This window comes from Pteropus medius, unplaced genomic scaffold (genome assembly GCF_902729225.1).
Source record: "Pteropus medius unplaced genomic scaffold, Ma_sr-lr_union100, whole genome shotgun sequence".
Lineage (NCBI taxonomy): Eukaryota > Metazoa > Chordata > Mammalia > Chiroptera > Pteropodidae > Pteropus > Pteropus medius.
This window is the reverse complement of record NW_024345397.1, coordinates 155,373-227,461: the sequence shown is the minus strand read 5'-3', so window position 1 is coordinate 227,461 and position 72,089 is coordinate 155,373. Positions and strand designations below refer to the sequence as shown.

The window sequence follows — 72,089 nt, the reverse complement described above, 5'->3', positions numbered from 1 at the left end:
GGCTCACTAAGTATTGGTGGAATAATTGCTTGCTGTAAGGATTTAAATGTTTAGTCATAAACAGGAAATATTTTAGAAGAGAAAGAGCCACTCAGAGAATTGCCACTTCTCTCTCCTGGATGATTTTTGTGATTTTCTTTCTCAGCGCTTTCTTTCCCATCCTCCCTTAAAGGCCAGTGACAGGAATCAAAGACTTATCTATTTTCGTCTAGATGGCTGTGTGTATTCAGGAGGCAGGGGAGGAAGGTAGGAGTTGGGCAGAAGCAAAATAGAGCAAGCTCACAGTTCCTGGTGTTAGACTACATGGGATTGAATTTCAGCTCCATCATTTGCTAATTATATCACTCTGAAAAATTTACTTACATCTCAAGATATCAGTTCCTCACCTCTAAAATAAGAAAAATAATGGTATCTCCTTAAAAGGATTTTTGTGAAGATTGTTATCCATTTGCTTAGGATTCAAGATTTGTCACTTTGTAGCAGTGTTATTTAATTTTCATCTCAGATTAATAATTTGCAAAATAAGAGGTTTGGCTGGATAAAGTCAAGTGTTCTATTCGTTTGAAAAAATCTTGTGACAACTGTGTCAGTTTATTGATTTATGCACTAATAGGGTTGAACTGATTAATGATTCACAATTTGAATATGTGTCAAAATCATTCAAGTAACATTTAAAATTATCTCCTGGTTTTATCTCAGACTTAATCAGAATTTACATGTGAGCAGGGCTCAGGAATATGCATTTTTAAAATTCTTTTCAAGTGATTGTAATACTGTTGTTTGGATAGCTGGTGATTTGAAACTTTTCACTCCTAATATTTTTATGATTCTAAAACCATCTCTGTGGGCCTTCAAATTGGTACAGCCACTATGGAAAACTATGGGGGAACATTATGGAGGTTCCTCAAAAAACTAAGAATTGATCTACCATATGATCCAGCAATCCCTCTACTGGGTATTTACCCCAAAGACTTGAAAATCCATATGCGAAAAGATATCTGCACACCAATGTTCATAGCAGCACTATTTACAGTGGCCAAGACATGCTAGCAACCAAAATGTCCTATGATAGATGATCGGCTAAAGAAGCTGTAGGTACACACATACAAAGGAATATTACTCAGCCGTAAGAAGAGATGAAATACACCATTTGCGACAACATGCTAAGTGAAATAAGCCAGACAGAAAAGTTGAAAATCACATGATATCACTTATATGTGGGATATAAACCTAAAAGCAACAAATGAACAGGACAAACAAACAGAGACTCATGGACATGGACAATGGACTAATGGTTACCAGAGGGGAAGAGGGAGGGGGAAGGAGGGAGGTAGACAGGGTAAAGGGGATTGAATATGTGGTGACAGAAAGAAATCTAACTATGAGAGGTGAACACACAGTGTAAATATATATATGCCTTACTGTAAATAAATAAATAAATAAATAAATAAATAAATAAATAAATAATAAAGTGATTGTTGCTAGGAGAAAAATAAATAAAATAAGATAAAACCATCTCTGGACAAGAGAATATGTAGGCCTTTATTAACTTTACTAAAACTTGTGATTTTACGATGTCAGGAAAGATGATTAAATACATCAGGAAAGAAAGAAGTCAGAAATGTTCAGCACTGTGGAGAGGTCAGGTGTAGCAGGCACCAGATTATGAGCTTTGTACTGGGAATGTGCAAACTTAGCAAGAGAAGTTTATGAATGTGGTAGAAGCAGAAACCTAATTGCTATTGATAAAAGAACGAAAGAGAGGGAGGAAGTAGAAAATTATGCATAGCTTACTCATTTTAAATGTATTGGAATAATAATTCTATCAATGGAAAAACATAGAAAGCTTGGAAATAATCTCTTGTACATGTGAATATTTAAAACACAATAAAAGTAGCATTTCAATCAGTAGGGAAATGGTCAATTTTTAATAAATACTGGTAAAGCAATGTATTTGTTATTTATGAAAAAAATACCACTAGATATTTACATTAACCACATACCAAAATAAATTCCATGCATATTAAAGGATTAAATATAATTTTTTTAATTATAAATGAACCAAAGAATATATATGTGAATATTTATCTAATATCAGGGTGAAGGCAGAAGAAACCATAAAAAAAAAAGATGTTTTTTTAACCCAGTCATGAAAATTTCTGTAAATATAATAACAACAAATAAAAGGTATTAACGTTCACCTCCTGCTGTATAGTGAACTAGATATTGTGGTAGGCCTCATTACTACAAAATAACTAAATTGGGCATAAAATATAACATGTATTGATTGGTTATGCAAACAGGATATATGGGGAACCCCCAAGGATAACAAAAAGAAAGGCAAGGAGGCAAAAAAGAAGGGAGGAAGGAAGACAAACTTTAAAAAATAAGTCACTGAGATGGGAGGAGTAATCTGTGAATATACGCACATGAGAGTATGGAATGGTATTATTCAATCAGGCCAGCAACTAAGTCAGGGACATAAATCTGTTTCTCCCAAATTCAACCTGGGCAATTAGAAGGAGAGAAGAACAGTTCTAGAGTGGTAATACTCACGGATTTTTGTTTCTTTTGTTTTGAAACTAACAAATGTAAATACTTATTGAAGGAAAGCATCATTAGCATCCTTGATTTCAGCTCCTAGGTTTTTCAAACCCTAATATAAACCAAATATAATTTTATAATCAAAGGTCATTAAATTCACAATGGGGAGAAAAAGGAAAACAACTTTTAGAGAGTCATCAGAAACAACGAATTAAAGACATATACCCTCACAGATTTTGATATTTGAACTTTAGATATGTAATTACAAATAATGATACGTGAGATAATAAAGAACTAGCAGACAGTCATAGAAATAAGCAAACAAAAAGAGACTAAGCAAAAATTTAAAAGAGAGCTTTTAGAAATATAATTGCTACAATAACAATAAACTCAATTCAGCTGACACGGATTCGAAGAAGGATCTGAGGAAATTACTCATAATGCAGCACAGAGATGCTAGAAGATGCCAGAAGCTAAAGATTGTAGAACATAGAACAAGCAGGTGTCACAAATGTCTAATTGGAGTACTAGAAGGAAAAGTAGAGAACGGAATATAAATAATTTGAAGAGATGAATGTTGAGTATTTGCTAAGACCGATGAAGTTATGAACCTGCAGACACAGATAGTTAGGCTAGGCAAAGTTAATGAGAGGAAGGTAACAAATAAGAGATCCAAAATCAAAGGAGAGATGGACAAATCATGCAGGGATACAGGAAGCACAACATATACGAAGTAGGACAAATAAAAAGAAACCCATTCCCAGACACAATATGATATTGCGAAAGAAAAAAAAAAAGAAAGAAAGAAAATAATCTGACTGGATAAAGAGACAAGACGAATCATCTTGAAAGGAAGGACAAACCGACGAGGACCTCTAACCACAGTAAACCAGAAGACAGTGAAAGCAGTGAATCCATCTATTCGCTCATATCACAAATATTTATTACCATTCCTTACAGTGTTCCAGGGACTAGAAATATACCAAGAAGTAATATAAACTAAAATCCCTACCTGCATGAAGTTTACCATGAATAAAATAAATCAATTATATTATATAATAGAAGATGGTTAAAATGAAAAAAAAATAAATAAATAAATCAGAGAAGAGCATAGGAAATTCTGGGAATAAATCTTTAAATTACGTGGTTGGGGAAGTTTCACTAAGTGTTATTCGAGTGAAAATTTGAAGATGGTGAGGATTTAAACTGGGTAGCCATCTGGAGAAGACTATTTTACAAAGAGGAGTTGGCTGGTGCAAATGTCCTGAGTTGGGAAGGTGCTTAAGCAACTGAGGAACAGCAACAAAAAGAATGCATCTTCCCTAATAGCAAAACTCTGTAAATATAACAGATACTCACCAGCAGGAAATAGTCCTATATATTGTGGCATATTTATACACTGGAATATTATCAGCAGTAAAAATTAAAGAGCTACAGAGACACACAACAAGATGTGTGAATCTTCGAAATGATACTGATTGAAAAAGTAAGTGCAGAAGGTATTATAAAATAATGACAGTGATGATGATGAGTATGTTAACAAATGCTTACATAGCCCTTATTATATGTCAGGCATCACATTAATTTATTTACTTCTCACAACTTATATATGTGATAGATACCATTATTATCTTCCTTTAACAAGTGAGAAAAGGGCGGAACAGAGAGCTACACTAACATGCATGATTATAAAACTAAGAAGGTACACCCTCAAATTCGAACCCAGGCTGTCTGGCTGTAAAGTCCCTGCTCTTAATTAATTTACTACCTTGGTAATTTTATAAAGCACAAAGGGAAAATTAAGCGATATATTTCCGTGGCTTAAAAACATGAAACATAAAACAATTAAAAATATAAGGATATTTTAAACACAAAATTTTGTGTAGTGGTGACCACCTCTGGACAAAGCAAAGGGATAAGAGAGGGTAAAAGAATGCAACATTTATTAGTATTTATTAAGATTTTAGTTCTTTATATTGATTTTAGTTTCAAGAGTTTTATTTCATTACTATATTTACAACTTACATTTATCTTACGTATAGGCATTTAAAATGTCTAATATTAAAAAAATAATAACCAAACAAGTTTAAACTTAGAAGAATAATGCTAAACATGAGCCAACAATAAACATTCTTAAAAAGTCTTACAAATCAGTAAGAAAGAGATCAATGTTCTCAGCATATAAATAGGCAACTCTTAAGAATAGGCAATCTTTTAAGACGAAAATACAAATAACTAACATATATATGAAAAACATTCAATCCTAGTACTAACAAAAAATGTAAGTTAAAACAACACTGAGATACCATTTTCTTCTATCGAGTTGGCAAAGATCTGAAAAATAATTGCATTCGGTGCTGGCCGAGATTATAACCAAAGCCATTCTTGTACACTGGTGGTAGGAATAAACCATAATTTATTTGCATGACAGTTGTATTTTTAAAAATCTAAGCACGTTATTTCCTTTGACACAGCAGTTGAACATCAGGACTCTCCACCAAGGAGATAATCAGACATGCACACAGAGAGTCACTTACCAGACGTGGGGGACTTGGTAGAGTGTCACCATAAAAGCTCTGTAAGTGTGCTGCCCAGACTGGGGTCTTGGCACTTCATTTGTGTAGGACTTGCAATGGCCAGAATCAAAAGCACAACTGTGTGCTCATGAAATTCATTTCAAATCAACTGATAATTTTTGTTTATTAATAGACATTTTAATATCTACCTACATAGGACTTCTATTTTAACCAGCCTTCTTTTCCTATTGCGGAAGTTTCTTTAATTTTCAATGGGTCTTAGGATACAGTAACTATTTCATTTCATGGGAAATATGTTATCAAGGGGAAAAAATAAAGGAGACATTTTTAATTTAATATTATTTGATAGTGAAAATTTTATCACTTTTCCTGCCAATATCTCCTAGGTTTTTTAGAGTACGATTGCAAAATAAGTGAAATATAATTAACTTGCAGGTAAATACATTGACTGTTTCTTCTTTTATTTCTTAATTGTAATAATTAAGTCTAAAATGTATGAAAGAGATGGTGATGTTAGGTTGGGTTATGTTCTAGAACCTTAAAACATTTTTAAATAAAAAAAATTACAATACATGTGAGTGTTCATCTCAGTACTGTTTTAATTGTTAAAAACGAGAAACATAAATGCTCAATAGCAATTGATTGAACAGCATGGTACAATTAGATACTGTGTAGACATCACAAATTATGTTGCAGAAAATATTTTAATGAAAAAATGTGTATATACTATATACATGAGAAAACAAATCGTAAACATGTAAAATATAATCTCAGTTTTCAAAATGTATATTATATACACATGTGAAAGTATGTATATGCACATATTAATGTACACACATAGATACACATATATGTATGTGCATTTTTTAAATCTACAGCTTTACATGAGTCTAAAAATACTGAGAATTATTTTTATACTTTTAAGTATTTTATATTTTCTACAAAGGTCATATATTACTCTTAAAAATAGGAAAAGATTTAAAAGATAATGCAAACTAAATCTCCTTGAAGATAATCTAGGAGAAAATCTACATGACCTTGGGTTTATAGATGATTTTTTATATAAAATACAAAAGGCACACTCTGTAAAAAGAATTGATATATTAGACCTCATTAATATTAAAAACTTCTCTCTGTGAAAGACACTGTCAAGAGAATGAGAAGATGAGCCACAGACCGAGAGAAGATATTTGCAAAAGATATATCTGATTAAAGACTGTTATTCAAAATACACACACAAAAAAATCTTAATAAGAAAAAGAACAACTTAATTTTAAAAAAAAGGAGGGTGGGGATGATCTGAACAGACACTTCGCTAGTCGGCAAATAAGCATAGGAAAAGATACTAAACATATATCAGGGAATTGCAAATTAAAACAAAAAGACACACATCTATTAGAATGGCTAAAATTCAAAACACCGACAACACCAAATGCTGACAAGGATGCAGAGCAACAAGAGCTCTCATTCACTGCTGGTCGGAATACAAAATGGTATAGTCACGTTAGAATACAATTTGGTGGTTTCATGCAAAACTGAATGACTCTTACCACATGATCCACCAATCGTGCTCCCTGGCATTTACCTAAAGAAATGAAACACTTATAACCACACAAGAATCTGCAAATGGATTCTTGTAGCAATTTCATTTATAATTGTCAAAACTTGGAAGAAACCCAGATGTCCTTCAATGGGTGAATGAATAAACTGCAATACGTCTAGACAATGGAATATTATTCAGCACTACAAATAAATGAGCTATCATATCATTAAAAGACATAGAAGAAACTTAAATACTACTAGGTGAAAGAAGTTAATCTGAAAAGGTTGTATACTGTATAATTACAAATATATGGCAATCTAGAACAGGCAAGCTATAGAGACAGGAAAAATATCAGTAGTTGCCAGCATTTGGGAAGAGGTAGAAATAGATAGGTAGAACACAGGTGATTTTTAGGACAGTGAAGCTACTTCATATGATCGATTCACATCATCATATACTTGTCAAAAACCATAGAATTACAAGACATAATTATTGAGATGATAATGATGTATCAGTCTTGACTCATCTACTGTAACAAATACACCACGCTAGTGTGGCATGTTGATAGTGGAGGAGGCTCTGCATTTGTGTGAGAGTGGGTGCCTGGGTTCACAGGTGAGCTGTACTTTCCATTCAACTTTACTGTGAACATAAACTGCTCCAAAAAAAAAGAAGTTTATTTAAAAAATACGACGATAAAATAAAATAAGGCTAAAGGAGAAAGAAAGGCACTGGGCAGATCTTTTTTTTTTTTTTTCTTTTGAGCTGATCTTAAAAGATGAACAAGGAGTAAAGGTATATGAAGGTTTTTATGAGTAACTATAATTGAGCATGTTTATAAGCCGAGAAGAAGTAGCCTGAAGAGAAGGCCAAGCTGAGCCTAGAGAGTGAGGGGAGAATTGACTAGCATCCCCTGAAGGAAGGGGAAGTCACAGCCCGGAGGCTGGATTATCTTTGGACAGGAGGAGGACATCATTCTTACCACTTTCAGTATCTCCAGATTCTTTTTCTCCATCAAATTAAGAGATAATTATTATCTACTAGTAATGGTAGTAAAGGTGGAAACTCAGAGGAGAGGGGAAGGTTTAAAATAATTCATAGTAGGTGCTGAAGCTGAGCGAGGGTTAGAAGGAACACTTAGCTGAGGTCAGAGACTTCCTGAGCACAGAGTTGTAATGCTCAGCAGTTGAGGTGAATGACTGGAAAACTCAGAGGTGCAGTCAGATTCACTTTTGTCGCATGAAAACAGCAGAGGGAAAAGGAACAAGGGGCTTTTAGAGGAATTAGGAGAGGAAAGGAAGGCAGAAGTACCAAGGACTGGAACTCTGCCTAACTTGGGTCCCATTCACATACTAATAATAGATAGAACTCGGTGACAGTTCATTTTGGACATTTTTTCTGAAATGATACTTAGTTTTCCTAAATCATTATACTTATATAATTCTACATGTTTGTACAATTTTGGTTGATAGTAAATGTGTCCTATTTAATAAATAGGACATTTAATAAATGTTTTTATTAAATAAACATATTGTTTATTAAAATATGTCATTTATTAAATAAATGATATATTTAACAAATGTTTATATTAAATCAATATTGTACAATTTAAGACTTACTTTATTTAATCATGAATTTTAATTGCCTGTGACTCTCTCTTTCTGTCACACACACACACACACACACACACACACACACAGTGCTTGGCATTTTTCTAACAGTGCATGTTTGGAAATTAAGTTTCTAAGAGGATTCTCCATTTTGTTAAATAAATTATTATTAAAGATTTGTTTTTGCTAAAAATAAAAATCAAAGAATAGACAAGCAGTATGCCATGAAATAAAATGCACAGCTATTATACATTTCCTCAAATATTTCAGGTATAAATATTATGCTGTAAAATCTAAAATGAGCTCAATGCCCAAGAGATATCAGTACACATAAACTGTACTGCAGCACTAATGTACAGTTCTCGTTGTGAGTGGTATTTTTGTGTAACAGTACTTTACTACTGTGTTTCAGATTAATACATGCCCTTAATGCATATTCATTCTAAAACTTAACTTTCTAATCTCATTTTTAAAAGAGAACCTTTACAAATTAATGAGAATAAAGAACTGGGAAAAGGGGTCCAAGAGCCAGAAAGGGCGGGAAATGGGTATTTTATATCACGAAAGGTGTTCTGAATGATTGAAACTCAAAGTCTAGCTGGACTATTTATTAGCCATGTGAACCAGGCAAGTCATTTTATTTATCTGATTCATGTAATTAGCATCAAATTTAGCCCAAAGTCCTGTAGCATGGCAGATATATTTCTCTATAAAAAATAAGTTGATATTCACTTTAGTTCGCTAGTCTCTCACGATCCAAGTAACTGAGAGTCTTTATACGTTTGGTGTACTGACAAAATATATATACCGGGCCTTCAAATTGAGAGACCTTGAAATCATACTCACCATGGGAGTACTCCAGACTGAAGCTTCCTGAACACAGGAAGCATTGTCTAGTAATCGCCTCCTTAGTATTAACCTCATCTCAGTTGACATTCATTTTAAAAGAGCAAAAGAGATGGAAATGGAGGGAGAATTTGGGACAGAAAATAATAATTTCAAAAGAGATTCCCATTAGGAAGTAGAAAACGAAAGTAGTTCTCACATTCATTTAAACATTAAAATTCGATTTTTTTTTTACAATCTGAATTTAATTCCTTTAAGATAAAATCTCTTTAGAAGTTGAAATGGAAAATAAATTACTTCTGCAATCTGCATCTGTTAATGAAAAAATTCCCCGTGTAACCAAAAACTTTTAGTAAATCCATAAGGTCTTCATCTCCTTCGAGACACAAAGAAGACTTACCTTGTGGGATTTGTTTTGTTTCCTTGTTGAGAAATTATGGACCTTCTTTTATATGCAAGGGGATTGGGAATAGCATGGGGACTCATTAGATTAAATGCAATTAGGGAGTGAGTTCTACAAAAGTTATACAACTGAGGATTGAATATCAGAGAGCACACTACTCTTTCTTGCTCTTTTCTCTATCATGTTTTTAAATCTTGTTATTGTCTAACGTTTATTCTATAGTTATAACTTATCATTTCTTTCCCCTTAATTAGCCTGAACTGTGGCAAAATGTAACCAGGATGCATATTAGTGATTCCTGGAATTTTATGACTATGAATCTCCATCCTATATTAGATAAAAAATGAGTTCTTTGGCCAAAAAGGTAGCATAGAGATAATTAAAAACAACTATTACATTTAAAGAATAAGATTAAGAGCAACATATATAACTAAATGAGCATATAAAATATGCTCTTTTATTCAGTCAAAAATAATTATTCAACTCTTCTCACCCTGTATAACTATGTGACGTTACCTTGGTGTTCTAGGTTCTGAGATAAAAAGATAAATAAGGAAAATATAGGGCCCTGGCCTTCTGAGTTTACCATCTTGTCAGTGTTTTACAACCTTTTCAAAGCTGTGTCCCCTTAAAATACTTTTAATTCTTCAGTTTGTACCCAGAAGAAAGAATATTTTGTAGAATTTATATTTTTGTAATCTTTATTATAAAAACAATGTCTATTAAATATGTATTTTCAAACTGCACATAACTTATACATAACTCCTGCCAATCCTACTATCTGTTAGGAACAGCATTTAGTAAGTACGTAATTTAGTTTGTTTAATTTACAATAGATGTTACTGGTTCACTTTCTATATTAAGGTCTTTTTTTCTCTCTCAAGTATAATATCAAATATAGAGCATCTAAAATAGATCTGACAACCGTCCAACTGATAGGTTGCACATGAGGGAGAGAAATTGGGCTTGTAAGATTGACAGGCAAAGGAAGATGAAGGGACAGATTCTACACTGGGCCATAATGATAGTCCCATAGAATGTAGGTGTGATCCAAATGTCCTCTTGCCATTTGCTCTCTTTCTATCCTTTGTAATGATCTCATTCACCTCATATAACTTCAACAATCACTCCTATTGAGGTAACTTTCCCCTTTATTTTGCTGAATCTGTCCTCTCCAACTCACCATGACTACTAGGCTGTCACTACAACTACCAGCATCATAATAATTTAATATATTTTTAGGTGTGATAAATACTTTGTAAGGTTCTTTAAACAAAACACTTCCTTCTTTTAAGGAACATACAGTCTGGAAGGAAAGACAATAAAGTAAATGCAGAGGCAAATTCAGTACAATTTGCTAAGTTCTACAATGGGATAAAAACACCTGGAAATACAGGGAGAGGTGTCAAGTTAGCCATAGGAGAGCAGTGAAGGCTTTTTGGAGAAGATGATAGGTAAGTGGAGATCTGATAAAAGTAAGATCTCATCTGTTTATGAAGAGAACAGTCTGCACAGTGATGGTGGTGATGGTAGCATAATCTAGACTTACATTTTCATGTGCCTGTTGGTACAAATGAGAGTTGGTATCAGAATGAATTGAGTTCTGTCCCGATTTTTCACAGAAAATGTAGTGAATTCATCAAAATCCCACCAAATTGTTAGTATCTTCTCAGTTTTTTAATGACATTTTCTTAGTTCTTAAGATCCAAAAATATGATCATTTTGAACGATTTCCTCATGCTCTATATCTCACATTGTCTGTGTTATGTGAAGTCTTTTGTTTCCCAACTCACATTTACCTCTGATTCAATTTGCATCACTTTTGAGTTCATTTTTTTTAACAAAAGTTGCTTAATAATGTCATTTTGCTATTTAATGTCCTTTAATAACTTCTTATAACCTTAAAACCCAATTCTGAAAACAAGAGCAACTAAATCTTTGAAAGGATTTACTCTGAAAGTTTTATGAATTGATTCTTAGCTTACCCTACATGTACTCTTGGCCTCAATTAAAATGGAGTGGTCATTCTACCCCCGATATACTGACTGCGTAGTTCTGCCTTCATACCTTTCCTCATATCTCTTTAGTTCTAAAAATGCTTTTCTTCTGACAACTGTACTGCTCAAATCACCAACTTAAAGATTCCTCTCTTCAGATTTTTCAATTTGTTCATAAACTTTACTTCCAAGGCAAAGATATGCTTTTTTATATTCTTCTCAGTGCATGACATTGCAATAGCTACACAGGGGTCTGCACATTATAGGCCTGTTTTAGATGTCTCTTGAGTAAATGACTGTAACAGTGAATACCTGGCAAACAGTATGGAGGTTTCTCAAAAAAATAAAAATAACTTTTAATCACCTTATGATCCAGCAATCCCAGTTCAGGATCAAAGAAATATCTTCACCCCTATGTTCTCTGCAGCACTATTCACAATAGCCAAGATATGGAAACAATTCAAATGTCTATTGAAATATGAATGGATAGGAAAATGTGCTGTATACATACAGTGGAACAGTATTCAGCTTTGAAAATAAAAATGGGCCACTTAATAAGAGATTTATATTCATCAATTAAGTGTATAGTTCAGTCTGTTAAGCAAGCATATGTTAGTTGGGGCTTGGTTTATGGATTTACATAATTGAATGAAGCAACAGGTATAACACTTAAAGATTATAGCAATAAAAAAGGCAAAGTAGAGTTATTAAGCCAATTTGCAAAGTTGTTGTTGTTGTTGTTGTTGTTGTTTTTCCAAATAATGAGCCTATTCATAATGGCAACCAACTAAAAAGGTCACTGAACAGATTAAATCCTGGTCCCTCTGTAGGGACTTCTTGAAGCCAAATAGCTTCTTTTCTAACTCTTTCTAAATGGGTCTTTACTTCATGAAATGTGTTTATGTGTATACAACAAGATATAATAATTGCCATGCATTTCCCTCTTTGTTCTGCTAATATATAGTCTAGAGCAATTCTATTATCTAATATAACTGGCTGAAGAATTAATAGCCTTTGCTGTGCTTAAAGGAGGCTGTAACATCACCAGCAATATTACTTAAAATAATAGAGAAATTCCTAATTCTGTGTTTATGAAATGCAACACTCCACCATGGAAGGAAAGAGTAGCCTTTGGTATCCTCTTGGCTTCCAGGTGATAGTTGGAGGATTTTGGCAAAAAGAGTCTCCATCTAAATGGATCAGTTGATTCTGAAAAAAAAGTTTAGGGTAACTATCCCTGTGTTGGGCGTCTTCAGAACTATGCCTAGATAAAGGAGTGACTAGATTTCTCAAGAACATAGTCCCTGCATGACCCATCTCCCTAAGCACTGAAGGGCCATAATGATCTTCTCCTCTACAGACAAAGATAAAGTTATCAATATTTTGGATAATCTGTCATTGGATATTATTGAGCCATGGAGCAGTATAAAAATTAGAACAACCAGGTAAACCTTGGCCTGTGTTAGTTAAGTTATTGGAGCCAGAAAACTGTTTTAGCTCATCAAGAATGCTTCTGACACAATTAAGAGTCACATTTATCTAAACAGTGGCACAGGGGCAAAGTAGAAACGTGGTAAATACTGGTTAGAGTGGGTAAGATAAACACAATAGCTAATGATATGCATGTTTGACGTCATAATTAGGAATGAAACTAAAGTAAGAAATAGGGCGTACGTGTAGTCAATAGGACCATGGGTGGTACAAAGTTTAGGATGGCATAACCAACATTTTGTTAGATTTGCAACAAATGTGAGGAACCATGAAATTCTGATTAAGGGATTATCTTTCCTTGCCTAGGTAAAGGTAACTGTTACAATAAATATATACTTATAGATCCTTATCTTTCTAAAGACAATAATGACTTAAAATAGAGAATCTAACACACAAAGGAGTTGACCAGCTTGGCATAGAATCATCAGAGCTATCAGTATTCCTAAAAACAAGATTGCTATGCCAATTGTAAAGTATAAGAATTATGCATAGTAAAGTTTAGTATTTAAGGTTCATACTAGCCTGGTCTGGACTCCTGGGTAGTAGTAAATTTTAAGGCTCCTCTTCCTGGTCAGAGGAAGCTCGAGGTCAGGTGGATTAGCCTTATTAAGTTGGGAAACATGAATTCAGGAGTCAGTTCTATTGATCATGGCTGCGCAGGGATTCACAAGAAGTACCTGGGAAGGACCTTTCCAACGAGATTGTGATGAATTCTTGTGGAGAGTCTTTTCCAGTACACAAAGTCTCCAGGCTAGATCCCATAAGGTGGAAGGCCTCTCTTTGTGTCACCGTAAAAAGATTGTTTTAACAAAGAGTGATTTCCATTAACAGCTTTAATAAGTTATTGACAATATATAAGAATCCCTTTTTATAATTAAAGAATCTAGTGTTACAGGGGAGAGATGCATAGGTCTCCCTGTTATAATTTTAAAAGAGGAAATTTTGTTTCCCAAAAGGGGTGGACCTCTGATTTAAGAGAACTATAGGTAAAGATTTTGACCAAGGACTTTTCAAGATGTCCATAAATTATCTGAGTTTTCACAATTCCACTTGTTCTTTCCACTAATCCACAGAACTTTTGGTGGTAGGCACAGTGAAAATATCACAGTATCACCCAATGGCACACACTTGCTGGGCTACTGGTCCAATGAAACAGGCTCCTCTGTGCTATATATGGTAGAAGGTGTTCCTCAGGTTGGTATAATTTTCTCTGTTAACATCTTAGCTACGGAGGTGGTAGTGGTATGGTAAACAGGGGGAAGCTTCAATCTGGTGAGAAAGCATACAAATCATTATTAATTCATCTTGATATCCACTCTAAGGAGGTAACCATATAAAATCTATTTGTCATACTTTAAATAAGTTTACATTTAGTTCAAATTTCCCAAGTGAAAGCTTTGTAGTTTTTCTTGGATTATATTTTGGACAGGTAGGGTGTCTTGTAGATGCTACAGCAGCAGCTGCAGAAATTTGGTGGCCCCACCAATATTGCTTAGCAATTTTTACTATTTTCTTTGTAGATCAGTGAGTTAGTACATGTATAGTTTGAAACGTCCTTCTCACCATAGAGTCAAGTATTATAAGGAGTTTGTTAGGTCCATACCACAGGTGTTTTTTGGTGTCTAGGAAACTTTTTCGAGTTTGCCAATAAAGTCTCCCATCATTAGGGATATTGAATTGAACCCTATATAAAGATCCTAGTAAGTTTTCAACAAGCGTGCTGGCTCTTAGATCTCTTTGGATATAAAGTGTCAAAGTAAAGATTTTATTTTCTATAATATCTTTATTTTGGGCCACATTTTTTGTTTGTTTGTTGTTGTTGTTGTTGTTGTTTTGTGGCAGCATCATGTAGTTGATTCATTTCAGCATGTTTACTTTGTAACCAAGAATGTCCTTCAACCTCAGTAGTAGTTAACTGACTGGGGAGAAAAATGGCATCTAAGAATTCTAATATGAAATAACTGCTCCTAATTTTGATCCCATTGGTAGTAATGAATCCCCTCTCTTCCCAAAGGATCCCAAAACCATGGGCTATGTCATATGCATAACAAGAATCTGTATACATATTGGCTCGGTACCGTAGCTTGGATGCAGGCCCTGTTAGAGTATAAAGTTTGGCTTCTTGGACTGAGGTAGCATGAGGTAAGTGACCAGCCTCAAATAAGTTCAAAGAAATTAGTTACTGTGTAACCAGCATAAACATTTTCCATTCTCATTTTTTAAATATGAACTATCGGTATAACACAATACATCAGCATTAAGTATTGGAGTTTCTTTTAAACCTTTCCTAGTAAGTAAAAGAGCGTCAGTCAGTGATATGCGGTCATGGGGGGTCTCATCTAATTCTGTGGGCAGCAAGCTTGCTTGATTGAGTGTATCGTATCTCATTAAAGTCATATAGGCTGCCAAAAGGAGGGTTATCTCATATGAAGTAGCCTGCTGGCAATAGGTGAATAATGTGAGGTAAGTAAGGCTTCTACTGAATGGGGAACATAGATGGTTCAGTAGTTTTTATTAAAAGGACAGTAGCAGGGATTGCTCACAGGCAAGGAGGCATTCCCTGTGCTACGCAGTCCCACTATTGACTGTAATATCTCAAAGGCAAAACAAAAACAACAACAACAACAAAAACAAACCCTCCATGCTTTTATGTAAGTACCCTCAATGCAGTGCCTTCTCATTCATACACAAATAAACAAAAGGGAAAGTCATAGTCTGGATGACCCAGAGCTGGCATATTGTTCAACTTTTCCTTCAAAGTCTTAAAAGTGTGTCATTGTTCTCTACTGACCAAATTAATGGTTCTGGCATGCGGGCATGCAACATTTTGTATAATGGTTTATCAATCAAAGAAAAATTAGGCCTTCTGAGCCATGCTTCTCTTGCCCAGGCCCACTTCTACTTCTAATAAAACTTTTCTTTTCCACTGTAAAATAAAAAAAAAATAAAAATTAGAAATGCAATTGTGATAGTACCCTGTTTGTTCCCTTCAAAAAACTCTTAATTGTCTCTTAGTAGTTTGTTCAGGGTATCTTTGTATACTTGCCAAATGCTCACCATCTAGTTTAAGTTCTTCAGAAAATATAATGTGACTTACCAACATACTGCAGTTTCTCCTTAGATGCCTATGTCCTTTGTCAGCCAGAGCTTGGAGTAGCTGTCTTTCCTCTAGGACTCAAAAGAATTACCACGGAGCAGTAAGTCATCAACACATTTTAACAACAGTTTCTTCAGACATTGCTAAGTCACTTAAATCTTGCTTCAAAGTTCGTGAAAAGTGTGTTGAACTTTCAATAAATCTCTGTGGTTTTATAGTCGAGGGGAATTGCTGATTGTTCCAGGTAAAGGTAAATAAGAGTTGATTTTCTGGATTCACAGGAATGCTAAAGGAAGAATTGTGTGAATTAACAACAGTGAAAAACTTGCTTTCTCACAGAGTATCAGTGAGGAGAGTATGTGGATTTGGGACAACAGGATATCTTGAAATTATTATGTAATTTATGGCTTGAAAGTCTTAAAGAAGCCTCCAAATTCTATTGTGCAGTTTCTTAACAGGCAATTGAGGTATTACATGGATCTGTGTAGAAAAGAATCAGCCCTTTATTTACATATTAGTACTGGTTAAATCATTGTTAGGGTTTGGATTTATGAGTGATGATTATTATAGCAGTGGCACTGTCAACACTGATATTGATTTCTTCCAATATCAGTGTTGGAAGAGGCCCATAAAGCTTCAGGAAGATCTTTGAGCTCAAGGAAAGAAGGATCATCAGATATTTGGGGTTCATCTCAAGAGAAAGAATAAAGGTATTATTTTCTTCACCATGTCCTTCATAACTCTCATTAATTTCACTTGAACCTCCATTTGAGCAAATATCAGTCAATGTTAAAGATATTTCCCCCTTAGGAGAAAAACTTATTGAGGCCTTACATTTTTGTAGAAAGTATGTATGTATATACATAATATATGTATGGGGCCAGATGGACTGATTAGAAAGCAATGAGTATCAGTTAACGGTCTCAAAGAAAACATCATAGGCGTGGAAAGAAATAACGTCTGTGAGAAGTTCTCAGTTTTTATAACTTCAATTTTTTCAGTACTCCGAGGGATGGGGATTTTGATCAGTGCAAGGTTTAAGGCAGAAAGGAGGCACCAGTGTCAATTAGGACAGGATAAAAGTCACTCCTAGTTCGGATACACGTATCTCCTAAATAACTCAGGGGGAGGAGGGGAGGCAGCCTCTTTGTCTCCTTAGAGTTCCATCAGATTTCAATTTCATGGAATTTAGAACTAATGGCTTTAGTTCATCACTGTTGATTATTTTTTTTTTTTAATTTCAAGCAGTTCTTTTTCCAATGCCCAAGTTCTTTACAGTAATGGCAAACCCATTTGATTTTAGGTTTAGCTTCACAATGGTTTTTGCCTCTAGTTGTTGGAGCTGTAGATTCCTTATATGATTTGCTTTCTTTTCTCTAGCTTCATGGAAAGTTTAGGCTAAGTAATCAGTACGGACCACAAGTTCGGCAGTAGGAAGAACTTCTCACTGTATTTTAGTTCTTTTAACTACAGTAGACAGTTCTTTGCCTAATCCATTAAGGACAACTGAATTTAAGGTAGTTTGTGTTGTTTCAGCATCAATAGGCAAACTAGTTTTCCTAAAAGACAGCACAGGGCCAGTTGAAATAGTTACAAATGGATTCTCCTTTAAGTTCTTTAGATTCTTGAAGTTTAGATCAGTCTTTGGGTCTTGGAAAGCCTCAAAGAATAGAGTCCCACAGTCGTTAAGCAATACAGTTGGTCTCCTCAAAACCTAGGGTCAGATTAGTGGGTAAGGCCCATGGAGAAGCTTCAGGGTCTCGACAGTTTACGAGTTGCCACTAGTGTTGTGCTTCTCTTGTCCCCACCAGCATGTTAACCTGCTGATGTAAATCATGTGATCTTGTGCTAACAGATTGCCTGATGACATTAAACCCTCATTTGATTTAATTGGAAAGAGGGGAATAGGGGGTCTTATGTGGGTCTGGAAAGTCTTTAACTATAATTCTTCTTTCTGTCTCAGACCAGGGGCACACATTATAACCTGGGTTTGGGGAACTGTCCTAGGGCAGCCTGTGCTATGGTGGCAGCTGCCCTTATCCACCTACATCTAGTAGCAGCCTGTGCTGTGTCATTAAGACTGCAGCAGCACAGGGGCAGCGGGGCGGCCTCTGTCCCCATGAGAGTAGGTTCTAGGAGAATTATACCTGATGGTTGGGTTTTAATTTTAAAATGATTTATTAAGATGGTTCTGGGGGGGTCAGGAAAAGTTTGTGGAGAGGACAGAGAAGTGAGTTGTGAGAAGGAAAAGTTTCTAGGACAAAAGGGAAGGCTGGATAAATAGGTTAAATGGGGAACAAGGACCAGTACTAGGGAAAGTCTCTCTCTAGAACTTTCTAAAGCTTTCTCTTCTTGTTTTAAGTTATTACAAGTCTAAATCAATCCAGAAAGGGAATCTCATAGGAAATCTATTTAAGAGACTAGCTTAGCTTCGGAGTAACAATTAAATTAACTTCCCATTCTAATTGCTTGGTATATTTATTTCTAATTTAAATCATAAAAGAAAAAAAAACTAATTTTGCCAAATCAAAAGTTCCCCATTTGGAAAATTGTAGAGAAATGTCATTTTTAGTAAAGTTAACCTATTTAGATAAAAAATGTGCATGATTCAGCACCATATTTGTTATTCATAGCACTGGCCAGTGTTTGAGGGGAGGGGAAGGGAAAGTTCTGGAGTTCTGACTTTTCATAACTTAAAAGATTTGTTCTCAAATGATCAAGGCTGGATATTTTTTTCCAGTAGGAAGAGTGCTGCTTTGTGAGTGACCTTCCCTAGTGGGTGGGCTGTTACTCTCACACCTATCTCTGAGAGGCCTGAATACCAGGTGGTGTTTCGGGAGTCCTGAGGTACTAGAATAACCAAGTGCTTACATGTACCTCCAAGACAAGCTGGAAATGTTTCTTCCGACCCAGGAACTGGAGGTGTGTTCTTCTGTCGGAGGCTCTATGAGTCCACTACACATCTCGGACAATGAGTCCAGACATTTCCTCAAAGTTTTCTAGTAGCCTGGACACTTCTCCCAAAGGGCCTGAAGGAGCAATTATCCCTTTTCTTCAGAGTGAAAAACCACCGTCATATAAGTGCAGTTCCTTTTTCTCTATGAGGCTGCTGTACATCTTGGACGATGAGTCCAGACATCCTTGCAATGTTCCAAGTTTCTTGGGAGTACCTTAAGGTTAATGGGAGCAAAGCAAATGCCTCTCACCTTTGGAGTGGAAAGCCCACCATTACGCAGTTTCCAACGCAAAACATTGGTTCCTCGAGAGCAAAAACCCAAACGGTAATTACACTGGCCACAAGATGTCACAATGACCTCATTTGACTCAGACAAAGATACAAGTCAAAAACAAAGACACGGACAGGTACTGGTGAATAACAAAATCATCATAATAAAACCAACTTGAGGGTGTCCCTTCAATAATTCGCCAGTTGGAGAAGGGTTTTCCTTCTCTGTCACATGTCCTGAGTTCCTTTTCTAGACGTACAAAAAAGGGAATCCCTTCCATGCTGTAGAAACACAGAAGAAACAAGCCCCTCCCACACTATGGACACATTATGCCCACCCAATAGCACTGTGTGCATCTTACACAAGGTGTGAGTGTGCATCATCCAGAGCTTCAGAAAAGCCAACGAGGAGGTACATACCTCAATCTAATGAGTCACAATGGGACTGCAGTGGAGGCCTCATACAGATACAAGAGAGCTGAGTTCTTTTCTGTTCCTTCAAAAATCAGATATGCAACAGGCCAGAGATATGTTAAACAAAAACTTTCACAGTCCAAAGCTTTTCAGGAAAAAAAAAGGTGGGGGGTTATTGAGCCACATGCTAGCCAGAAAAGGACTAGGTCTTAGGGCATGACATCTAAACCACCAACAGCGAGGCTAGGTAGAAAAGACAACCATGTCTGCCCTCCTGGATTTGATGAGCATTTTTATACACTATGTTTTGGGGAAGAAAGATGTAAGTTGTTCTGAAAGAATTTACATAGGCAGTTCTATGACAGGTGAACAGTCATGAGTGAGGCCTATTTAATGTTTTTGATTGACTACAGGCTATAGTCCTGAAAGTGAGGCAGAGTGGTTAGTCTAGGGAAAACACCCATTCCCTGGGTGTGGCTCTGAAACTTTTTCTCAGTGCCCAACTCAGCCCTCTCCCAGTTTTGATCCCAGCCTGAGAAACAAGCCAAGGCCAAGAGACAAGATAAATGGCCTTAGGATGTACCCCTCCCCTCCAAGTCTTAATCAGTATGATAGTAAAAAGTCTGGGCCATAGAGTCTAAGTGACTAGGTTCAAATGCATCCTTGTTCTGCAATTGATGGTAATGTCAGCCTTGACTCAAGGCTTTTCTTTTAAAGCAAGTGCCTAATTTGGGCTTTGCTTGCTGAGGCCTCCACTTCAAAGGGGTCTTATCTCAGATAACAGGTTTCCAACCACATGACTAGATAAAGAACCTGAGCCACACACCTTACTCCTCCACTCCCTCCAGCTAGGCTCCTTTGTTTTAGAGATCTTGATTGATTTCTACAACTGATAATTTGCTTCATTTCTTTTTTCTCTTCCTATACTTTAAATTCTTGCTTTTCTGTTTTAAATTCACCCGAAAAAAGTGAGCTCACAGATCCAAGGCTCCCACCCTCAACCCTGGTGAAAACAGAACTCCAGGCCTGCCTGCTCATGCTCAATCTTTCTCTACCTGAGATCTCTCTGTGTGGTCTCAGATATACCATGTAATTTGCAGGATTTATAAGAAGTAAACATTTTTTCCCCCAAGTTTCCTGATGGTTATTGCTAGGGGCATCTTGCAATCATAATAAGAACCACAAGAGCCAGTCCAGCCAACACATTGGTTATTGGCAGGCTCACTGTGGCACATGACAGCCATTTACTAGCTGAGATCTTGGACAAGCTACTTATTTTCTGAGTCTAACAGTATCAAAACCAAAAAGGTTTGTATTTGTACACCAGTAATATGATTAAAATATTATTTGTACACCAGTAATATGGTGTATTAAAATTTTATTTGTACACCAGTAATATGATTAAAATATATTTGTGAAAAGAAAAAGAAAAAAAAAAAACAGAGCAAAAGATTGTAGACCTCAAGAGAGTGACGAAATAGTACCAAGGATAAGGGTTGAGGACAGTCCCAACTATACATATACATAGTTTCAAAGAAAGTATATTACTTAAATAGCTTTCACATTCAACACAAAGATCTCCTCCTGCAAGCAGATTGGGGGGCGGGGAGAGGGAGGGGTGGACAAAAACAAGGCTCAAGAGCTAAAAGATGTACCAGTGTTGAAAATAGCAGGGAAATATAATCGAAATAATATACTCTCTACTGTTTGGGCTTTTCACTCTGAAAGATATCAGAAGAAAATCATTATACTGGATGTAGGAAGTCTGGGCAGATCTGCTCCAACATAGCTGTACAATCTTGGACAGCTTTCTATGTATATCTGGGATTCAGTTTCTTTATGTTTTATGAATTCTTTTTTCTAGGAGAATTATTTTCTTCCAGGTTCCTAGGAACAGAACAAGTAAGGCCTTCTGATATATGAATTCATAGAAATCTATCCATCTCCTTCACAGGACTTATCACACTTTTAATTAAACATTTAATTCTGACAGAAGTTAGTTATCTGTCCACCCCTCTAGAATGTGACCTTTACGATATTAGTGGCCCTGTCTTTCTTTTATGCCTTTCTGTCTCTAATACCTAGAGAAATAAATCACACATATTTGTTCAAACAACATTTATTGAATGAATAAATGAATATCCTAAAAGTAAAAGGCCAAATTAGAGACAACAAGCATTTAGTTGAGATCAAGAATAGCTATTCAGGGAGCAGGGATTCAGGCAGAAACCCAAATAGTGTTGCAATTAAGAGACAAAGGCAAGAGGTATTTATGAGAAAGGGAAAGGGGGCAATTATATCAGTAGATGGAAGGCATTCATAAAGGTGCAGATAAGCTAACACAGTGACACTGATTCTAAACAATGTTTTAATTTTCAGTCAGGTAGTGGCCAGTCCAATAGTCACAATATCTTCTTTCTTCTTATCTTTGTAAACAGTTCTTTGGGACACATTGTTGCTTTGGGCCCAGTCCAAAGGTTATTTTGCCCTATAGATTTTTATGGTTTCAAGAATTTTATACATATAGAACCATATAATATTGGCTTCTTTTATTCAGAATAATTATTTTGAGATTCACTAATAATTTTGCATGTATCAGTGATTTATTTTTTTCCCATAAAATGTCCATTTTTTCTAACATCATCAGATTGCCTTGGCATGTAACTTTGCTGAGATTAATTGAAAATCTCTCTGTGAGTGTATTTTTGGACTCTTTTTTCTACTCCATTGATTTATTTGTCTATCTTGATGCCTGTTTCACACTGTCTTGATAATTGCAGCTACATAACTTGTTTCTCCAGCATTATTCTTTTTGATCAAAATTCATTTTTTATTCTAGGCCTTTTGCATTTCCTTTTGAATTTTAGAAACAGTTCATCAATTTTTACAAAATGCCTCCTGGAATTTTGAATGAGGTTATATTGAACTATGAATAAATTTAAGGAAAATTGACATCAGAATAATGAGTCTTCTGAGGCAGGAACACAGTATACTCAGGTTTTCTTCAATTCATCTCAACAAAGTTTGCTTATGCAGGTGTTGTATATATATATATATATATATATATATATATATATATATATATATATACACACACACACACCTGCTATTTTCAACACTGGTACGTCTTTTAGCTCTTCAGCCTTGTTTTTGTCCACGCCTCCCTCCCCCCGCCCCCCAATCTGCTTGCGGGAGTCCTGAGTATTTATTCCAATTGTTGTATATATATATATCACATATATATATGTGTGTGTATATACATATATATATATATATACAGGTGTATATATATACACCTGTATATATATATATATATACAATACTTATATTATTTATTTATATATCTAATATATATATACAATACCTGCTTAATCAGGTATTGTATATATATTTTATATGTTTTGTGTATTTGCATATGTATTTGCAAATGGTATTTTAAAATTTAATTTCTTATTCTTCATTGGTAATGTGTTAAAAAATTATGGATTTTTTCATATAATTTTTCTATAATCTGGCTAAACTCAATTGCTATTTATAGTATTTTTTGTATATTGCATAGGGTTTTCTGCATAGACAATCATATATCATTAAAAAGTTTCTCTTCTTTCATTCTGAACTAGATGAATGTTATTAGGTTGTTGTTGTTAATATTTTGCCTTATTGCTCTGAAGTCTACTTGATATTAATATCACTCTGAATTTTTTTAAATTATTGTTTATATGGTATATATTTTTTCATCTTTTAACCTTCACTTATATCACTCTATTTGAAGTGAGTTTATTGTAGACAGCATATAGTTGAGTCGATTTTTAGCCATTTAGTAGGTAACTGGTGAACTTTGACTATTTGCCATTAGACTGTTTAATGGAATATTATGGCTGAAGTCTGCTATTTCATTATTTGATTTATGTTTTTTCTTTTCTTTATGTTTCTCTTTCCTCTCTTTTTTCTTGAATTCTTGTGGATTGTTTGATATGTTTTTAGAATTTTATTTGAATTTAATTATGGTGAATGAGGTTTTAAAGTAAATATACTAACTGTTAAAATATATAAAGACCAAACTTCCATTAAAAAAAAAAAGGAAAACAATAAAGGAAATAAAAACTAAAAGAACTAAAATGAGAACCAATTATATACTTGGGGATATAGTTATTGAAAAAAATATTGAAAATATAGTTATTGAAAAAAATTAACTAAATTTGGCTTAAACTTTAGACTTGACATTGTTGAAGGCATACCTAGTTAATCAGAAGTTAAAGAATTAGAGAATCAGAAAAATGAGTCCTGAGTATTTATTCCAATTGCATTAAGGAGGAAAAAAAATGGATTTTAAGAAAAGAGGTAAAAGACAGGGAAGATTGACTGAGAGCCTCTACTTTTAACCTAATAAAAGAGAATAGAGGGAGGTCTGATAAAAAATTCTGTATTTGAAAAGATAATTGATGATAATTTTCCCAAATTGAAAAAAAGACAGAAACTCTAAGAGTAAAAGTGGAATTATATAAATATATTTTTTTCCTAAGGTTTCTGTATTAGTTCACCTATTTTTTCCATTTTTCTTGTGAATTGTTTAATATGTTTATAAAATATATTTTAATATCCCTTTCTGGTAGTTCCAATTTACACCCTCTCTGTGAGTTCTTGGTAATCTTTTTCATTGACTGGAGCTTTTTTTTTTTTACCTTTTTCACATTACAAACACATACGCACATAATATTTTAGGAGAGAGGATACCAGGCATTGTATAGAACGGTAGGGATTGGGGGATATTCCTGCTTCGTTTTTTTCCCGGAGTGGCAGCTCCTTTCTATATCCCACAGCAGAAGTGAGGAATGATTATTCAGACTCCAACAAATGTTAAGCTGACATGTGACTAGGCTGCAAACTTAAGGTAGTTGAGATGACTTCTGGTTAATCTAGCTACCTACCAGTCTTCCACACTACCAGCTACTGATTGCTATTAATATTATTGCTGAAATTTCCCAAGTAGACACAATTTACTAAACAGACATAACAATAAGTAGGTGAACTTAATAGTCCTATTTTCATAAACAACTTAAATTTGTGATCACAAATGTCCTCTCAAAGAAATACTCTGCCTCACATGATTTTGTTTGTGAATGTTTTCACCCATTTAAAAAAGAAATAATTCTAAATCTTAAGCTTGCTATTTAAGAAAATGGTAGATGAAGGAACATTTTCCAGCTCAAATTATGAGACCAGTATTACCCTGTCCAGAACCAGAAAAGAACATTTCAAAAAATACATATTACAGGTCAGTGGACTTCATGAACACAAATATAAAATCTTGAACAAAATCTTAGCTAACCGAATCCAGCAATATCTAAAAGATATCGTATACAATAACCATACGGTTTATTCCAGGAATGCATGCTCAGTTTAACATCTGAAACAAGCAATGTTTTTGTTTACTATCTTCAGAGTTTAAGTGATAAAAATCATCTACTCACAAAAATAGATGTAGAAAATTGGCTTCCCTCATTTATGACAAAAACACTAAGTAAATCATAATAAGAAGGAAATTTCATCAATTTACTTAAAGGCACTTATGAAAAACTAACTGCTAATATCATATGTAATGTGACAATATATTTTTTTTAGATGAGGCAACTCTTGGTTGACTTCACAGATTGCAAGGACCTTGTCAGCTTACAATCCTTTATTTATTTATTTATTTTTTACACCTACAGCACCTGGTCTTCCTAGGTGGTCTCCCGTCCAAGTACTAACCAGACCCAACCTTGTTTAGCTTCCAAGATCAGATGGGATCGGGCTTGTTCAGGGTGGCATGGCCATAGATGTAATGCGACAATGTTGAAGGTGTTTCTGTGAAAATCAGGAAAAGGCAAGAATATGTACTTTTACCATTTATATTAAATAATGTACTGGAAGCCCTAGCTCCAATACAATGAAACAAATAGCAGAGAAATAAAAAGTGTACATATTGAAAAAGAAGATATAAAACTTTTTTTTCACAGCTATCACTGGTATATATGAAAAAATCCAAAGACATCACCCCCAAAGCTTTTAAATCTAATGAATACATTCGCCAGTCTCAGCTTAAAAGTCAACATACAAAAAATAATTTTCTTTTTAATTATTTTCTGCAAATAATAGGAAAATGAAGACATCTCAATGTAATAGCATCAAAACCAGAAAAAGTCTATAAAAAATAAATTTCACAAAGTACATAACAGATCTCTTCACTGAAAATTTCAAAATATTGTTGAGAAAAATTAAAGAAGACACAAATGAAGAGACACCATGCTTGTGATTTGGAAGCACTGTTTTAAGGTCCATATTTTCCTCAACTGATTTAGGAATTCCATGAAAGGCCAGTAGAAATCTCCATGGCCTTTTTGATAAGGTGATTATAAATTTTACATAAGAAAGATCTAGAAGAGCTAAAACGATTTCAAAGAAGAACAAAGTTGATAAATTTAGACTTCTTTCCTATAAGACTTGCTGTATGTAATGCTACCATTTTCACGACAGAGTGAGACTGGCATAAGAATAAATAAATATGTCAAATAAACAAAGCAAAGTGTCTAGAAATAGGCCCTAAATTGCTCAGTAAAAATAATTTCTGGTATAAGTGGAATTCAATGGAGGAAAGAAAATCTTTTCAATAAATGATGTTGATTGAATATCTGCATACAAAAAATGAACCTGGTTCCATATTTTATATTATACTCGCATACTTACTAGAGAGAGATTACAGGAAAAAATAGGAGCATATCTTTGTGACTGAGAGGTAGGCAAACATTTCTTAGAATACAAAGAATAATAAAGACAAAAATAATAAACACGACTTTATCAAAATTAAAAATTTATGATCAAATATACCATTAAAAAAAAGGCACACCACAAGTTGGAAGAAAATAACAGACACATACAAAAATATATAACATACATGTCCAAGAAAGGACTATAACCAACTTTTGAAAACAATTTCTAAAGCCAATTATAAAAGACCAAAAAAAAAACCAAAAACCTCAGTAAAAATGAGTAAAAGACAGATATTTTACAATAAAGGGTACATAAAGGCTAGCAAATACATGAAAACATTCTCAATATCAATGGTCATCAGGAAGCTTATTGTTTAAATTACAAGAAGATACCATTACATACACATTAAAAGGATTAAAATTAGACTAAAAACACCAAATATTGGAAAGGATTCAAAGTAATGGTATTCTTCAAATATTACATATGGGAGTATAAAATGTTACAAACACTGTGTAAGTAAAAACATACAAGAATTCTATTGCAACTTTATTTATAACAAAAAAAAATCAGGAAAATGTCCATCACTCAATGAATGGATTAAAAAAAAATATGGCATATACACATAATGGAACACTACTTAGTAATAAAAAAGGAATAGTTATAAAAAGGAATGAATAAAAATATGGTGTATACATAATGGAACACTATTTAGTAATAAAAAAAGAATAGTTTATCTGTCTTATTGCATACAACAAGATAGATAAAAAATGCCATGCACACAAAAAATATACACTGCATGATTCAATTTACCTCAAGTACAATAAATAGACAGCACCACGCTATGAAGATAAAAATCATAATGGTAGTTGCCTCTGGGGAGTAATTTTATGTATATAGACTGGATATAAACACAAGAGAATTACCTGGAGTGATAGTGGTCCATCCACATCAAGGATTGCCAGCCTTTTTCCAAAAAGAACGAGATAGCGAATAATTTAGGCTTTTTGGACCATAGAATCTTTGTTGTTGCAGATACTCAGCACTTTACCCCTAGAGAAAGCAGCTGTAGATAATATGTTAATGATTAATATGGCCACATCCAACAAAATTTTATTTATGGACACTGGAATTTGAATTTTATATAAGTTTTTAAAATATTTTCAGCCATTTGAAAATGTGAAAAAAAACAAAGAATAGATGAGTTAAAGGTGTAAACAAATTAAACTACAAAGCACAGCAAATTTGCCACATTATCATTTGTTACTATTCCTCTGACTTGAAAATTATGATGAAATACTTTCCTATTTAGGGCTTAAGTTTTATTCTCTAAAATGGATTACAAACAAGAATATTCATTTTCAGGAAGGCATTTGTTTAATAACTATAATTCCTTAATTACAGAAGAATCTCAATATATTATAATTTGGGGGAAAATAGTTATTTGTAATGAAATATCATACTATATACAGTGTCATATTTATATATAAACCATATATAACATACATACATTTCTGCATGCAGATTTACAATTTATTTAGGAATGATAACATCATCCCCATCCACAAATCCCTCACAAACATACACAGGGTGTCTTTTTTCAAATGGCTTCATGCACAATTCAAAGTGGACCTAAACTTTAAAATGCAAGTATTCATAATTTTTTAAAAACTGCAATTTTTATATTGAAAATTGTAGATGTACTAGGAAACAGAATGTAAAATAAGAGACTTTAAAATTTGCAGCAACCTTAAACTGTCTTCCCCTCCTCAGGCCCTGTCCCAAGTATTCTCTCTTCTCTGCCAGTGGAGTTACTTCAGTGGAAAAAAACGTAAAAAATATGGAAAGAGCATAGAACCAGGACGTAGAAGACTGAAACCCTGTTGCACCACAAAATACTTCAGCCTTTGTCTCCACAATTCTATCAATATAACTGTGTAGAGACCCTGTAATATAAATAAGCGCATCATCAGAAGACTGACAGGATGCACAGAATGACGACCATGACCCAGTTAGATTGATCGTGGCCTGGAATCTGCCCTCAGCCCTACAAGCTTAGAAACCTGTTTGCATGCAGACAGGAAGGAAATTGTTCTTTGGGGAATGGATTTTACAATAACCAAACTCAACAACTGACATGCACAAGCAGAATGCTATTTTTTTTTAATTGAAACAAATTCAGGACACTTGAAGGCATTATCAGTCTGCTGGTGCATCAATCTGTAACCTGAAGGTCAATATATTAATTTAAAAAGAGAACTCTATTTGTTACAGGAACTTACATAATGCAGTCTGCCTGACTCATTCTATCCCTGTAGAGAGGCCAGAGTATGAAGCCAAACAAGAAATAGTTGATTAGGTTGAAAAATGGAACAGTGAAAAAAATCATCTATTCTCTAACTTTTGGGTTTTATAGGTTAGTAAAATTGAAGAAGGAGGAGGAGAATTGGAAACAGGCATAAGGTTAAATAATTTTATTTTGCCAAGTTATTGCATAAAAAAAAACAGAAATGATTTCTTAGAATAACTATCATCACAAAACATTAAGCACATGCTTTCATTCTAAAAGCCCACTCCATGAAAGAAGAGAGGCGGCATTAATCAGACTGTTGAAAATGTCATCTCTGACTCATACCGGGCCCAAACCAGAGCTCAGAGATGACTAAATTGGATAATTTGATTGTCTGATTTTACATTACAAATCATTTGAGATGAAATATACTAGTTCTAACTTCCTGTGTTCCATTCCTGTGAAAGTGAATGTTAACAAGAGACCAGAATACTGCCAGTTCATTGATCAACTATCCTTTCTTTCCTTAGATTCCAACATTCGCCCCTATGACTTTTCCTTTACTAAGATTCTCTGACTGATAAACTCTCACCCTCCACCCATCTCAGCAGCCCAATTATTTTTAAGATAAGTTAGCATATGTGATAAATTATAATCAATTAATAATGTCCTGGAAGTCATGAAGGTACATTGTATTTTTTCTGGGATACTATATAAATTTATATAAAATTTTAACTCTGTTGGGAGCCGAGCTAACTTGGCGAGCTCTGAGATAAGTGGCACTAAACTATTTTAAGCACTCAGTGTTTTCCAAGAAGGGAGTTTGATTGCGGAGCAGAGAGTTCTGAGTCGTGAGAACTTCATTGTTTTGCAGGATAAGTAATTTGGCTGACCTTGGGTCTTGACTGCTGTTTTCTCATTGCAATGCTATAAGTAGTGTGTTCTAAATAAACTCGGGGCTGCAGTATTTACTGTACGCCCTCCCGACTCTCTCTCTTGTCTCTGTCTTTTCTTTAATCCTCACTCCCCCTCTCAGGTACTGTTCATTTCAGCTGGCTGGCTCCGGCACAACTCTTAGAAGGAAATATAATTTGCTGATTCTTAAGATAGTGTTGAAAGTATTGTTCTGATGCCTATCTTTTAAAATAAAATAATATGCCTTATCAACTTAGCAAAGTTATTTTGAGAATCAAATGAAATAATGTACATAGAAGAGCTTGTGAAGCATAAAGAGGTGAGCACAATCTTGTTGTATGCATTCCTCCCACTATTCAAAATTTACCTTCTTTTTTCTCCACCGTCTAGCCTGGTGAGACTTTTTCTGAACTCTGTCAACTTTGCTTTGGCTGAGTTTAACCTCAGAACAAACAGGGAGGACCAACTCATGTAGTAAATGAGGGTAAAGGGGGACAAGATTGTTAAGCAGATGGTTACATAAGGAAGAGCCAGGTCCCTGGGACCCTCAATGCTTGATCTTTCTTCCTCTCTACCTTCACACTCTGAGAAAGTCCCTTTCATGAACTACAACTATAGAATGCTCTAAACTTTGTAAAAAATAAAATTTACATATAGCAAAATGCCAAGTCTTGGCTATAAAATGTTGACAAACACACTAGTGTAAATCACAACCCTATCACAATATAGAATGTTTCTGTTTCCCCAGAAGTTTCCCCCATGCCCTTTCTTAGTCAGTCCCTCACTCCCCCAAGCAACTTCTGTTCTGATTGTTTCATATTAGATTAGTTTTGTCTGTTTAAGCACTTCAATATGAATGTATTCATATAGGGTATATTATTTTGGTCTCAGCTTCTTAAGCTCAGAATAATTTTGTTCCCATGTGTAACACTAGCTCCTTTTCATTACTTAATATGTTTACATATATAATAACTATGTATATATTGATCATTATATAAATGTTATATTGTTATATATCACTATAATTATATAATATATAATATAATTATAAAATTGAAATGTAATATTAAATATAATATATATTTTATATAATTATTTATATTATATAACATAAAATATGTTAATCATGATATAATAGATAGTTACAAAAGTAACTATTATTATGTAAAAGTTCATTGAGCTAAGTATATAATATTTATTATATTAGTATATTTTATATAATATATTTATAATAATATAAATATATATGATTGTATTTTATGATAGCAATACACCATAATTTATTTATCCATCTACCAGTTGAAGGCTATTACAAATAGAGCTGTTATAAACATTCTTATATGAGTCTTTTTTGTCAACATATTTTTTAATTTCTCTTGAGGAAGATACCTAGGAGTGAAACTTCTAAGCAAAGGATAAGCATATGTTTAGCTTTATAAAACATTTAAACCTTCCAATATAGTTTTAGATAATTTAGATTCCCACTAGCAACAGATAAATGCACCCTCTGTTCCATGTTCTCTTTAACATCCAGAGTTGACAGACCTTTTAATGTTTGCCATGCTGACGATTGTGTGGTGTTATCTCAATGTGGCTGGGACCATATGTCTGCATCCTTACTATATCTCTGTTCTCTAAATTGCATCTGCTGGTGCTGGAATGCTCAGGATGCTTTCTTTGAATTTCCTATGTTAGAAATGATATAATTTGCAGAATCAGTTTTACTTCTTCATTTAAAATTTATGTCTCTCATTTTTTATTTTATATCTTATTGTACTGCCTCAGATCAGGACACTAGCCTTGGACATTCAAACAGAGCTTCCTAAATCCCCAGTAATCAGACAAGGTACGTTTTTATTTTCTTACAGGTATTACAGGAAATTATAGAATTGAAATTTATATTTGCGCAGGAAACCACTGGTCTGGGTCTCCAAGGTTAAATGCTCTACTTGTCATAGTGACTGTACTAAGGTAAGAAATTAGCTCCCATTATTTAGTAAAACTTCATTAACTAATCAAAGCTATAAAATAAACAGTACATATAGCATATAAGAAGTCGGCTACAAAAAAAAATTCTGGATCAGTAGTAAGTACATGTGAAGCACTACAGGAAGCTCATCTATCTTCGCGATGGATATTGCAAGAAGTTCGGCAAAAAGGTTAATAATACAACAGCACAGAAAGCTCCCTCTATACTATAACTCATAGACAAGGGTGAAAAACAATCAATAGAAACTGTCCCTAAGGATATCTGGTTATTTGTCTTACTAGAAAAAAAATTAAATAAGTTATTTAAAATATGTTGAAAGAATTAAAGGAAGCCATGTTTAAAGAACTAAAGAAAAGAAGGAGGGCACCATCTCACCAAATAGAGAATAACAATAAAGAGAGAGAGAGAGAAAGTATAAAAATTAATCAAATAGACATTCTGGAGTCGAAAGTGTAATAATTGAACTGAGGAATTTACTCAATGGGCTCAACAACAACAGATTTGACCAGGCAATGAAAACAAAAACAAAAACAAAAAACAAAACAAAACGACAACAACAAAAAACCCAGCAAACTTGAGTATAGGTCTTTTGACATTATCTAGTCTGAGGAACGGAACAAAAAAGAATTAACAAGAATGAACAAAGCCTCTCAGAGACATGTAAGCCATCAACAAGCATGCCAATGTACGCATCATGACAGTCTGGGAAAGAGAGCAGAAAGGAAAATGAGAAGAATAAATGAAGAAATAATGGCTAAAAGATTTCTTTAATTTTATTAAAAACATGAAGCTCAAAAACACCAAGATAAACCTGAAATCCATACCTAGACACATTAGTCTAACTGCTGAAAGAAAAGACAAAAAGAGAAATCTTGAAGTAGCTATAATTAGTCTAATAATACCAAGTATTGAAGATGGGAAGTTAACAAGCACACATACATTGCTGGTGGAGATGTAAAATAGTACAAAACTTTAGAAAACAGTTTGACAGCTTCTTATATAGTTATATGTGCATTTATTTCTTACCCAGCCATTCCACTCCATAAGAAATTAAAACATGTCCAACATCAGCTTTATTTATGAAACTCAGAACAGGCTAAATGTCTATCAGCAAGTAAACTGATAAGCAAATTGTGATATGCTTATACAATGAATTATTATCCAGTAGTTAAACAGAAAGTTATATAATGTATGATTTTGTACTTATATAAAATCTAGAAAACCAAAACTAATATACTGTGACAGAAAGCAGATTAGTGGTTGAAAGGTGCAAAACGTGGAGAAGGTGACGGATATCAAATGGACACAAGGAAACTTTCTGGAGTAATAAAAATGTTTTAGGTGTTGATTGTGGTAGTGTGTACAGGGATTTGTGTGTGTGTGTGTTTATGCTACATAGGAAACTAAACTTAACTCCAGTATTAAGTTTCTCTTGCTTTGTAACAAATTATCACAAAATTAGTGACTTAAACCGTTTATATTATCTCAACATTTACATGGGTCAGAAGTCCAGGCATGACTTAGTCAAGTCCTCTACTCAGGGTCCCCCTAGGTTGCAATCAAAGTATTGGCCAAGAAGGCTGTGGTCTTATCTGAGGCTTGAGGTCCTCTTTCATTGCCAGAATTTAGTTTCTTGCAACTATAAAACGGAGGCACTCAGCATTTCACATCTGTTCATCATTCTCTGCCATCTGACCCTGTACAGGGATAGCTCGCTTCTTCAGTGGTAACAGAAGAGTGTCTGCTTCTGTTTGTCTTGTCTCTGAACCCTAATCTTACTTTTAAAGGGTTCACCTGATTAGGTCAGGTCTGCCAGGAAAAGTTGCCTTTTGATTAACTTAAAGACAACTTAATAGAGACCTTAACTACATCTGCAAAATCTCTTCACCTATGCCATATTAAAAAAAGAAGAAAAAAAGTTATACTCATATACTCATGGGAGTAAAATCCCATCATATTCATCGGTCCTGCCCACACTCAGGATTACACAGGGTTTATATACTGGTAGTGGTAGGGGTACTGTTTTAGAATTCTGCCTGTGGCAATTCCATAGGTTGTAAGACATGAATATTAAAAAAAAAAAAAACATGAGCGTTACCAGATGGAATTGTAATACTTACAAAAAGTTGTTCATTTCCTCCTGGTTATTTGGCCTTCAATTAAAACATAAAATCAAATTAAAACCTTGGTTCTATGGTCTATTTATTTGTGCATATTAATTGTGCATAGTCTTAAAAGGGATATTGCTTGTTTTTAAGACTTGATTTTTTAGAATGGTTTTAGGTTCACAGAAAAATTAAGCAGAAAGTAGAGTTCCCATGTATTCCCTGCCCCACACATGCAGAGCCTTTCGCACTGTCATCATGCCACACCAGGGTGGACCATTTGTTACAATCAATGAACCTAAATTGACACATCATTATCACCCAAAGTCTATAGTTTACAATAGGGTTTACTTTTGGTGATGTTCATTCTGTAGGATTTGACAAATGTATAATGGCATGCAGTCACCATTATAGTATCATACAAAGCAGTTTTCCTGCCATAAAAATCCTCCGTTCCACCTATTTACCCTCCCTCCCCGTTAACCTCTGTCATCCATCCTTTTACTATCTCCAAAGTATTACCTTTTCCATAATACCATACAGTTGAAATCACACAGTGTGTAGGCTTTTCAGTCTTTTCTTCCAGTTAGTAATATTTATTTAAGGTTCTTCCATGTCTTTTTGTTACTCGATAGTTCATTATTTTTAGATCTAAATAGTATGTACGTACTACAGTTTTGTTATCCATTCACCTATTGAGGACATCTTGATTGTCTCAAAGTTTTGACAATTATAAATACATTTGCTATAAACATTTGTATTCAGATTTTTTTGTGGACAATTTTTCAACTCATTTTGGTAAATACCAAAGAGTGTGATTGCTGGATTCTACTGTTAAGAGCATGTTTAATTTTATAAAGAACTGCCAAACTGTCTTATGAATTGACTGTAACATTTTTAAAAGCTAAAAAAAATTTTCAGTTACAATTAACATACATTATATTAATTCACCATTATATTAATTCACCTTTAATGTAAAGGTGTACATTAAAGATATGTACACCTTTTTGTTTAGACATTTATATAACTTACGAAGTGATCACCAAATAGTCTAGTACCCATCTGACAGTATACATAGTTATTACCATATTATTGACTATATTTTATATTCCCTGACTGTTTTTATAACTGACAATTTGTACAACTTAATTCCTTTCTCTTTTGTTTCAGTTTTGTTTATTTTATTTTTTAGATTTCACATGTAAGTGAAATCATATCGTGTTTGTCTTTCTATGGCTAATTTCACTTAGCATAATACCCTCTAGGTCCATCCATGTTGCTGTAAATGGCAAGATTCCATTCTTTATAGCTGAGTGATATTGCATTGTTTATATGCACCACATCTTCTTTATCCATTTATCTATTGATGGACATCAAATTAAAGAAGTTTTGCACAGCAAAAGAAACCATCAACAAAACAACAAGACAACATACTGAATGGGAGAAAATACTTGCTAATGATACATCCAACAAGGGGTTAATATCCAAAATATATAAGAAACTTAGACAACTTAACACCAAAAACAAAACAAAACAAAACACACAATCTGATTAAAAATCAGGCAGAAGACATGAATAGACATTTTTCCAAAGAGGAAATATAGATGGCCAATAGACATATGAAAGGATGCTCAACTTCCCTAATGATCAAAGAAATGCAAATTAAAACCACAATGAGATATCACCTCACACCTGTGAGAATGACTATCATCAATAAATCAACAAACAACAAGTATTGGCAAGGATGTGGAGAAAAGGAAACCTTCATGCACTATTGGCAGGATTGTAAATTGGCGCAGCTACTGTGGAAAACAGTATGGAGGGTTCTCTAAAAAATGAAAAAAAATAGAACTATCATATGACCCAGCAATCTCATTTTTGGGTATTTATTTGAAGAAATTCAAAACACTAATTTGAAAAGATATGTGCAACCTTATGTTCATTGCAGCATTATTTACAATAGCCAGGACATGGAGGCTGCAACATTTTGCATTCTCATTAGCAATGAAAGAGACTTCCTGTAGTTCCACATCCTTGTCAGCATTTGGCATGGAAAGTTTTTCAATTTTAGCCATTCAAAGGGATGTGTATTAGTATCCCTTTGTTATTTTAAATTTCAATTCCCTAAGGCCATATTATGTTGAGCATCTTTTTATATGGTTATTTACCATCTTATTTGGTTGAGGTGTCCAGATATTGTACTCATGTTTCTTTGTGGTGATTTGTTTTCTTATTGTTGAATTTAAAGTGTCCTTTATTCAATTTGGATAGCAATCTTTATTAAATAAGTCTTTTGCAAAATTGTTCTCCCAATCTGTGGTTTGCCTTCTCATTCTTTCAACAGTGTCATTCACAGAGCAGAAGTTTTCGGTTTTAATGAGATACATCTTATCTTTTTTTTATGAACCATGTCATTGGAGTTCTATCTAAAAAGTCTTCAGCAAGATTTAAACATCAGTGCTTCTGATTCTTGGGCTCTGTCTCCGACTAGGACTTACACCACTGGCTTTGCCGGATGTCAGGCCTCAGGCTTGGACTGGTACCACATTACTGTTTTTCATGAATTTCCAGCTTGCAGATAGCAAACCATGGGACTTCTCAGCCTCCAAATCACATTAATGATCCTTCATAATAGGTCTCTTTAGGTATGTTTTTATAGCTATAGCTATATATCTTATTGATTCTATTTCTCTGGAGACCTCTGACTAAAATAGTTACCCTGAGGGACTGGAAGGTGGGACATTTATACAGTCCCATGTCCCTATTGGATAAGGGTTGTTCCCAAGGGAAAGAATTCTGAAAGTCCAGGTGGCTCCAGCAGTGGCAGAGAAGTCCTTCTGTACCTCTATCAACACTCCCATGCAACATCTTACTGGAAGTCCTATCTTGCACAATAATAAAAGGATATAAAATACGTATGTATTGGAAAAGATGGAAGAAAACTATCTTTGTTATCTGACAACATGATTGTCTATGTAGAAAATCTCAAAGAATAAAAAACAAACAAAAATAACAAAAAATAAATAAACAAAAATTTCCTAGAACAAATAAACGAGTATAGCAAGGTCACAGGATACAAGGTCAATATACAAAAGCCAATTGTTTTTCTATGTACCACCAATGAATAACTGGATTTGAAATAATAATAACATAATTTATAATAATAGAAAAATGAAATATCTAGGTATAAATCTAAAATGATACAGACAAGAATTATATGTGGAAAACTACAACACTCAGATGAAATAAATCAAGGACAGTCTTAAATGAAGAGATATTTTATGTTCATGAACTATATGACATGACATTGTTAATAGTCAGTTCTTCAAAACTTGATCTATATATCTAGTACAATCCCAAACAAAATTCCGTAAGCATTTTTGTAAATATTGACAAAAGTATCTTAAAATTCACATGGAAAGGCAAAAGACCATAATGACAAATACAATATTGAAGAAAGAAAATCACATATCTGAAAATGACTTGTATCTAAAATATGCAAACAACTTTTAAAACTGAAAGGATAAAAATTTACTTAAAAGACAACCAAAGAAGATATATAGATAACAAATAAGCATATGAAAAGATTCTCAACATCCTTTGTTATTAGTGAAACTTCAATAAAATACACACACACACACACACACACATATCTATTAGAATGACTAAAATCCCCCCCAAAAAAAATCCAACAATGCCAATTTTTGATGAGGATATGGAGAGGAAGAAACTCTCAATTATTGCTGTTAGGTATGAAAAATTGTACAGCCACTTTCGAAGACAGGCATTTCTTTACAAATCTAAGCATACTCTTACCCTATGATCTGGCAAGCGTAGTTTTAGCTATTTATCCAACTGGTAACTGAAAAATAATATCAACTAGATGTTTCAAAAAGCATTTATTCGAGATAAAGAAAAGATTGCATGTAAATATGGAAAGCCACATGCACACTCTGGCCTGCGTGCTAGGATAGATGAGTATTTATATAAGGGAAAAGTAAGTCAATGTAAGGGGAAGTTAGAAACATAGAGTTCTTTCTATAGGATTCTCTCGTGTAGGGTTCTTGTGATTATGCAGAGCTCGAGAACTTCCATAAGCCCTAGCTCCTCTCATTGATCTTCCCAGTTGATTATGTTTGCTTAAAATTTCAGTTCATCTTCATCGCAACTGATTTTAAAACATATGTCTCTACAAAAACCTACAAATATATGTAGCAGCTTTATTTATAATCACCCCAAACTGGAAACAACCAAAATGTCCTTCAGCAGCTATATAGATATAAAAATTGTGTTACATCTACATAATGAAATATTTGAACAATAAAAAGAAATGAGCTATCCAACCATGAGAAGGCATGGATGAATCTTAAAGGCATATTGCTATGTGAAAAAAGCCAGTTTGAATTAGCTACAATCTGTACATGTATGACACTTTGGTAAAGGTAAAACTACAGATACAGTATACAGATCAGTGATAGCCAAATATTTAGAAGCATCAATTAGGGAAAGCATAGGAGATTTTTTAGGACAGTGAAATGATTCTGTGTAATATTGTAATTGTGCATTAACTTAACTTTGCAGCACAAAGAGTAAACTTCAATGCATGCAAATTTAAAAACAAATTAATTTAGCAGATAGAAGTTCTCAAGATAAATGCAGAAGTGACAAAACAATCTAAAGGTGTTATAAATGTATGAAATACCTTACTGATGGAGATGGGGGAAAGATGCTAACCTAATTAACTTTGGAAACTAAAAGCAAAGACAAAAACAAAACAAAACAAAACAAAACAAAATGCACTATACATAAGCATTGTCCTCTACCTGATAAAGGTGATTCCCACAGTGATGTGGGTAGCGATTCTGATACTACCATACAGATGCACTGGAACTGAACAATTAAGTAAATGGATGGCAAATGATGGCAGCCAGATTTATTCCTATTTGAGGTGGAGTTTACAGGTAAGCAAGGAGAGGCTAGAATAATCAATGCAGTAATGGAATAAAGTTATAGACAGTATGAACTCGTGTTTAGCTTATTATAGATACAGATGGTTACATATAGAAATATTTATAGTTATGAGTACCTACACAGGCAAATATATATATATTTTTTTTTTCTGAGTCGAATTCTGGCCCATTTTATATTGGTTATTCAGAGGTACACTGGTAAAACCAAATAAGCCAATAATTTGATTTAGCTTAGAGAAATCATTTAACCCAACCTCAAGTAGAAGAAATAGATTCACATTAAGATTTTTGTTGACTCAGATCAAATCTACTTGGTATGCTTAGTGTACTGTATTAACCATTTTTAGAGTTCCCAGGATATAGCTCTTGAGAGCTGTGATTCATTCTCCTACCCTCCCTCCACCTAAAGATTTAGTTGAACTATACATCTGTTAACTAGATTATGATGTTTAGATAAAGCAGGCTGCATAAAGTGAAAGTCGGGCAGAGAAACTTAATCATTTACACCAAAATAGCAAAAACCAAAAAAAAAAGGATGAGTAAAATGTATCTGCTGGAAGCAGTAACCAAGACTTTATATTTAAATATTTAATAACCCCTTTTCTTAATTCTAAATAGCAAACACAATTTCCTCTCTGCCAGCCTAGGTGAAATGATTTTCTGATCTGGGTGTGGTGGCCTAGATGGGGTTGTTTGGGCTCCACACATCACTCTACTACATGATTTGCCACATTGACCCATTACGTTTCAAGTCTATTAAAATTGTTTTGAGTCTCTAATGTTACATATGTGAATCCAAGAGTGAATTAGACTTGCTTCAGGGAATTCTAGGTTGTTGACAGGATTTAATAATTTAAGAAAAGAGATATTCCCCGATTACCACACTATGTTGGGATTTGCCCGGAAGAAACTCAGAACTAGTATTTCTTAATTTTTTGTATAGAAACAACTAAGAATATTAACAATTATTTGCAGATAATTGAAGAATTCTCCAAACTTACATTTAATTGATTTGTAAAACCAAAAAAGCCTTACATAGTGCTTGAAAGGGTTAATGAGCAAAATTGCATTGGACACATACATTTCATATAAATATCATAAGGAGAAAATAAATATCAAGAAATTATCAAGGACTTGCTAGTTAACAGACATTCTGCTTCCTGAAAATAAAGCAGTGGAGCATACTCACAGGGGTCTGTCTTACAGAGATTACGGTCCAGTGTGAGTTTGGACAATAAACGGTTACAAACTAAAATAATAAATGTTAAACAGGAGATATTAGATTGGGCACAATAACAGCACATGCATGGAACTATGACTCATATTTTAAAGTTTTGATCAGGTTTCTCAAGTAAAAAAATAGAGGAAATAATTCAGAAAAAGAAAATATGGGGTGATGCATGGTGGGAAAAAGACTTTTCCAGACTATAGATGTCCAAAAGCTAAAGAGTGTCATATTGCTATATTTTCTGTTGGTTTTGGCTGCATAGAAGAAGAGAGATTGCCAATCACTCCTAGAAGATGCTTTCATTATGGCCGAGGACTGAGTTTTTATCAATTCTATGGAAGAAAAAAAGAATGAGTTGATAGTGATGGCATGACTGAGTCCACATATCCAGGTCATCTTTAGTATTTCTTCTGATCTGCGTTTCAGTGATACTTAGACATTTCAATGATACCCAGAGAAAAATGGCATACAAGTTCATAGGAATGGAAATAATGTCAAAAGAGTCCCATTAAATGAGGATATAATTGACAGATGGGCTAAAATAAATGTGTCTTCATTCAATATAAAAACCAATGACTTAGACAAATAAATTACCCTTACGTTATTTCTGCTCACAAGAATATTTTTCTGTCTAACATTTTCTTCAGGGCAACATTGACATCTTTATTCCTTAGCTGTAGATCAGGGGGTTTAACATGGGCATTACAATAGTATAAAACACAGAGGATACTTTCCATTGGCCCATGGAGCTCACAGATGATGGCTGCAGGTACGTGAATGCTGCAGATCCAAAGAAGACAGCAACAGCCAAGATGTGGGAGCTGCGAGTGCTAAAGGCTTTGGACTTGCCTTCAGTGGAACGGATGTGGAGAATGTGGGCAATGATGAAGATGTAGGAGCTAAGGATGATTAGGGTTGGGGCAAGGATGTTAATTGCACTAAAGATTAGAATTAGTAATTCATTGACATAGATACTAGAACAGGAGAGTTTTAATAAGGAAAGAAAATCACAGAAATCATAGTTGATCACATCAAATTTGCAAAAATGAATTCTAAATAGGCAGCCTGTATGAGCAAATGCACAAACCAGGCCTATCATATACACCCCCCAAACCAGAGAGAAACAGGCCCAATGGGACATGATGACATTATAAAGCAAGGGGCTACACGTGGCAACATAGCGGTCATATGCCATTGCAGCCAACATATAACACTCCGAGATAGCAAAAAGAAGAAAGAAATAGAGCTGAGTCATGCATTCAGGATAGGAGATGGTGGTGTTCTTCTCTACCACAAAGTTTGCCATCATTTTGGGGGTAATTACAGTGGAATGGCAGAGATCAATGAAGGACAAGCTGCTGAGGAAATAGTACATAAGGGTGTGTAGGTGAGAACTGAGCCCTATCAGTGTGATCATGCCAAGGTTCCCCACCACTGTGACCACATAGATTCCTAGGAAGAGGAAGAAAAGGGGCAGCTGGAGTTCTGGCTGTTCTGTCAGTCCAGCAAGGGTGAATTCAGTCACTGTGGAATGATTTCCAGGCTCCATATCTTCTCAGCAGGTTCTAAGTTTAAAAAAAAAGAAAATAAATGTACTGGGGTGGGTGGGTGTGTGTGTGTGCGTGTGCGCGTGCGTGTGTGTGTGTGTGTGCGTGTGTGTGTGTACACATGTATGTGTGAGTATACATGAAGGGGAGCATACTTATGTGGACAACATTAGTTTATCTCTCATCAAAGGAAATTCATAATGCAAGGATCTCTTGAATTTCTTTTGCAACTCTGAGACAACCAATGATTCTGATTGACTGGAGAAAGAATTACAGACTTCAAGAAACTTATAATTAAGATACTTCATAAATTTTTAAGAGAAAACACCAATTTTTCATTTTAAGTCAGCCAGAAGGAAACTTGCTACTCTTGTTTCTAGAACTTTTTAAATCCTTTCCATATTCTATACGTATGTATTACTATCATACACGTAAAATGGCACAATATTTTTTTTAGTCTGAATAAGTAATATTAGTGTGTGCTTTCTATAATTTATAAGCATAGGATTCTTAAGCCTGTGAAAAGAAGTGTATTGATATGAGCAATTTTCCTTACTAGAATCCCAAGTCAAAACAGCTGAAGGAATGGGTGACTACCAGTGTTTTTCAGCCTGGGATTCTGCTGCTGTATCCATCCTAGCTTCCTTCCCCAGGCTGACTACCCCAAGAGGCAGAAATGTAACTGCTTGGCAGGGATCATGCATATATTTCAACAGTTTTTCCCAAACCAAGGAACCATTCTCCCTTATCTGGTTGGATGATCTAAGAGACCATTGTAATGGCCCAAGTGTAGATCATATATTACACCAGCATGACCAGAGGAGCAGTGGACTATGCAATTTGGACTTCATGATTGAAGTGGTAGAATTCAGAATACTGTTCATATTCCCAAAATATGAGAACAATTAGCAAAAAGAAACACCAGGTTTCATTTATGCTGGTTTTTTTTTCTAATTATATATTTTAAATATGTTCTCTATAGAATTCAAAGATGATGGAGATGTGAATTAGTAGAGCATATGAAAAACAATTAGAAATTTTAATTTAAAGTCATACTAATCTACAGTGTGATGTGTTTTCTTAAAAAAATAACAATGTATCTTTAGGTTTGCAAAGAACATGAAAGATTTCAGAAAATGTAGATTCATATTATTAGTCAACACTCAGGTAGTAATTGGACTAGCGTATTCAGTTTGGGGTACAATATGTGATATAGAAAAACTAAAAAAATTCAGGAAAATGATCTAGAAATTTCCCATTTGAGAAATAACTGAAATAAAAAAAAATTCAAAGCAAAAATTTCTATGTAGCATTGCAATTACCTCAATGTTCAAAATATTGTTTTATCTAATACATATTGGCCTTATTGTATGTCTCCAAAAGAGTGAAACGAAACCAACTGCTTGAAACAATAGGGAGAAATATTTGGTTTTACAGCAAAGATGAACATTCCAACGGCCAGACATACCCTGAATTTATGGTCAGAAATGTTTAAACACAGGTTGGATAACAATCACTTAGCAGAAATTATTTAAGGACACAAGCACCAGGCAGGTGGGTGGATTAAATTATCTTTAACATCTCTTCTAGTTTCAATATTTCAATATTCAAGATTTTATAATTTTAATAAGTCAATATTAAGTTAGACAGTTGTGGATGCAAACCTCAACTTAACTCCATACTTACTATGTGACTTAGGTCTAATTACATCCTCTCCTCAACCCTTTGTAAAACAAAAATATTAATATTTGTCTCGTGAAAATTAAGTTAAATGATGCCAGGTTGCTTAGCACAGTTTCTGGCTTTCATTAGAACTTAATAAATGTCTATGTTGTTTTAATTTTAATCTATTGAGTTTCTCTCTGACATATCTTTTATTTAACCAACATTTTCATTCTGGAGTTTAATATTTTTTTTCTTATTCTCGCTCCTCTCTACATGAAAACACATGATAATGCAGAAATTTGGCATCTTTACTTTACCACCTAAAATCATCAATGTTTTTTATGATCTCCAACCAAATTCTCTACCATTCAAAGAGTTATGTCATCGGGCAATAACAAAAAAAAAAAAAAAAGATTTTTTTTTTTTATGTCCCAACAAGTATCATATGATTTAGCTATTTCACAAAAGAGCATTTGGTAAGCTATTTTTTGACTCACCATATTCTCTTAGCTTTTCTTGTATTCTATCCTCTCTATCCTATGGAATCTATGTAGTAGTTAGAGAACTTTAGTTAAGGGCTTTAGTAATGAAAGCTCCAGTTAATGAGACCATTTTTTTTGTGTGTGCCCATAAATACGTTTCTTATGTTTACATTTAGCATGTTCTTAGTTCTGTATTAACCATTATGAGTTATGACTGGTTTTTCTTCTGTACTAGACTGCAAATTATATAACAGTGTTTAGCATAGTAGCTTCCATACAGCAAGTCTCAATAAATGTTTTTTTTAAATAAAATTATTGAAAAAGTATAAAGATAAGTTAACATAGAGTCAGTATAAGTGAACAAAGCCCTTACACTGCCTGAGATGAAGGGAGTGACAAAGAAGTGCTTACCACAATTTTATTCAGCAGGGGACAGGGAGATGATAAAGAAACCTTTCCTCATCAAGAAGTGTGATTATTAGATGAGAAAAGGCAGAAATAGATAAATAACTACATGCATGTCTAAATGAATTGAGAGGCAACTTAAACAGCACACTCTAAAAATTTAAAAGTCAAGTACTAGAACTAAGACATACCCTTTCTCTTCTCCTAAATTTCAGTGCTATGTATTTTTCACCTCCATTTCTCTGAAAGGAAAAGTAATTCTGATGATCCTAGTGAATAATTCTGTGCACTAACATTGCAAGACTCCTCGAAAGTATCGTAGCCTAAAGTTCTTTGTGGCAACAATTGTAGGCACTGTTTTGATCTCTGATGAAGCCTAGGGCCCTCTGCAAAGGTTGATTAATGTGATATGATGATTTTATGCTCTGTGTATTTATGCTAAGAGTATGGTTAAGAACAAATAATGATAATGACCTCCCACTAGAATCTAATCTCACAGTATCAACTCTCGGGAAAAGAGACAATTAGAATTTTCCTTTCAGCCCACTGGCTCTCAATGTTTGACAGTGTCACATAGGCATGATTTATTGTTTTGTTTGTACTATTGATTGAAATAAAGCATGTACTAGATTTTGTTAGAGGTTCAGTAAATTTCTTGTCAAGTTATTTAAAAGTTTTAAATTTCAGGAAATTTTTGAGACATATACTAAGAGAATTTTCTAAAGTGAATTCTCAAAAGAGGAAAAAGTAAAAATCAGTGGAAACAACCCTCTACATAAGATTTGAAAGATTTTATCTTCATTGACTTCTTCTAACTGTATTTAGGTGTCATGGCATACTCATAAAACAGTAAAATTTGGAATACTTTAATAGGGGATGAATGAAAGCATCTGCTAAATATTGCCATAAACTTATGGGAAGTTCCTAACAAGCCTAACAACAAAAGATGCCTTATTTTCTAAAAAGAAATATTGAGAAACAATAAACACATATATGTTATATGAAATTAGTTTTCTTGTTTTTTTGTTTTGTTTTTTTCACTTTATTTATTTATTTATTTATTTATTTATTTATTTATTTATTATGGTGGCATTGGTTAAAGAATTCCAATAAGTTTCAGGTGTACAATTCAACAGTAAGGTGTGTATACACACACACACACACACACACACACACACACACACATATGTGTGTATATATATATATATATATTGCTTTATGTGTTCACTGCCCATAGTTAGATTTTTTCTATCACCACATATTTGTCTACCTTCCCCCGCCAATACCCTCTGGTAACCACTAGTCTATTGTCCACGTCCATGAGTCTGTTTCTTTGTCCTGTTTGTTTGTTGCCTTTAGGTTTATATTACACATATAAGTGATATCATGTGTTTTTCAGCTTTTCCTGTCCAGGTTATTTTGCTTAGCATGATTATCTCAGGGCCCATCCATGTTGTTGCAAATGGCAGTATTTCATCTCTTCTTATGGCTGAGTAATATTCCATTGTACATATGTACCATAGCTTCTTGTTTAGAAATAAAATTGTACATGTTTTTATTCAAAATATTTATTGAGTGGTGTATCATTTTTGAGACAATAACAATAAAATATTTGTTAATTGCATTTACTTTTTCCAGCTTTGAGATATAATTGACATGTAACATTATATAAGCTTCAGTCATACATGTTGATTTGATCATTTATATATTGCGAAATAATGACCACCATAGCATTGGCTAACATTGCCTGCCATCATGTCGCATAATTACTTTTTTAGTGTGGTGTGTGATAAGAACATTTAAAATTTACTCTCTTTGAAACTTTTAAGTATATAATATTATATATTTTAATTATTAACTGTAATTGCCATGCTACACATTAGATCCCTAGAACTTACTCATGTACCCTTGAAACAGCATCTCCCTATTTTCCCGGTGACCATCTGATAACCAACATTGTACTCTCTGTTTCTATGAGTTTGACTTTTTTAGATTTTACATAATTGTGAGAATATACAGTATTTGTCTTTCTCTATCTGACTCCTTTTACTTAGACTAATGCTGAGTTCTCACAGTCTATCTATCTTATCGCGAATGGCAGGATTTCTTTTTTCCTCATGGCTTAATAATATTCCATTGTGTATACATATCTCACATATTTACATTGCTTAGTTTGTTTCCATATCTGGATAATCATATTTATTTTAAAATATTTTAAAGTATTATTAGATGGATCTACAGCCATGCCACTCTGAACAAGCCTGATGTCTGATCTCGGAAGCTAAGCAGGGTCAAGCCTGGTTAGTACTTGGATGGGAGACCACCTAAGAAGACCAGGTGCTGTAGGCATAAATAAGAATAAATAATAAAGTGTTGTTAGATGTGAGACTTTAATTTGTTTTTAAAGGTGTTTTTGCATATTGCTTGAAAGGACAAAAACCTAGAACAGAATCATTTATAAACCCTATAGAAAATGTTGCTCATCAATAATTGTCAAACCTTAGAACAAGAAATATGATACAATGAAAGACAATTGTCATTCTCAATAATCTGACAATTTTGATAAAAATATCTATAATATTCATTAACAGTAAAAAAATACTTGGAAAACATCATTATTATAGCATGAGTGATGAACCAGAAGTGTGTCCAATAAAAACCAGAAATGATATAGAATTAAACAATTCTGTTTGTATCAAATTAAATGGTGTGTGAAATTTAAAAAGAGTGTTGAAGTCCACTCCTGTAACTAACTGATGATGTCTGAAAATGCTAATTGTACATGTGAAACTGTTTTCCTTTAGAAATTAATATATGCTTATATCAGAATTAATGAAAGACAAAGTCTGTATGAGAACATTTTTTAAGTTTATCATAGTGCCTAGTGTTAAAATACATTACCATGCTTTTTTTCCCCATTTTTAAAACATTTGAAAGCATATATTTTTCTATAAGGGTACCTAATAAATCTTATATTTTTGTTAATTTTTTCCTCACTCGTAGTAGATCTCCTTCTTCAAGGTCTTTTACTTCTCTTTTGGGTAGTAGAGTTCCATCTCCATTTTGGAATCTACCTGATATCTATTCTAATATTGTAATAACATGTCTTCCACCAGTTCTCAGATCACTAGATTCAGTGCAGATATTTTATTCTCCTTAACAATTGTAATACGCAAATGAATGCTTGGAAACACACAAAAAATTTCACAGTCATTTCTATCAGCCATCCATATAAAAATTACTAAATTTTTAAAATTATATAATGCCTAAAGTAATCAAATAAAATTTACATACACATAAGCCAGTTAAACCATATCCTAATGAAAAAATGCATATTGGTATATAATACATACATGTACATATGTTACGTATAAACATACACATATATACATATGCATAAGCACATATATGGATAGATACACACATATACAGATAGATTTTTATAGAATTAAAAAATGAGCTATCAAGAATAAGACCGATTAGTACATAGAAAGCCAAGAAGAAAGTTTTCTCTAATTTTCAAAGAGGAATCTTTCATTCATTACAAATTTCAGATTTATGGGGTTAAGATAAAGGTGACATCTCAGTGAGGTGTTAATGCCACGTATCTGAAGGCAAGCTGATGACAAAGCAAACACTGCTTTATACCTAATAGACAAGACATATAGTTTTTGAAAGACTTTACCTAAGTATAAATGTTCATGCCAAGTCAAAGAATCAATGTTTCTGTGCCCTGCCTCTGCTTCAGCATAATAGAGAGAAGCAGACAAGAGCATGGTGTTATCTGGAGATGTCCATGCTTGTCTTCTTAATGCAACTCTTTGGGGAGGCTTTAAAGTTCAGAGGCATCGAAAACAACACAACCATAACGTGTCATCTAGAAGTGGTTCTAAAACAAAATGAAATATCTGTCACCTCCAAGGCTGAGGAGCTATTTTAGGGAGAGAGATAAAACACATATAGATGCTTCTACCATCAGTTCCATAGTTTTATAGCTCAATTATGAAATAGCACTGCTGTGACACAGCAACCCTGGGGTGATGCAGCCCTGGGGAGAGGCCCCTCTCTGTCTAGACAGCTCTACTCTGCTCCAGTCTGCTTCTGTGAGATATCTTTAGCGTTGCCAGGGAAACGCACTGTTCAGTCTTTGGTGGAAAAGGAAAGTCTGCTTGGAGCCAGAGGAGAGCTGACTTATACAGTAAGAAATCCCTGGCGTTGGTCCCTGATTGGTTTAAAAAACACTGTCGGAGTAGAGCTGCTCTGATTGGTTGGTGAATATGCTAATAGGGATATAGCTGGGCAGATTCTGTATTGAACAGAGAAAGTCTCAGTTTGTTGGAATATGATTCTTGGAACTCTTTTATAAGGGTTGGCTCAGATGACAGGAACGTAGTACAAACAGGCAGTTCAGTGCAGGAGGCAGGCAGCTCAGTGCAAGCAGCAGGCAGTTTATTGAAGGCTTCTTTCTAAAGCAAGGCTTGTGTGAGAAGCCCCTGGTTAGCAATGGCTCTTAGGCTCCGTTCACAAATTTGAGCTCAGTTAGCCATCAGGAGCCCTTCTCAACAGGACATTTGTTCTTGGAGTCAACAAGTTTCAATTAGGGTACATACATCTCAATGACTAAGTTTTACATAAGTGGAAATAATGTACAGATGAGATTGGGTTGCCGTACTCCTTGGCGTCAGGAAGTCTGAGAACAGTATCTGGAAACAATTAACCAGTTTAAAGTCTTCAAGACACTCTTTCACCAGGGTATAGAAAGAACAGGCACTGCTTTCTGTAATAATTTATCTCTCCTATTGAAACTATTGAAAAGTATATGTGACTATCCCCACAAAGTGTTCCCCAGTAAGGAATTTGAAAGGCTCAATATTCTCTTCTGGTTACTGATCTTAAAGCAGATTAAACACTCCCTCTTTCTTAAAGAAAATGCAAATAATTCAATTAATTTGGACATAATTATTTTTAATACCATTGTTCAATATTTAAGTTGTTTCTATTTTTTTCAAATCTTAACTAATACAGTAGTGAACATTGTTGTGCATAAATACTTATGCAGATTGTTACTTCTTCCAAATTATCAAGTAACTTGTAAACCAAGTTTTCTCCTCTATCGCTGCCCCTCCAAACACAAACACCCTCATGACTTCTAAAGCCAGGGAGAACCTTTAATCCTAAAATTATAGATATTTCTACATCCACCAGAGGGTGACAGAGCACAGTTTGCAGAACACAAATGCATGAAGGTGCCCAAACTGGAGCAATTTATGTGTAGAGTTAACACTGACTAAACAGACTGCATCACAGATTCCAGATACTAACAGAATCCCTATTATCTGTAAAGCAAACACATGTTGAAAAGGAGAAAGTGACTGTAGCTGCCATTCTCAAGCAGGAACAAATAATAGGGAAGAGATTCACGGATGATTTAAAGAGCTAGAAGAGATGCCCCAGTCTTTTGAATCACAAGTAAAGAAATAGTAAAGAAATGACGTAAGTGAGTTTCTAATCGTTCCACCCTCTTGGCTTGCAATGAATATTGCACCCACTGATTTACTTTCAGTTTGGTAAGGTAGGTCACAAGTGGGATCGTTGTGACCTTGGACATCCCTCTTTTTGTATTTTGTATTCTATAGAATCAGACTATCTAATACAACCTGGAGACACACAGTCCAATGCAGCCTGCCCTTTGCTCACACTACAGTAACTCAAAACCCAAAAGAAAGGAATCAAATACTATTACTGACATATTGTTCAAAGGGAAGTTTCAAGTCCTCCAGCTCCTAGGGTTGCTAAGAATCAAAACATAAGAAAACATTCTTATGACCAGGGCTTGCAAATTGGTATACATATATCTACATATACATACATATACATACATATACATATACAAATTGGTATACATATATCTCAGACCCATTATAATTTTAAAATGTACTATTTAACATACCCCGTATGTTTGTTACTTCTATTTTAGCTAAGAACACAATTGTAAATTCAGGAAAACTTATGAATGATTATCATTCTCTAAAATGAGATATTCGATTTAATCATATTGACTATAAGCACATTCCAATGGTGGAGAGAGAGACTGAAAACTATACATATGGACTATGTAGTTACTGAAAGCTATATATATATAGAAAAAGAGAGACTAAATGTCATATATTTATGTCAGTCACTATATATAGAGAGAGAGAGAGAGGAGAGGGGAGAATACCCCCCTTTCTTAAATTCTAATAATAATTAAACTGACATGGGACTAGATTAACAAGAGGAAAAACAACTTAATAGGATAATTTTCTCAATTAGATTATTGTTTTTTTCCCTTTGTTTTATCTTTATTGTTTAACTCTTTAACAATCTGATATTCATTTTGGCATATATTTAGATTTTTTCCTAAAAATAATCCATTTTTCAAAATTTATGACTGCTTCCATTACCTTGCGTTTTCATTGATTTAAGATATTTTTTTAAATGCTAAATTTTAATATATATATTTTTTTCTTTTTTAATCACTCAAAATCCTTTTTAAGTGATTGGTGTGCTGGTTTTCAATTAGTAAATAATTATTCCTGGTTTTAACAGATAATACTTGGGATCTTTTAAAGCATCTTGAGAGCCCAGGAATTCTTAGTTAAAATTTTATTTTCATATTCTGTGAGAGGCCGGACCTCTGGCACTGAAAGTATATTTGTTTTGCAAGGCCAAAGGACATCTGCCCAAGATCAATCAACATACAGTTGCACTCCTAGAGCAGGTAAGAGCTGAGTGTTCACTGCAGTGTCTTTCTAGGACCTGTCCCAGTGAGCATCTAAAGTCTTTGTCTCTTTTTTTCTTTTCACTTCTAGTCTGATATGCCAATCTTTTCTGCAAAGCTGACAAGTTCACAGGAATTTTAGTCCCTCCAGCCCTAGCTCTCAGAACCTTGCTGAACAGGAGAGTCCCAGGAGGGCACCTGAATCGGTGGTGAAGCTCAGAGACATCCCAGCTATATTAGTTTCCTATAGTTGCTGTAACAAATCCCCACAAATGCAGTGGCTTAAAATAATGCCGTTTTATTGACACACAATTCTGGAAGTTACAAGTCCAAAATGAGTCTCACTGTCCTGAAATCAAGGTGTTGGCAGAACTGAGTTCCTTCTCAGGTTTCATTTTCTCTTCTACCTCCCTCTTCCACTTATAAAAATCTTTGTAATTACATTGAACCCACCCAGCTTATCTAGGATAACCTCCTCATCTCAAAGTCAACTGATTAGCAACCTTAACTCACCTGCATCCTATATTCTTTGCCAGTAACGTAACATACTCACAGGTTCTGGGGATTAGGACAAGAACACATTTGGGGAGCATTATACCGATTACCACACCAACTGGCAGCTTTCTCCACTGCTAACCTAGCAGGTTGCAGCATTAGTCAATTTTTCCTGGACAGTAATGTTGAAACACACTCCCAAGGATCATCAACAACACTCAATAAATCTACCTAAGCAAAGTTCCTGGAATTCATAAGTAAACCCACATAACTCTTTATATCCACCAAGAGTAGGTTACTGAAAATGTCACCTTGGCTGCTCATTCACAATTGAGGGATCTGAAAGTCAATAATTTTATTGACCTGCTCAAAAATATTAGATAAGTCTTTGAAAGTACTCTATTTTTGTTTCAAAAACTGGTAGTTAAATATCACTAGAGGTGAAGAAGGGACATGAGAACATAGAGCCTGATAGCATAAGCCTGACTTTCTTGCTTGTTTTGAATCAGAGAAGCATTTCTGTTTCACAGATACATGAAATTGACACCTGAGTACGTTGCCATGACAATTTGTACATGTTGCCATAACAACAGATATCATCCCAGAAAATATATTTTGTAAAAACAAATTAAAAAACAAAACTAACAACAACAAAAATGTCCATTTAACTAATCAAACAAAATCAACAAATTATCTTGACTACCTACTCTGTGACTGGGCCTGCACCAGGCCCTAGGGATAGACTAATTTTTTTTTTAAAGAGCTAAATTAATTCTGCTCTTATTCAGCTTTGAGCCGAGCAGAAAGCCTATGTACTAAGCATTTTGCTCAAGAGAGCACAAAGCAATAATCTTTAGTAAGACAAATATGAGTCAAGTCCTTAGGGTCATTCTAAATTCCACATAGGGAGGACAAACAAAAAACTATTTCTAAGGGTATTTAAGTATTGATAAACAGAAAAGGGACCAAAAGTCAGGAGCCAGGCAAAGAAAAAATGGAATGGGAACAGTGTTATAGCAAGTAGAAATGGATCTAGGACGTTTGCCATATGTAGCATTAAATGTCTGCTGTTTGGCTTATAATCATTGTTCTGGACCTGATTTCCAATGAGAAGGAGGGGTTTCTTCATGCATCTAGGTTATTCTCCAACACCAGCTGGTGTCCTACAATTCAACTCAATTCTGACACTATCTACCTGATACTATCTACCTCTAGTGTCAGATTCTAGAAGTTAAGCCTCCCATCCCAATTTAAGATGCCAATAAAGTTTAGGTTGTCACCTGTGCTTCTGACCAACTAGCTACAGATTGGAGCTTCCCATGGCTTCTTCCTTGGTTTTGATTAATTTTCTAGAGCAGCTCACAGGACTCAGAAAACATTTTACCTACTAACATATTTCTTACGAGTTTATTATAAAAAAAAGATATAACTCAGGAACAGCTAGATGGGGCCAGGTATGGCGAAAGAGTGTAGAGCTTCCATGTCCTCTCCAGGCGCATCACTCTCCCTACACCTAAATGTGCTCAACCTGGAAGCTCGCCTAACCCCGTCCTTTTGGGTTTTCAAGGAGACTTTTATAATACAGTCACAGTTGGTTAGATAATTGACATTGGTGATTGATTTCACCTCTAGCCTTCTCCCTTCCCAGGAAATCAAAGTGTGGTACTAAAACTTCCAACTCTGTATTCATGGTTGGTTCCCTTGGCAACTAGTCTCAATCCTTAGGCACTTACCAAAAGTCACCTCATTGTAATATATACACAATGCAGACAACAAAATATTATGCAGCAGTGAAAAAAGAGTGAATCCTTCCATTTGCAATAACTATGTATAAATCTAGAAGGCACTAAGTGGAATAAGCCTGATAGAGAAAGACAAACAACTATATGTATCACTTATGCGTGGAATCTAAAAAAAAAAAAAAAACTATTTTATAGAAACAGAATAGTGGTATCAGAGCTGGAGGGAAGGTGAAATGGGGTGATATAGGTCAAAGGATATAAATTTTCAGTTCCAAGAAGGATTAGTTCTGAGAATTTACTGTGAAGCATAGTGATTATGGTTAATAATGTAATATTGTATACACGAAAATTGCTAAGAGTAGATTTTATGTATTCTCACCACACACACACACATGCAGAAAAGACTTAACTATATTAACTATGTGAGATGATGATGGATGTGTTAATTATCTTGATCTTGCAATGTATACGTATATCAAATCATCACGTTTTACACTTTAAAGATATAAAAATGCATTTGTTGAATTTTCCTGACTAAAGTTAAACTAATAAAGATTAAGGCCATGTTTACCACCATCGAGGTCTTGTAGATAAGGAGGAACAGAACAAAGGAGTAGGTCTTTTATCTCCTCAAAGATAAATTCATTTTCTCTATAAGTTTTTGTAGCCATTCACCTTCCGATTTATGTTTTATTTCTCTTTAACATTTTCTACCTTTCAATTGGAATGGTCAGATTATATTTAAAGTAATTTTTGGTATGGTTGAGTTCAAACTTACTATATTCCTATTTGCTTTCTATTTGTCACATCCATTATTTATTTTTTCCCTATTCCTGCCTTCTTTTGAAATGTAATTATTTTCTCGTATTCCATTTTATCTCCACTATTGGCTTATATACACCTCTTTGTTTTCAATTTTTGGTGGTTAATAAAAGTTTTAGCACTTTAACTTATCCAGTCTATCTTCAAATGATATTATATCATTTCATAATAATGTAGTAAACTTACAACAGCATATCTCCTTTTCCTGCCTCTGATCTTTTGTCCTACTATTGTTATCCATTTACTTCCACATATATTACAAACTCCACCATATAGTTTTTTCATTGGTATTATTTTTTATTTAAAAGCCATACATCATTAAAATATATTTTTAGGTTTATTTTCTTTTTTATTTCATTTTATTGCTGGATCACATGGTAGTTTTTAATTTTAAATATATTTTTAATTTTTCTATTACAGTTGACGTACAATATTATATTAGTTTCAGGTGTACAACAGTGATTAGACATTTATATAACTTACAAAGTGATTACCCTGATAAATCTAGTACCCATCTGACATCATTCATAGGTATTACAATTATAATTACAATTGACTATATTCCTTATGCTATCATTTTCATTCCCATGACTATTTTGTAACTACCAGTTTGTACTTCTTAATCTTTTTCCCTTTTTCAACCATCCCCTCAAACCTCTTCCATCTGGCCACCATCAAAATGTTCTCTGTATCTATGAGTTTGTTTTTGTTTTGTTTATTTTGTTCTTTAGATTCCATATGTCAATGAAATCATATGACATTTGTCTTTCTCTGTCTGACATACTCCACTCAACACAATACCCTTTAGGTCCCTCCATGTTGTTGCAGATGGCAAAATGTCATTCTTTATTTATGGCTGAGTAATGTTCTATTGTATATATGTACCACTTCTTCTTTATCCATTCATCCGTTGATGGATATCCAGGTTGCCTCCCTATCTTGGCTGCTGTAAATAATGCTGCAATGACCATATGCATGCACACATGTCCTTTCAAACTAGTGTTTTGGGTTTCTTTGGAAAAAAAAAAAACAGAAATGGAATTACTGGGTCCTTCTTTGTCTCTTGTTATAGCCTTTGTTGTAAAATGTATTTTTCTAAGTATTACTACCCCATATATTTTTATCATTTTCATTTTCATGAAATATCTTTTTCCATCCCTTTACTGTCAGTCTGTGTGTGCCTTTCAATCTGAAGTGAGTCTCTTGTAAGCAGCACATATAAGGGTCTTGTTTTCTTATCCATTCAGCCACCCTATATCTTGACTGGAGCATTTAATCCCGGATTTCATTTGAAGTAATTGTTGATAAATACTGTGATTTTATAATTCATATTTTTTATCTTTTTTCTTCCTTTTTCTTCTTAAAGACATCCCTTTTACATTTCCTGTAATACTGGTTTGGTGGTGATGAACTCCTTTAGCTTTTTCTGTCTGGGAAACTCTTTATCTGTCCTTCAATTCTAAATAATAGCTTTGCTGGGTAGGGTAGTCTTGGTTGTAGGTCCTTGCTTTTCCTTTGATTATTTTGCACCAATCCCTTCTGGCATGGAATGTTTCTGTTGAGAAATCGGCTGTCAGTATTATGGGAGCTCCCTTGTAGGTAACTGATTGGTTTTCTCTAGCTGCTTTTAACTTTCTCTCTTGTTCTTTAAACTTTAATATTTTAATGATGATGTGTCTTTGTTGGGCCTCTTTGGGTTTATCTTGTTTGGGACTCTCTGACTTTCCTGGGCTTGTATATCTATTTCCTTCACTGTGTTAGGAAATTTTCTGTCATTATTTCTTCAAATAGATTTTCAATTTCTTGCTCTCTCTCTTCCCTTCTGGTACCGCTATGATGTTGTCCCAGAGGCTCTTTAAACTATCTTCATTTATTTTTTTGGATTATTTTTGTTGTTGTCGATGTTCTGATTGGGTGCCTTTCGCTACCACATCCTCTAAATTACTAATTTGATCCTCAGCTTCATCCAATCTGTTGATTCCCTGTAATGTACTCTTCATTTCAGATATATTTCATTTCTTACTGGTTCCTTTTTATGCTTTGCATCTCCATTTTTATGTTTCCTACCTCTTTGTTGAAGTTCTCACTGAGATAATTGAGCATCCTTATAACCAGTGTTGAACAATGAATCTGGTAGATTGCTTGTCTCCATTTTGTTTAGTTCTTCTGTAGCTTTGTTCTGTCCTTTCATTTGGAATATGTTTCTTTGCCCCCTCATTTTGGCTTCCTCCCTGTGTTTGTTTCTATGTATTAGGTAGGGTTTCTATATCTCCAGGTCTTCAGAGAGTGGCCTCATGTAGTAGGTGTCCTGTGAGGCCCAGTGGCACAGTTTCCCTGGTCACCTGAGCCAGGTGCTACAGGTGTGTCCCTTGTGTGAGCTGTGTGTACCCTCCTGCTGTAGCTGAGCCTTGGTTGTTGTTTGTACATCAATGGGAGGAATTGACTTTCAAGTTGATTGGTTGTGAGGACTGATCATGACTATAGTGGAGGAGCTGTTGTGTAGAGGCTGACATATAGAGTAGAATTTACTTTATCAGGACTCTACTGCCTTCCCAGGCTTCCCTTTGGGTATGTCATTTGAGGAGACAGCCAGATGGTTTTCCAGCAGTGTGCCTGGAAGCTGGCCCCTTGGAGTGTCAGCCCTGTGGCTCCCTAGGATGGGCCCCACCACCTGTACTCTGCCTGGGACTACCTGGCATGAGCCACAAAGAAATCTGCAACTGACTTCCACTCATGCTAGGCTTGGAGGTGACTGGGAGAGACCAAATCTTTTTTTTTTTTTAAAGTGAGGCAACCCTTGGTTGACCTCACAGATTGCAAGGACCTTGTGAGCTTACAATCCCTTATTTTTTTTTATTTTTTACACCTACATCACCTAGTCTTCCTAGGTGATCTCCTATCCAAGTACTAACCGGGCTCAACTCTGCTTAGCTTCCAAGATCAAATGGGATCGGGCTTGTTCAGGGTGGCATGGCTGTAGAGGAGAGGCCAAATCTTGAACCAAAGCCGACTACTGCCAATGCTAGGCTTGGGGATGCCGAGGACAGCCATTGCTTTTGGGGGGTTTGTGAACATTTGAAATTTTAGGAAAGTCAACAGCATGAGCCAAGGCAGGCCTTTAGTATGAAAAAGCTACTTGAAGTGGCTTGTGTGGTGCTGCAAGTTGGGTGGGGAGGGGTCTTAAGAAATCACCAAGGTGGAGGGAACAGTGTTAGCTGGATTTATGAAGACTCAGATATGTCAGCTACCTGCTCTGTATGCTGAGAGTGGGGAGGGCTCAACAAAGGAATAATGGCTTCTGCCAGCACTTCTGTCTGGGAGAAAGCTGCCCCTCCAGGCCTCCCCCTGAAGCCAGACAGTTCATTTCCTTCCTATATGTCCCCAGCGCCTTTCAATAAATGTGTTGCCAGAGTGAGTACTCTCTGGGGCCTTTTGAGGTGCTGCCCCAGTGCTAGAGCTCAGAGAGAGTGAGTTAATCAGGGAGTAAATCTATGTGTGGGCTCTTTAAAAAAAAAAAAAGGCCTGGGACCCTAGCAACTGTCTGTCTCAACTCAGCCATAATCTTTGCTGGTTTTGATGGCCAGAAGTTGTGGAGACTTCTCTTCCTGGCAGTGGAATCCTGGGGTAGGGAGCCTGGTGTGGGGCTGGGACGCTTTGCTCCTCGGGGGGGTCTTCCTTAGCCCAGATATTTCTCCCGATTTTTAATTGCTGCTGTTGAATGTGGGGTTAGCCCTGTTTAAGTCTCCACCTGTCCTACTTGTCTTGATGGGGCTTCTTCTCTATAACCTACTATAGGACTTCTGTTCATCTAGTCTTTAGGCAGTGCTCAATGATGGCTGATTTTTTTATAGTTTAGTTGTAATTTTGTTGTGGTCGAGAGAAGATGCAAGCATGGCACTTACATACTCCTCCATCTTTCAAATACATTTTTATATGCAAAAAAAAGTGCCTTTATATTTCCCTATTTGCATTTATGGCATTCTTCATTCTTTTGTGCAGACAGAATTTCCTTTTGGTCTATTTTTCTTTGTCCTGAAAATCTTTTTCAAGAAATTTTGTGTAGCTTGTGTTACCTGGAAACAAGTTTGTTTATTTGTGTGTTTGTTTACATTTGTTTGTCTGGAAATGTTTTTGTTTGATCTTCACTTTTGAAGAGTATTGTCACTAGGTGTGGAATTTTAGATAGGCTGTTATTTTGTTCAGCACCTTAAAAATATTATTTCATTAAGCCAGACAGAAAAAGTTGAAAATCGCATGATATCACTTATATGTGGGATATAAACCTAAAAGCAACAAATGAGCAGGACAAACAAACAGAGACTCATGGACATGCAATATAGACTAGTGGTTACCAGAGGACTTTATACTAGTGATTACTAGTGGGGTAGGGGAGGAGGGGGAAGATAAGAGGGTCAAATATAGGGGGATATGAGGAAGGTGAAGTGGGTAAAGGGGATCAAATATATGGTAGCTGAAGGAAACTGGACTTTGGGTGGTGAACACACAATAGAATATACAGATGTCAAATGATAATACACACCTAAAAATTATAAAATTGTATTAATCAATAGTACCCTGTTGTGTCCAGAATAACCAGACCCAACTTGAGTGCTCTTAACCAGGAGACAGTTTATTAGCCGGCGGCTGTCCTTGCAAAGGAGCAGCCTCGAAATGCCAAGATACAAGGTTTTTAAGCCCCAAATCCTATTCCTCATTCTGTCTTAAACACAAAGGTCCATCTTTCTCCTATTCACTACCTGTCAACCCACTGGTCAGGTGTGCAAGCGGGAAGTACAGAAGCAGAAAGCTTGTGTTAGAATGTTATGTTCCTATGGGTGATTGCCTATGTTCCCATGGACAATAGCCGGTGTTCCCATGGGCGATGGCCAAATAGTAATTTTCAGCTTATATACAATTGATTATTTTTCATGCCACGCAAGCAAGCAGGGTTACACAGGCTAAAATTGGCAGTTAGCGTATGAGCTCATTGTTACAAGTTTCATGATTAACAGAGTGTGGTTAGGGGTTCCAGAAACTAGGCCTAAGTTATGGACTTCCTTTGTCCAGTTTCAGGTTTTAATTATTCTTTAACCCTTTCACATTTCAGCAGGCCATTACATACCCCAATAAATTAAAATTTTAAAAAGAAAAAAATAATATTATTTCATTGTATTTTTACCATTTATTTTAAAAATGTAAATATGTTGTTTCTCAAAGAGAGCTATTATTATTTCCTGGTTGCTTTTATAACTTTCTTTTTTTTTTTCCTTATTTTTATTTTCTGTATGATATACCTCTGTGTGTGTTCATCTTTCTTAAGATTTGTTGTACCTTGCGATTCCATGGATATATTTCGTTATTTATCTTTATTTATTTCATTAAAATTGGAATATTTCAACCCATCTTTCCTTAATATATCCCATATTTCTTATACCTCTTCTCTATATTTTTCTTTACTTATTTCTTAATCTTTATTGAGTTTTTTTTTTTTGTGAACAATCTTTCAGTTCTCTAGTCTTCTCTTAAGCTGCATTTTAGTTCTCTGGTCTGCTCTTAAGCACTACTATTTAGGACATAATTTCAATTATTGATGTTTTGTAAATTATTTGCCATTGGCTTTTTTACACATTTTAGTTTTCTAATGAAGTTCTCCATTTGCTATCTATATTTTTACAAACAGTAATCACTTCTATATTTAATGTCTGTGTCAGATAGTTTATTATTCAGTTTATCTTTGGGTCTATTTATAGTACTTATTTTTTCCCTAGGTCCTGTTCCTTGACATGGATGTTAATTTAAATGTTTGTTTGTTAGTTTGTTTGTTTTCATAAAAAACTTTAGTGAATTACTGTCTTAAGACAGTTAATTTTATCCTCTATAGTTACTTTAGACCAGTAGATCCAGATTGAGGATCTACTCAATCCTCAATTCTGGCCCAGTAGATCCAGGAACTAAGCTAACCTGAAGCCGGATTTTATTTATAGGTAAGGTTTTATTTATCTCTTCTTTACTTCCATTTCTATGTCATAACCCTTTAAGGTTCCCAACTGAGGACATGTTGTGTTTACTTAGATTCAAGAAAAATTATCAGAACAACAGTGGTTTCTAAGAAGTGACAAAAAAAAACTTGGAATATTGATATAAAAAACATCCAAACCTGTAAAGAAATTTTATGAGTTTATTTAAGCAAAACTGACAACATGCCAGGAAGCGAGATTTCAAATGCTCTGACACGTCTCCAACGTCTCCAAAGGTCTGAAAAAGATGAGTTCTCCTGTCATTTCAAAGATGTAGTAACCTAAATGCACAAGAACAATGAATAGTGCTTGCTTAAGGCAAAGATAAACTTTTTAGAGGCCTGGGGTGTGACTTCCCTCCATGTCCTGCCCACTTAGAAATTTATAATTAGATCATACTGTGAAGTTACCTTTGTTCATTGAACTTGTTGGATTTATTACAGAACCTGTTTTTGTTCACAGGAGTAGGTGTTAGAGAAATGTAAACTAAGGAAGTAGAAAATTATTAAAGTTATTTTAGAATGTTTTTCTATAAATGGGAGAAAAGAAATGAGGTGATATTTAAAGGTAGACTGATGATTGAGTGCGTGTTAGTATGTTTGAATTTTTGTAGATGGAAATTCTATAGCATATTTATATCCTGAATGATCCAATTGAGAGTATGATCCAAACTGATGATGTAGGTATGAGAAGAAATAATTATAGAACCCAAGACCTTAGTAGACATTAACTTTGAATTCCAGATATGTGCTTATTTTTCTCTCCTGAATTTGTAACATTAGTATAATGGTTATAATAATGAATTTTTATGAACTCTTATATGGCATATAAAGGTAAGGAATCATTTTTAATGTGATTCTGCTGGTGTGGGGACTCTCAAGAAATGCTTCTGAAAAGAAGAAAATTTTGTGACAGTTCCATAACAAGGTAGGGAAAATGGATCAGCAAAGAAGAGATATTGGGTGATCCAGGAATTAGGATATAATCGCTTATGCAAAAGTCTGCAAGCAGCTTACTTGTAGGAGACATAAGCACTTCTATTTGGCTTAGAATTGAGTGTTCATGATAAAGAGCTGATTCATGGTAGCAGAAATGGGGGTCTAATCACACAAAGAGTATTTGATGCACATTAACTACACTTTCCAGTTGTATACATGATCTGAATATAACTTCCAATAATTCCATATCGATTTTACTCTACTTGGAGGTGAACATTGTCCAAATTCTAGTTCTAATACTGAATAACCTTGTTTAGATTTCTTATACTTTTGTTTTTATTTTTCTTATTGAAGTATATCTTTTCTGTATACCACATTGGATTATTGAAAAAATTAAAACAATAAACAATAACTGCTTTAAGTATAAAGAATACTTAAGATGTGAACATTAGCTTTATAGACTATTCTAATGACCACTATGTCCAACAGCTTTTGTCAGCTTCTTGGTATTTATGGTTTTATTCTCATCACTCATGGGTTGAATGCCATAAAATCATGTTTCTTGTAATGAAGTGCTTGACTTAGGAAAATAAAAAAAAAATAATTTCCCTGTGTTGTTAATTATTGCAGGAAGGACATATTTGGAGACACAGATTTAAATTTGATATAATAATACCATCATTAATATAGCATTGTATAGCTTATACAGACTTTTATTAGTATTATCTAGTTTAGTTTTCTTGGAACAGATTACATTTATGAAACTGATGAAGAATAAGGTTGCAAGTCTGATTCTCATACATAAAAAGTTTTTTTTTTTTCAGGGAAATTTGGAAGGTGCTCATGACAACTATGTGTTTTTTAAAAGCTTTATATTATATTGTTTTACTCTATGTCCATAGCAATATGCAATAAAGAATATATTAAATAAAAAAAAAAACAGTGAGCCAGACTGAGATCCTGTTTTTACCTCCTTTTTTTAGGCTCATTCTGCAAAATTATCCAGGCTGTGGAAGGCTTTCAGTGAGCCAAGCACTTCCTCTTGCAAACACCTACCTTTTCTTGTTGATATGTTAGTTGTGAAGAATCTAGCTTTTTATATCCTACATGTGGAGCTCTTAACCCCATTTAAGAGTTAACAGAAAATTATAGATCACATTTACTCTCTAGGTGTCAATTTATATATATATATATATATATATATATATATATATATATATATATATATATATATATATATTTTTTTAATGGAATGTTCAGAAACCACCAAGTTGTCAGGTGACATCCATAAAACCAATCCTGGATTGCCTTCCCTGATCACTGTTTCTATCACTCTTATCAATGAAAGACAATTAGAAGAATGCCACAAATATAAATGGACTTCAAAGTAAGCCATTGTTTTCTATGTATTTGTAGCCAATGATTTCAAATCATTATTAAAGAGATTTAAAAAAAAAGTTGTGGCTGAGGAAAAGAAGTGAATTTTTTCGAGGTTTTATAAATAGTAGGTAATAAATTATTTATATTGTTGCTTATTTTCTCATAAGAGTATTCTTTGTTCTACATCATTTTTATTATTGAAGTTTATCAGATTTCTAAAATTCCAAATTAAAGTAGAAATAGCTCCTAAAATAGCAAGTCTTATATTTTGATAGGTAGTGGTCTCAGGAAGAGATAAATTCCAGTTAATAATTTTAAAATTACACTTTGTCTTACCTTAAAAGATGAGCAAAATTGCAGAAAATAGAAAATTGCTCATTCCTCCTTGAGCTCATGGACAGAGTCTCTGGAAAAATTATAGATTTTGTGAAGAAAAATACCTAAATTCAAGTTCTGCTCTCTTATGGGGAGAATGAGGATAATAATCCTACCTCATAGGATTATTGTGACAACTACATGAGAAAATGTCTTTAAATCACTTACTAGGGGGCCTGCAATGTATTATAAATCTAAGCAAATTCAGCTATATTTTTTTGTCATAGAATCTCATAGATCTTCAGGAACATCTAAAAACCTTCACCCCCTCTCAAGGAGGAATATGAGACTTAGAGAGAGGGAGTTATGAGTCCAAGTAAAATATTAATTAAAAATATATTGAATTTGTTGAATGAACTCTCGTTCACTTTTATAAAGTAAATTTTATATTTATGATTCGAAAGATTATAGATTTTAAATAAAAAATAATTAAAGTGAAGTGACACAATATATTCTTTGTTATAATTTATCTGGGCTTTTACCTAAGAAGAACAATATAAATTAAGAAAAAATTTAACCTTTGATATTAAAAACTTTTAATATCAAAAAATTAGATGAGAAGCAATATGGAAAAATAGGAGAAAGATTAAAAGCTAGAAGACTTATGATGTATTGTATTTGTATAGGATATTTTAAGTTATAATGTACAAGGTTGATTGACATAAAATTTATTTCAGCCATATTTGTAGGGAAGGTAATTGAGATCCAAAGTTATTGAGACACCTCGGGACCAAACAAATAGTGGGGTAGAGGAACATTTACTCATGCAACCAATTAAGCGAGTTTTTTTTTTTTTCACTCTAGAACCCTATTTTCTCAGTCTAATGATATCAAGTCAATTTTATTTCAATTACTAAATATACAGTACTGATGTCCTAAAATATATATCAAAGGAGATTGCACAAATTAAAAGGCACAGAGATAGAAAATAACAGAACAAATTAAGTGCATATTAACATATGCATTTGGCTGGACTCAGAAATAAGCAGCAATAAAAGCTAAGGCTGGACAAATAGAGGCCATATTGTGGATGATCTAGTCTGCTGCACTAAGGAATAGGAATGAGACCGCAATAAAGATTTTTGAGTATGAATGGAGAAAGACTATATATTTGGAACATATATTTCATATTGCAGAATTAAGTATACATAAATGAGCAAACAACAGAGAATAATAGAAAGACTATTATAATATTGAAAGAGAAAGGTGACAAAGGTTGCAGCCACCATATAGTGGCACAGGACAATTGTGTCTTAGATCTGTCAGTAGGCAATCATAAAATATGTCATGTGTAAAACAAACTGAAGCTAGATTCACTCTTTGAGATCTGATGCTCACCTGCTCTGAAAAGTAGAATTGAAAACCAATAAGTAAACAAATAAGGAAATAAACAAACAAACAACAAATGTGCGGTGGACTTCTGCCCAACTCTGTGAATTTTTAAAGGTTTTATAAATTCGATGGTCAGATAAATACTTCACAAACAGAAACCGAGCTAAACTTTTCACTGTCGTCGTTACTGGATCTTCCAAATGCCTAATATTGCTGCGCGCAGGAATCTTCAACCATTTCTTTAAGACCAAACTGAAGGCCCTGAAGATTAACCGAAGACTAAGGAAATAGGTAGGTGTATGCATGAAGAAAAAGAGAGAGGGAAAGATAGAAAAGGAAAGAGAAAAAAGCAAATACCTTTGTTTAGGTGACCGAATTAAAAGGAAACAACAGAGTGTAGAGCACTCTTTTTCACACTGTGTTATATGGACAAGGATGAATCCGAGGTGGGCCTGGGGTTCTTGATGCAACAAAATAAATAGAATTTATCTCTATAAAGTCTAAGATAACTTAAAATTTTGAGGATGAAAATTTTATTTAAAAATATTAAAAATGGATTTATATAATATAAAATATTCATAAAGCAAACTTTCAAATAACCTTTAATATAAAATAGAAGCTTAGGCAATTTCTAACATTGATGTAGATAATTTCAAGTTAACTATCCTTCCCCCAGTATCCCTTGTTTTCTCCCAACTTCATTCTATTCCACAGAATATTTTCTTCATAATCTTCAAAGTTGCTTCAATGAGATAATTTAAGAAGCACTAGCTAAGAGCATGTGAATAGAAATAGCAATCGAAAGACTTGGGTTTGGAAACCAGTTCCACTCAAATGATTTCATTTCCTTAGACATATGCTTTAGCTTTAAAGTCTTTGAGTTATTTTTCTTCATTAGTACAATAAGGATGAGTATAGAGTTCAGCAATATGTATTGATACATCACCAGGAAAAACCTAGCAACTGTTCCAAGAGATGACATAGACTAATATTTATGACCTTAGTGAATTTATCACAGTCTAGACATCTGACCCTCAGTTTTGTACTCTTGGAAACTTAATTTCCTCTGCACACAGAAAGGGAATCGATCTCCCAAGGGATAGATCTCATATTAACCAAACACATAAAGCTGAGGAATAAAACCAGAATTCTAATTTATTAGTTTTCCAATTGTTAAGAAAAATATTGTTCTACACATGAGAAGTCTGAATGTCAAAAGTTTTATTTAGGACATGCATCATAATTGTCATATTAAGTAGCAAAAGCTGCAGGCTACAGCTTCTCTCTAGTAAGATCTTAATAAGGAGCTAAATTAGAAGGAAATTGGTAAATTGGGCCAAACTGAACAGAATCAGTTTCTCTCAGATTTTAGATTTTATTAGTCATTAAATAAAAGAAAAATATTCAATTAGATATATATGGAGTTACCTACTTCTTATTTTAACAAGTAAAGACATTCAAAATATAACATTAGAGCTACCATTAAAAAAGGAAAAGAAACATATAATTTCAGAGGGAAAAAATACTTTTCTTCTAATTAAAGGAGGTACCAACATTAAAATTTTATTTTTTCCATTAACTGGTAGAAGTTTTATCATACTTTCACGCTATTCTCTAGATCAGTTAGTAAATCACCAAATTAGACTTTTTAAAATAACTATTGCATTCATTTCTCAATACAATATTTCGAAGGACTAACAATACTTAAAATCAATTGGCTATAATTTCCTTTATTTCTAACTACATGAAGATGTGTTTGACCTTGAAACCAGAATATTTGTTTGTTTGTCAATTTAATTTTCTAAGTTCCTTATCTCTTGGGCTTATTTTATCTGTAAATATCTGTCTTATAGACTTTTTTTATGGTTCTGAGGCAGAACAATTTTTAGCTATCCTCCATACTGTCCAGGTTCTATGGGCTAAATGTTTGTTCCTACAAAATTTACATGATGAAAACCTAACTCCTAATGTGATGGTATTAGGAGGTGGGGCCTTTGGTAGATAATTAGGTCATGAGGAAAATCTTAATAATAGAATTAGTGTCATTAGAAAAGAGACTCCAGAGAGCTTCCTTGTCTTTTCTACCATGTAAGGACACAGCAATAAAATATCCACCTGAGAACCAGGAAGGAGGGTCTCATGAGAAAACAAATCTGCTGGCACCTTGATCTTGGACTCCCCAGCCTCCAGAACTGTAAGAAATAAGTCTTTATTGTTTAAGCCACCCAGTCTATGGTATTTTTGTTATGGCACCCTGAGTGGACTAAGACACTAAATAATAAATTATATTTGGGGTAAATAAACACATTTATTTTGATTACAGTAGAGTCTAGCTGGAGCAGAATACATTTAGTTCCTTGAAGTTCCTTTCTCGGCATTGATTTTAAAATATTAGTCTCACTCATGGATATGGACAATAGACTAGTGGTTACCAGAGGGGAGGGGGAAAGGAGAGAGAGGGGAGGTAGATGGGGTAAAGGTGGTCAAATATGTGGTGACAGAAAGAAATCTAACAATGGGTAGTGAATACACAATGCAATGTATATATATGCCTTACTGTTGAATTGTACGCCTGAGACTTACTGGATTTCATTAACCAATGTCACCATAATAAAAATTAAAATAAAAAAGTAAATAAATAAAATGTTAGCTTCAGAGAGTAATCTATTTACCAGCACAAGTTATTTGCAAACATCTCTCTTTGGCATCTGATTTTAAGAGCAAATAACAATACTTACTTCATACTTTACTAACCTTACAGGTTTGTTTTAAGAATAAAATTAAGTGGTTTGTGTAGAATAATTTTGCAAACCACAAAATGCTCAGCACGTATTCAGGTTTATTATCATCATTTGTAATAAGGGCCAGAGATATCGGTTATGGGCATCTCTTTGTTTTAAATTAGAGACTTTATTAGACAAAATTTGATATTCGTTCGTGATAGGCTAACTTGTATCCATTTAACCCATTATTCAACTTTTAACTATTAGTCCCTTTACCCTGGCTCATATGATCCCTTTGAAGCCCCTTTACCATCTCCTGTGTTAACTGCTTTTTGCCAATGACAAGGCAAAGGTCTACCCTTACAGGAAAGGAGGATACGGGTGTATCACTGACACATAGGAGAAAAGAACCTTAAACAGGTGATCTCTCAAGAAACCAAGACTGGTCTAGGCACCACCATTCCCAGAATTTTTACATGTATACTTAAGGAATTTAAGGAGGAATTGAAAAAGTCAAGAGAACTCTCATGATCTCTCCCTATAATACTTGCTATTTTCTCCCCTAAGATTTATATATATGTGTATGTATGTATAGATGTGTAATGCGTGTATGTTTTTCCTGGATTGTTTGTTTTTACAGGACAAGGATAAATTTTATTTTCATCTTTTCTGTGATATATATCTTAAGACCTATTTTGGTAATATATATTTACTCATTGAGATTGGATTGACTTAAAATCATTAGACTCAGAAAATAGAGTTCTATACTGGAAAAACACTTAATAGTTTTTAAGAGTAAATGTCCCCCCTAATCCTTCCTGTACCTCTATTTATTTGGTCTTAGGATGTCTCAATCACTCTGGGGCTCATTTTATCTATCTATTAATTTGGCTAAAATAACTATCATGTTGATTAACCTTGTACATTATAAATTAAAACATCTTATACAAATATAAGACATAAAAAGTCTTCTAGCTTTTACTTTTTCCTATCGTTTACATTATTCCTCATCTTTTTCTATTTTTTTTATATTACAGAGGTTAAATATTTTGTTAATTGTTATAGTTTTCCTTAAATAAAGCACAAATAAGAACTTCAGAAAAGGACACCTGTGTGAACTTCATATTAATTATTTTTCATTTAAAATCTGTAATCTTTCTTTGAATCATAAATTTAAAATTATGATTTATAAAATACAGCAAGAGATCATACAATAAATATAATAGATGTACAGTTTAATTAATATTGATGTAATACTTATTTGGGCTTAATTCCCTCTCTCTAGGTCTCAGATTTCTCATTTAAAAGGTGGTAAAATGTATTAGATATTCCTGAAGATTTTTAAGATTTTAATGACAAAAAAATATATAGCTGATATCGTTTAAGTATTTACTATGTTCCAGACACCCTAATAATTAATTTAAAGGTATATTCTCATGTAATCTTTATAATAATCCTATGAGGGAAGTAGAATTATTGTCCTCATTTTTCCCATTAGAGAGTAGAACTTGAATCCAGGCATTTTTCTTCACAAAATCTATAATTTATCCAGAGACTCTGCCCATGAGCTTAAGAAGAAACAAGCAGTGTCTGAGTCACAGTTAAGCATCATGGAGAGCTTTAACCTAGTTAATTTGATGAGCATCAGCTACTGTCTTTCTCCAGCCTGGTCCAGGTGTGTTCACTTGTGTTAGAGGAATAATGCAAGGTTGAGATACGCTGCTTTCTGCAATACGCTGCCTACCCCCTTGTCTTCCTTGGAGTCAGATCGGTGACTCAGTGAGTCTTTGATGGAAACTGCTACAATGAGTACCATAGCTCCTTGGAGAGTAAACATCACCTGGGAGGGAATTTTAAGACTTTTTCAGATGATATATAGGGAAAGCCTTCTGACTGCTGAGCCTCACTTCCTGACTCAGTCTCGTTTCTGTCTTTTTCTATAATGGGAAATTGGTGTCTTCAGAAGTCATGGAACCTGAGAGGAAGATGGTCCAAGGCAACCTGTGCTCCAGCCCTGTGCCAAGTGATCAAATAACCTAAGTGTCTAGGCCTAGTTTCTCCTATCACTATTAAACTATTAAGTGAGCCCTCAATTCTGGATTTTCACATAGTGCAGTGAGTCAAGAGCCAGGCCTAAAACCAATCAGAGAGATCACTGCAAAACTCCTGGAACACGGGGGTAATGTAGATTAGGGTAACTCAACAAAGTTACAGTTGTAAAGAGAACATAGAATGTAGAATGTCCACTTAGCTGAAGACATCACTCTTCTTCCTCTGCTCAGGTTTTTGCAATCAAATTAAATGTATTCTTCATCTTCTTGGAATATTAGAATTTAATATGCTTAATAAATTTCTTAAAACTTTAATACATTGTAACTCAACAAATGAGCTTCTCTTGTAGTAGCTTGAGCATGCTAACAAAGGTAGAGAGAGCAGAGATAAAAATCAGTTTTATATTCTCAATAGTCTTAAGAGAATTTGAGATAGATTTTGCATCATTGAAAAAACTAATGTAATACCTCAGATCCAACTCTCAAAATAAATAAATAAATAAATAAATAAATAAGCAAACAAATAAATAAATAAATAATAAGGACAAATAGTTTATACAAACAGATCCCCCTTTTCCACAGTGCAACAACTTCTTCAGTTTTCTACCAATTCACCTTTTTTCTTCTCCTTAGGGCATCAAACAATTGGATTTATTACTGAGAAAAGAGAGAGTGAGAGAATGTTTTAGGAGTCACGTCTGGTGATATTCTCCTTCTTTAGGGGATCTTGACATATGTGGCACACATCAACCAGCAACTATCCACAAAAGTTTCCCTAACTATCCAGCATCCAAACATCAGAAATAAGTCATGGAAGGAAGTTCCCCAAAAATCAACTAGAAAATGTGGCTAAAATAGATAACACTCTATTATTTAACCATAGCCTAATCATAAAAGATGACTGAAATACAATTAAAAACCACATGGTATTTAGCTCACTAAATATAGGTAATAAATATAAAATTTCAGAGCACTAAAAAATCATCCAGAAAGTTAAAGGAAAAGAGACCCCCAAAATAAAGGAAGATTTGTAACATTTATTAACTATAGAAATCTGCCCCTTTCATTAATGCTTTATATAACTCAACTCAAATCTAATTGATTAACTTTTTAAAAACTCACTCTATTAGATGAACTTATTGGGAAAATAATAGAGCAGTGAGAAATAGGCCCAACTTCTTGTGGTGGTAATCCGGGAGAGAGAAAAGGTCTGATGAGAGAATTAAAGGAAAACCATCATAAAGTAGTGCAATGGAATCTAGGAGTAAAGAAAACGTTGCGATAAGCTTTTATATTTGTCGATTTGCAGGCTTCTAAAAATGACCAGTTTTGATAGAGTGGAAAGGGATAATGCATCAGCAGATTAAGGGATGCAGACTACTAACTAGCAAGGTTTGAAAGTGGAAAGAATTTCAGTGATACTGATCACTGGGGCCGTGAGCAGATGACTTTGAGATTCTGAGTATCCTCCCCATCATATATCTTATGAACACAGTGTCAACCACATCCTGCTGATTATGAGATTTCCACTTAATAAAACAAGTGGAAATCTCATAATCCTCCACGATGAAAGTTGTTTTGAGTTGGGAGCATATTTTCAGAAAGACACTAATTTCCCTGTGGCTTATCCTTCAACCTTTAGTCACCATCACCAACTCATATGTACATGCACAGACACTTAAGTTTGGAAAATGATTAACTTAAGTTTGGAAAATCAAGAACCTATGATATGCGTGACTCTACATAATAATATATAACAAAACAGAACATTATTTACTTGCATTTGAGAAAAATCTAAGAAGCTATAGTTGATAGAATATAGGAAAAAGAAACTAGAAAACTCCAATCCAGTCTCACTTCTACCATGAGATTGCTGCATGAGTTCAGATGATGGAGGAGAAAGGAGCCTGTGAGGTAAATGGCTGATTAGGACAGCATACATCTCATGGTGCAAAGATGACTGAATGTTAAGTTTTGAGTGTTTCCACGGGAGTATGAGAGCAGAGCCCTTTCTATTCTGTTAACAAAGTGCCCCGCCCTCCCTATTCTTGGCCCTGGCTAGGCTGGCAAATGTTCTTAGTGGAGTTAGGTCATACTAGGCCTCCACACTTAACTGGGTCTCCATTGACTAGTTCTTACGTTAAAACTTCTCAGCTTCATACAGAAGTAAAGTGTTCATATAATTTATCTTATAAATCAGAACACCTTTGAGAGTGTAGGCACTATAAATAATCATGCATAAACTCTCTTGGTAAGCTTAGACATATGACCTTCCTACATAGATATGAAACCAAATAATTTGATTAAACTCCTTTCTATCATCCCCTTCTCTCTTCCTACTCTTCTCTCTCATTTCCACTCCCATTTCAGCCATCCCTTATTCTACCCATATAGTTTTTCCTGAAAATGATGTCCACATCACGCATCCCTGCTTTCACAAGATGTCCCCTTCTCTTCATTCTCTGCACTTCCCCACTCTTTGTCTGACATTTATTCATCTTCCCACTCTGTTCATTCTTTAAAGCCCAGCTCACATGTCACCTTTTCTTCAAAGCCTTTCCAAAAACCCATAAACAGAAATACTCCTCTGAGCTTATATAGCTTCTCTGCGTTTATGGCAGAGATGCCATTATGAAATTATTAAAAGAATGTACACAAGAGTCAGACTGTAGGACTTTTGATCCTAGTTTGATGATTACTAGCTGGAAAAATTGCTTAACTTCCCTTTCCTATTTCCTCATGTATAAAATGGAGATACTACAACTAATAATAAGATTATGGAGAAAATCAAATGAATTAATATAGGTAAAGAGCTTAAAAATAATACCTAGCACACTGTAAGCCATAAAAAGTGTTTTCTGTTGTTATCACATTTTATTATGGACAATTCTATTATGTCCGATTCTAACATCAAATTGTGGAATCATTCAGAGCAGGACCTTATTTATCTTTATGGACATACTTAGCATGAAAATAGTAGCTGCTGAAAAACAGACATTTACTAAATACCAACTGAATTACTTCTCCAGGGTGTCTTGTGGGAAAAGATATTTGAGAATATCAGGCTGATCTTTAGCCAAACTGAAATCTAGAGAAATATGTCAGTATATCTTCTCTGCTGCCTTTTTGTTTCTTTTCCTCGACCACAAACAGACATTTCCTCCCCAGTTATACATCATCTCATTTCTGTTACTTATAGAGAAATAAGCTTTTAAAAAGAGAATGTGTAATTTTGGAGGAAATTCGTTTTTTTCATAGCAGAATTTCAGGTATGGAAAAGATAAGATACGTTGGAACACGTGATCTGCCCAGCATGACTGAGAGTATATCCCTATGGAAACTTTAAAGCTGGTTCAATGAACAGAATTCCTCCTTATCCATGGGGAATGCCTTCCACCCCTA

The 72,089-nt window shown here is 34.3% G+C and overlaps 1 protein-coding gene, 1 long non-coding RNA gene and 3 pseudogenes across 2 annotated transcripts; 1 reads left to right on the top strand and 4 right to left on the bottom strand.

Moving 5' to 3' along the window:
* Positions 1 to 13,786: 13,786 nt before the first annotated feature.
* On the bottom strand, positions 13,787 to 16,401 carry LOC120611034 (uncharacterized). Its single transcript, XR_005655067.1, has 2 exons — positions 16,069 to 16,401; positions 13,787 to 14,240 (listed from the first exon to the last, which is right to left on the bottom strand). It is a non-coding gene; the product is annotated as an uncharacterized LOC120611034 (long non-coding RNA).
* A 9,009-nt stretch (positions 16,402 to 25,410) lies between these two features.
* LOC120611039 (uncharacterized) lies at positions 25,411 to 25,529 on the bottom strand (annotated as a pseudogene).
* A 14,661-nt stretch (positions 25,530 to 40,190) lies between these two features.
* Positions 40,191 to 53,442, bottom strand: LOC120611033 (olfactory receptor 8G1-like). The gene is given in 4 exon segments (XM_039873341.1): positions 40,191 to 40,629; positions 40,632 to 41,518; positions 47,738 to 49,191; positions 53,429 to 53,442. Coding segments are annotated over 2 exon segments (936 nt in total). The 5' UTR covers positions 41,503 to 41,518; positions 47,738 to 49,191; positions 53,429 to 53,442; the 3' UTR covers positions 40,191 to 40,564.
* Positions 46,286 to 46,401, top strand: LOC120611043 (uncharacterized; annotated as a pseudogene).
* Positions 53,443 to 56,734: 3,292 nt separating the features above from the next.
* LOC120611042 (uncharacterized) lies at positions 56,735 to 56,853 on the bottom strand (annotated as a pseudogene).
* Between the last annotated feature and the right edge of the window lie 15,236 nt (positions 56,854 to 72,089).